At 38.3% G+C, this 61,366-nt stretch overlaps 5 protein-coding genes across 5 annotated transcripts; all 5 read left to right on the top strand.

The window, feature by feature from the left end:
- Positions 1 to 827: 827 nt before the first annotated feature.
- On the top strand, positions 828 to 6,926 carry LOC118807853 (regucalcin-like). Its single transcript, XM_036569998.1, has 7 exons — positions 828 to 956; positions 1,373 to 1,540; positions 3,694 to 3,876; positions 4,839 to 5,054; positions 5,234 to 5,365; positions 5,451 to 5,605; positions 6,651 to 6,926. Exons 2-7 carry the CDS (start codon positions 1,378 to 1,380, stop codon positions 6,699 to 6,701), a joined length of 900 nt encoding a protein of 299 aa, XP_036425891.1. The 5' UTR covers positions 828 to 956; positions 1,373 to 1,377; the 3' UTR covers positions 6,702 to 6,926.
- Positions 6,927 to 11,785: 4,859 nt separating this feature from the next.
- On the top strand, positions 11,786 to 17,935 carry zgc:112023 (PI-PLC X domain-containing protein 1). The gene is made up of 6 exons (XM_036569993.1): positions 11,786 to 12,228; positions 12,343 to 12,479; positions 13,387 to 13,515; positions 13,890 to 14,045; positions 14,127 to 14,310; positions 15,514 to 17,935. Exons 1-6 carry the CDS (start codon positions 12,123 to 12,125, stop codon positions 15,819 to 15,821), a joined length of 1,020 nt encoding a protein of 339 aa, XP_036425886.1. The 5' UTR covers positions 11,786 to 12,122; the 3' UTR covers positions 15,822 to 17,935.
- Positions 17,936 to 19,045: 1,110 nt separating this feature from the next.
- si:ch211-207l14.1 (E3 ubiquitin-protein ligase CIP8) lies at positions 19,046 to 26,019 on the top strand. The gene is made up of 4 exons (XM_036569994.1): positions 19,046 to 19,673; positions 20,551 to 20,778; positions 22,616 to 22,714; positions 24,131 to 26,019. Exons 1-4 carry the CDS (start codon positions 19,407 to 19,409, stop codon positions 24,236 to 24,238), a joined length of 702 nt encoding a protein of 233 aa, XP_036425887.1. The 5' UTR covers positions 19,046 to 19,406; the 3' UTR covers positions 24,239 to 26,019.
- Positions 26,020 to 26,599: 580 nt separating this feature from the next.
- Positions 26,600 to 34,712, top strand: sft2d2b (SFT2 domain containing 2b). Its single transcript, XM_036569992.1, has 8 exons — positions 26,600 to 26,798; positions 27,041 to 27,130; positions 28,615 to 28,700; positions 28,848 to 28,929; positions 29,263 to 29,298; positions 31,281 to 31,339; positions 32,784 to 32,813; positions 33,582 to 34,712. The coding sequence occupies exons 1-8, from the start codon at positions 26,736 to 26,738 to the stop codon at positions 33,619 to 33,621; spliced, it is 486 nt and encodes a 161-aa protein (XP_036425885.1). The 5' UTR covers positions 26,600 to 26,735; the 3' UTR covers positions 33,622 to 34,712.
- A 7,744-nt stretch (positions 34,713 to 42,456) lies between these two features.
- tbx19 (T-box transcription factor 19) lies at positions 42,457 to 56,236 on the top strand. The gene is made up of 8 exons (XM_036569442.1): positions 42,457 to 42,668; positions 47,177 to 47,441; positions 50,820 to 50,954; positions 51,933 to 51,994; positions 53,615 to 53,676; positions 53,786 to 53,968; positions 55,436 to 55,571; positions 55,999 to 56,236. Exons 1-8 carry the CDS (start codon positions 42,457 to 42,459, stop codon positions 56,234 to 56,236), a joined length of 1,293 nt encoding a protein of 430 aa, XP_036425335.1.
- Positions 56,237 to 61,366: the final 5,130 nt, after the last annotated feature.

Genomic DNA, 61,366 nt, shown 5'->3' with positions numbered 1-61,366 from the left:
ATTTATTCAATTTCCTGACAAAATGGCCGTTATGTGTAAGTATGTACACATTTTTACAAAAGATTTCTGGGGGGATTCGTTATAAGATAATCCACTTGCATAAGGAAGGTGAACGTCAAAGGAGAGTAAGTGGGGGAAAAAGTGTGTCTGCCCATCCCTCCACTGTGAGAACAGCTCAGCGCTATGAGTCTGAAAGGATGTGTAGCTGTCAAGAAGCTCTTACTGAGAAAAGGAAACAAAGCTGCTGGTCAAAGATGCTGGTCTTCTCAGAACAATGGACTGACCACCCCAGAGTCCAGAACTCAACATCACTGAATGTGTTTGGGATTACTTGAATTGAGAGGAGCAGAAACTGCAACCAACTTCTAAGACTGAACTTTGGAGGTAAGTAAAAATATCTATAAGCCTAAGATACATAGCGATTTAAAAAATCGCTAAATGAGAAATCAAAAAATGAGAAGGTTTTCCATAATTATTACTTAGTATCTCATAATAATGATTTACTATATTATAATCATGACTAATAATTTTATAATTTTATAATTAAAACTCAGTATCTCATAATAATGGCATACCTTCTCATAATTACGACTTATCAGCTCATATTTATGACTTACTTTCTCACAGTTCTGACTTAGTATCTCCATTATGAGAAAATATATGGTAATATAAAGAATACATAAATGTACATTTTAAAATATATAAAATATACTGAATATATTCAGTATATGTATTTAAAAACAGTGCTGAACCTCCCCCAAATACCTGAATCTGTGGTATTTTAGTTTCTTCCTCTACAGTCTGTTTTTTTATTGTACCGCCTCCAGAGGGCGCTGCTCTCACTCGCTCGGTCAGAAGTCCAAACGCTGCGAACTTCATACACTAAAAACAAACACCGACCAGATTAGGCCGATTAGACACCGACTGGACAGCGAGGGTCGATTATACTGACGAAGGTAAAGTGGAGCTCAGATTCTGTTTAAATACGTTACAAACGGAACTTTCCTGCTGCTGTAAAGTAGTTCAGTGTGAGTTTGTGTTGTCTGCAGGGAGGCGCTGTCTGCGGTCACATGATCGCCGCTCTGAGACTCACTTCACTAAGCAGTGTGTTCAGTTTGACTTCGCTTTGAGAATCAGGGCCGATTACTGCAGCAGTTTGGGTTTCATGTCGAAAATTACGCCGAACTGTCTGTGTGTGTGTGTGTGTGTGTGTGTGTGTGTCTGTCTGTCTGTCTGTCTGTCCTGTCAGCATTCTCCCCGTCCTCTCTCTCTTACGCTCTAGTTGTCACCGTCTGTTTGACTCTGCTGCCACTGCACAGACCACTGGACTAAAGCACTACAGCTCACAATCACTGACTCTCTGCCTTTTCAGAGACCATGTCCTCTATTAAGGTGGAGTGCGTTGTGAAGGAGCCTAATGAGATCGGAGAGGGTCCTGTCTGGGAGGAGAAAGATGCCACTCTCTTGTATGTGGACATCACTGGCCAAAGGATCAGCAGGTGGAGCTCTTTGACCACTCAAACAGAGAGTATGTCTACAGGTAAGCCAATCAGATGTCATCTCTGACTCTGACCCTTAATCAGGACCTTGACCACAATTGAATCCGAGAATGTGTAATGTAAGTTGCGCTGACCTGAGGTGGTATAAGTATACAAGTCCCTTACTTAAGTAAAAGTACCAGTAATCTGGTAAAAAAAAACAATTGAGTAAAAGTTGAAGTATGACAGATTTTATACTGAAGTGGAAGTGTAAAAGTACATGCACAAGTAAAAAAATTATAGTATTTCTTTAATATTTATTTCTAATTCAAATTTGTAAACTAGATGTCATAGCTGATGGTGAGTAGGAGGTACACAACCATCGATCTAAGGCAGCATCACTCCAGGCATCATACACAAAAATTTAGAACTCAATACTGAACACCAGATCAAATAGTTCTTTTGACTATGGCCAGGGCCGGAGTAGGTTTTAAAACTGGGAGTTACATGGTGCAGACCAGCTCACACACACACACAAAATGCACTAATGTCCTGCAGTTGGGGCAGTCATGGGCTGAAGGTTAGGGACCCAGCCCTGTGATGACAGTATGTGACTGAAGTGCCCTTGAGCAAGGCACCTAACCCCCAACTGCTCCCCGGGCGCTGTGGATAGGGCTGCCCACTGCTCCAGGCAAGTATGCTCACTGCCCCCTTGTGTGTGTGCATTCACTAATGTGTATGTGGTGTTTCACTGCACGGATGGGTTAAATGCAGAGGTGAAACTTCCCCGTTGTGGGACTAATAAGGGTCATTTAATCACTTAATATCAATGTCATTACATCAGGCTATAGGCTGTTCCTTCAGCTTCTCCTAGTCTCTATTCGCTGTACGACTGTCAGTTACAGTCAGTAAACTGGGGATGTATCTCTGAGAAGGGGGCTGCTGGTTTAACCTCTGAAATACTACAGATATACACTTAGAGGTAACATTCACAGTTTGACCATTCTTATGCTGTGAATTTATTCATTAGCTCACAGTAACCGGCCTAAAACAGTACCAGCCCACCAGGAATTCCCCCGACTGTACCAATTTCCCACTCTGGCATTGCGTAAGGCCATGGATGTAGTTTTTTTCAGATGCATCATCTGCATTAAGCGCTGACTCGATGGTGTCGCTTTCTGCGGATTCTGTTGTCTCATCTTTTTTTTTTTCTTCATTTTCCTGTATGCTCACTGCTGGGGCCTGTAGTAGCCAGTCATGGGTTCACTTTGTCCACTTATTAAAAATATATATGTATGCATTAATAGCACTGATTGTTTATTAACAGCACTATTTTTTAATGCCACATTTTGTCCACTCCTATAACAAAATGCAGGGGGGGCTGGAGCCTATCCCAGCAGTCATTGGGCTAACACCCTGGACAGTTTGCCAGTCCATCACAGGACAGACAGACAGACATATACATTCACACACACACACACACACACACTCACACCTAGGGGCAATTTAGCATGTCCAGTTGGCCTGACTGAATGTCTTTGGACTCTGGGAGGAAGCCAGAGCAAATGCACTGCTTAAATGGAAAAAAAATCCATTCAAATTTGCGGAAATTTGGTCAAGTGTTTAATAACATCTTGGGGGAAAAGTAAAACATAAAATGTAGCCTGTGCAAAAGTTATAGCACATTTTATATCAAATGCCTTGTTTGTTTCCAATGTGTTAAACCCCGAAAATAAATAGAAAATGTGCACTAAAACTTGCAGAAAAATGTCATATTTAAGTATGTTCTCTGTAGATGTGTTAACATATTTTCATTCAGAAAATCAGCATGCACACTTTAAATGTGTATGTATCGTTGCTGTCGGAACAAAACAGCAATGTATCTCCATGTTTGTTGTTTTTTTTCTACATAATTTGAAATTTAGCAGCTGTCTTTTACATCATGGCAGAATTTCATGGCAAACAGATCAATGGACCGGTCCAAATCTTGTTACATTAACTTACATTTAAAGTTCAGTTAAACCTGTTGTTTAATGCAGTGAATGAAGTTTATATGTTTCCAACTACAGTCGTTTCTTCAATATGTTTGTCTTCTGAAGTTAGTTTCTTTATTCAGCGTTCACCTTTGGCCAAATCATCGCTTTAAATGGTTAAATGGTTAAAAGTATTATTTGTTTGGGTAATTCTTCTCTCATGTATCTCTTCGTCATTACAGAGACGTTTGTGGGCTGTGTGGTCCCACGGAGGTCAGGAGGTTACATGATTGGAGAGGGAACGCGCTTCGCTGCGGTGGACTGGCAGAAACGCTCTATCACCACCATCGCTCACGTGGACACAGACAAGAGCAAAACTCGCTTTAACGATGGGAAGGTGGACCCCGCTGGCAGGTTCTTCGCAGGTGTGTGAGTGTGAGAGTTTTGAGAACCATGTGTTGGTCCTGAAGCGTTGTTTCTCTGTAACAGTAAAATGCATGCTGTGTACCTAATGAGAAATACATACCTTTTTTCCAGTGTGATATACACATTGTTCCTATTGACATGCAGGAGTGTAGCTGAACTTTTTGTGGCTGGGTTAGATTTTATTGGTGTGGCAAAGGGAAAGATAAAGAGTGGCTAATGGCGTTCTTCGCTTCACTTCACTTTTTAACATTTAGGGCCATAGATGTTACTCATTTAGGCTCCAGGTTGCTAACGAGTCTAACGATAAAGACAGCATAAGCTTTCAAAAGGGTTCTATATAGTACCAAAAAGAGTACTTCTACAGGGAGATTCACTTGAAAGAGGCCCCGAATATTCTGCTGTAACTCCCGTTAGGATGAAGCAGTCTGAACTAAAAAAATACGCTACATACCTTGATGTATGTGTAATCAATTGCATTACATGTGATGCTGGAAGTGATCTCCGTTTTCTGCCAGACACATTGCACGTTGTTTCGTTCAGATTGCTTCGCCCTACTGAGAGTTATTACAGAATATTCAGGGCCTCTTTCGAGTGAATCTCCCTGTATTATTACAAGCTTGATATCGTAACAATAAAACAATAGCCCTTTTTGGTGCTATATAGAACGCTTTTCAAAAAGGTTCTTTATAGAACCATCTACAGCACATTCTCTATCAATCTGAAGAACCATTTCACGATGCAAAGAACCCTTTAATCATGCAAAGGTTCTTTGAGTGCTCATGGTTCTCTATAGAACCATTTTCCTTACTAAAGAACCCTTGAAGAAGCATAATTTTTAAGAGTGTGCTTAACATAAGCCTTACATAATGTACATTCCACTGTGCTGCTTACAAATCCTACAATTCGGACTCAAGTAAGCATGTGCTCCTCTGTGCTGATTCCTGGTTCTTCTTGTACGTAGGCACCATGGGTCTGGAAGTGCGTCCGGCTGAGGTAGAGAAGAAGCAAGGCTCTCTGTATAGCCTTCAAGCTGACCACTCTGTCATCAAACACTTTGATCAGGTGGACCTCTCCAACGGGATGGATTGGTCTCTGGACCATCGCTACTTCTACTACATAGACAGTCTGAAGTACATGCTGGAGGCCTTTGATTATGATATGCAGACCGGAGCCATATGTGAGTTATCTATGGAGACCTATATTTATCCTTATTATCATACCAGTGCTGAATCCACAGAGGCATGTGGCCTGGATCTCTGACTATCAAAGTAACAGTGAAAAATCTAATGTACACAATTTCTTGATAATCGTGGACAGGAAAACTGACTCTATGCCTGCCTGTCTTTGTCTCTTAAGCTAATAGAAGAACCGTATACCGGCTTGAGAAAGACGAAGGCATTCCTGATGGCATGTGCATCGATGCAGAGGGCAAACTGTGGATGGCCTGCTACAATGGAGGAAGAGTGCTACGCATTGACCCACAAACAGGTGAGGATTTCTGTGTAAATAAATATCTCTTAAATACATTTCTGTTGTACTTTTTAAGACTTTCCTTGTTGTCTGCTTTTCTCAGGTACCAGGCTGCAGACAGTGAAGCTGCCCGTTGCGAAAACAACCTCGTGCTGTTTTGGAGGGAAAGACTACACTGACCTGTACGTCACCTCTGCTTATAAAGGCATGGACGAGGAAGCGCGTGCCCAACAGCCCCAAGCTGGCTGCATTTTTAGGGTAAGTACAGTGTTCATCAGTTATTTATTATGTAGCATTTGATGAGGTGTTGTGGTAGAAAAAGTCCATTGTCTAAGCTGTTATCCAGCCAATATACTGCATTTACATTACATTTACAGCATTTAGCAGATGCTCTTATCCAGTGTGACTTGCTTTGTCTATCTAGAGAAAGTATCTTTGCTAGTTACCAGTAGGTTAGAGAGAAAACTTGTCCTGAGCTCAGATACTGCTAGAAACAAAAAGTCCCTGTATTGCATATATTGTGTCCTTATTCATTCATCAACACTGTCATAACAGAACCTTATATCTCCAAAATGAAAATCTTATAGAAGAATGCAGAATACATCCCCTTAAATTAAAAAATATGCAATTATTAAAAAGAAATGCCTCCTAAAGCCTGAGTAGACTGATAAATCAGTGTGGTGCACCAGTTATCTTAGATGTTTTAGTCTCCTAAAAGTGATAATCTTAGCATCAGTGTTGAACTGAACTCTTCTATGCGCTTCATGGCATGATGTTATATAGTTGTATGCAACAGTTTGTCCACCCCTTGTCATATGATGTTTTGATTCTAAGAATAGCTAAAAAAAAATGGAATTATGATGTTTTGATATTAGAGTGGTGTTATATTTTGTATACAGACTTATACAATAGTTTAAACATCCCCAGTCATGTTGCATGTTTTACATGTGATAATTTCTAATTGATAATAAGTTAAAGCATCCTCCACAAGTGTGCACGCTTGAATTTGGCATTTTTCTGCAAATATGTATTTGTTCAGTTTAACATATTGGGTGAAAAATAAAAAATACAATAAAATGTGCCAGAACTTCTGCACAGGCCACATTTTATGCTTCCAATATTTTCAGTTCCGCACATAAACAGTAATTGTGCATTGAAATGTGCAGAAGTGTGTTCTCTGTAGAGGATGTGTAGCTTAAAAAATCAACATGTCATTTGACCAGGAGCACCCAAACTTTTGTACACTGTAAGTGTGCAGAATATGTAAATGTGTTCTTCATCTGGTGTGCTTTGTTCTCTCTAGGTCTCTGGTTTAGGAGTGAAGGGAATTCCTCCAAATTCATTTGCCGGCTGAGTCATGAGAATTCTGTGCAAGTTATGTGCACAGAACTGTTACTCAGCCAAACAGAATCACTGCACGCATCAAACTAATGACGGTCTGAATTTAATGAGTGATATTTTGTTTTGTTTGAGACGATGAATATATGAAATCATTACAGTTCTGATTGAATTTCAAAAGGGAATCATGCCTGTAACTATGGTATACCTTTGGTTTAAGATTAAAGACTGGTGATACTGATGGACGATGAATCCACAATCAAGAAATGTTTCATGGTCAAGATACACATGCGAAAGCACTTCAAACCCACTAGAATATTAAAACAAGCATAATCAAGAAACAGGGTGCTATTAATTGTATGTGCTTGTAGATTCTACTAGTTGGAAGTATTACTAAACTAATGCTGAGTAACAGGGATGCGGGAAGTGGGGGTGCTGAGGGGGCTGTAGCACCCCCTGATTTCAGGATAGCATTTGTTAATAATAATTTTAAAACATTTTAGAGTGAAGTTTGTATTTTTATACTTTAAAAATCTTTTGTAGTCATTAACTGTCTAAGTGAACACCATATTTCCATGACAGTGAGCTGAAAACAGTCAGCCGCTTTGGGGCCTGTGTTGCACAAACACGCAGGCTGAGGTTTCAAAGAGAAAAAGTCTGCGGAGATAGAGGCCAGTTCTGACCCTCAAGGTGGCCTAACTTTGTTTTTAACTTTAAAAAGTCATCTAACCTAATAATGAAGCGTTTATCAGTCATGATTCTCCTGCTCTGTGTGCTTTTCAGTGTTAAGTCTTAGTGTGTGAGAGACACAGTTACCGCGCCACATATCAACAATCTGATTGGTCCCCACTCAATTCATTTGCATAAAGCTCATCCAGAACTAGGGAGCAGAGAGAGGAAGTGTATCAGTGGTCTGTTGTATCAGTTATTAAAGCAATAAGCCACTTGAGCCTATGCCTTACTGCGATTTTATCGTGGGAGAGGTTGTTCTTAAGTTGTGAAGCGGAGTGCCTAAAACTCACATCCCTGTGATAAAATCGCAGAAATGCACGGCCTCAAGCTGCTTATTGCTTTTATAAAACAGCGGTAGGTATGAATTTAAATACTGGATCCTGCACCACAACGGTGCATAATATAGCAAAGAAATTGTCATTTGGGCCACATCCACACTTGGCTGTAGAGGTAGAATTTCTAAACTTTCATAGCTAGAACACTATTTAGGGAGCATGGAGCCTGCCTGCCTGGGTTTGATGCGACTTCTGACTGAAACACAAATATTTAAAGCGTGTAAAACATTCAAGTGACATTCTTTAGATGTTTATATTGCCGATTTACAGTGAATCATATCGTATGTACTTTAATTCAAGCTTGTGATATTAATGATGGAGTTATTTAGACTGTTAACTTTCTTTTAGCCCGTTAGCTAGCTGACCTAGTTCTAATGCGAGCAGCATTAGACTCAAAGATTACTCCATGAACAACACAATGATTTTTCGTGACATGGTGCAGTAATATAGAGTTGTATTGCTGTGAGGCGGTTGGCTTTGAACGAGGCTCAGCCAATCAGATTTTAGGACCGGAACTATAGGTTTTATAAATGTTTATATCGTCCTCTCTCTCATCTCAAAACACCACTGTATGACATGGTCAGTTTAATGTAAATCAGCCAGAAAAAGAAGAATGAAAAATGGCAAATGATATTACATGATGTCGTCGGTAAGGTCACACTGCTTAAAATTTCAGCACCCCCACCTTAAAACACCTTCTCGCTTCCCTGCTTAGTAAAAACTGTGAAGTGATTTATGATGATGGAGTTTATGATGGTCCAGAATATCTTCATTGTACACTGAGTGAAAAGAATAAGGAGTTTTTAAAATCTTGGACTTTCCAGTTTACATTTAGTACAATGGTTAAAATGCAGATACATGTAAAGTATGATGTGATAAGAATACAATGAATAATCTTGAATAATCTTGCCATCTGTGCCATAAGAACACTTGGTCTTGTTTTTACTGTGTTGTGTCTTATTGAATGGAGCGATGATCTGTTTAACGATTGAAATAAAAAAAATAAACAAAAAAACTTTACTCAAGTATTGCTTACATACAGGTAGATACAGTACTGTGTTACAGACCATACTTCATTTATTAATTTTTCAGTCAAAATGGGCATTAAATACAAGGTATAATGTTTCTGAGGAGATTAGATATGAAATATTCCACTAGCATAAGGAAGGGCAAAGTTTAAAACATGATCCCCAAGAAGATGGGACTCCTAACAGCCACCTACAGGACCTGACAGCCCACCAAAACTGTCCCTATCAGATCAACAGTACTTAACATTTTAAAATCCCAGGCTTATTACATACTAAGGCTTACTATTCAGTAATTACAGGGACTTCAATGCAAACTGAATTAGCTACTCTTAGGTTATAGAAGTGTGTAGTAAACCTTTGGGCCTGCAAGTGGGCCCTGGCCATTTAAGGGGCTTTCGTCTTTCAGAAAGCAGAGAACATCTGCTCAGGGCTATGAGTCTAAAAGGATGTGTAGCTGTCTTGAGGCAGCCAACTGATTGGAGGTGAGGAAAAATATCTCTGCAGATTTCTTTGGAAAACTGAAAGCAAGAATGGAAGCTGGGCTAAAGGTAAAGGGTGAAGGTACTAACAATATTGATGGTATACAGTGCTATGAAAAAGTATTTGCCCCCACTTGATTTCTTCTATTTTTGCTAATTTGTCATATTAAAATGTTTCAGATCATCCAACTAATTTTAATATGAGATAGGACAACACAAATAAACAAAATGCAGCTTTTAAATGATCATTTCATTTAATGAACACAAAGATTTACTTGCGATGAGTCTTTTACATCACTGTGGAGGAATTTTGGTCCACTGTTCTTTCCAGAATTGTTTTAATTTGGCTACATAGGAGGGTTTTCGAGCATGAATTGCCCATTTAAGGTCTTGTCACAGCATCTCAATGGGACTCAAGTCAGGATTTTGAATCGACCACTGCACAACCTTCATTTTGTTTCATTTGAGCCATTCAGAGGTGGATTTGCTTGTGTGCTTTGGATCATTGTCCTTCAGCATAACCCAACACTGCTTGAACTTCAGGTCACAAATAGACAGGATTTTCTGATAGAAAACAGAAATTATGGTTCCATCAATTATGACAAGACGTCCAGGTCCTGAAGAAGCAAAGCAGCCTCAGACCATCACACTACCACCACCATGTTTGACTGTTGGTATAATGTTCTTATGGTGGTGGGCGGTGTTGGCTTTATGTAATGGAACCCACTTCTTCCAAAAAGTTCCACCTTTGACTCATCAGTCCACAGAATATTATCCCAAAGGTCTTGGGGTCATCTAGACATTTTTTGGCAAATGTGAGTCAAGCCTTTGTGTTCTTTTTGGTCAGCAGTAGGTTGTGCCTTTTTCACAGCACTGTATATAGTTGCTGAGGCTGAATAAATTGCAATTGATGGTCATTCTGCCTGGAAATTAAACAAATATTGTCTTTGACTACAATACAACTCACAATGCAATATAGAGGTACTAAAAATGCATGAGTGGCAGAGAGAGCAAAATTCTGAAATGAGTGTCCACCAGAGAAATGTAGAGTAACCATGCAGGGGCTTCTTTATTATGTGCAGATTTGTGTGCTTGTTGATATTCATTTGGTCAGTTGATCATTTGGTCAGTGCACTGCAGTAACGCTGATGTGGTAGTGGCGTGTTAGTGTGTGTTGCACTGGTCTGAGTGGATCAGACACAGCAGTGCTGCTGGAGTTTTTAAACACCTCAGTGTCACTGCTGGACTGAGAATAGTCCACCAGCCAAAAATATCCAGCCAACAGCATCCTGTGGGCAGCGTCCTGTGACCACTGATGAAGGACTAGAGGATGACTAACACAAACTGTGCAGCAGCAGATGAGCTATCGTCTCTGACTTTACATCTACAAGGTGGACTGACGATGTAGGAGTCTCTGATAGAGTGGACAGTGAGTGGACACAGTGTTTAAAAACTCCAGCAGCACTGCTGTGTCTGATCCACTCAGACCAGCACAACACACACTAACACACCACCACCACGTCAGTGTTACTGCAGTGCTGAGAATGATCCACCACCCAAATAGTACCTGCTCTTTGAGGGTCCATGGGCTCCTGACCACTGAGGAACAGGGTAAAAGGGGGCTAACAAAGTATGCAGAGAAACAGATGGACTACAGTCTGTAATTGTAGAACTACAAAGTGCACCTATATAGTAAGTGGAGCTGATAAAATGGACAATGAGCAGTCATAATGTTATGCCTGGTCGGTATATATATATATATATATATATATATATATATATATATGTATGTATATATATGTAAAGTGTGTGTGTGTGTATACTTTTTTCGATTTTTTTTTAAAAAGAAAAAGGTTTATTTCAAAAATACTGAGTCAGTATTGTGTATATATATGTGAAGTGAAGCATTTTCCAAGAAACCACTCTGAATGACTGTCAGTATCTTAAAGATTGACCACATAACAGCGGTGTGTGTATGTGTGCACACAAGAACCTCTTTTATGTGTCATCCTCACATTTTATGTGTCATTTCCTCATCTTCAGGCGACATAATATATAACACACTGAACTCAAGCTGTGGGGAGCAAATACCTTCAAACCAGCAGAATTCACAAATTCAGTTTTCTTGACTTGTATTGTAAAGTAAATGCATTGATGTTGTTTTTTTTTTGTTTTATTTTTGTTAAAAATAGCATAAAATAAACTAAAACAATAAATATAAATGAGTAACTGACAAAGAGAAAAAATGCTATAGTAACAATAATAATAATAATAATAATAATAATAATAATAATAATGATAACCTTATATTCAAGCATTCAAAATATGTCAGCATGCTCCAGTTATTTGATATTTAAGGAAGGTATTGTTCTTCTTATTGTTGCTCATTTTAAAGGATGTAATCAAACATTTCAATTTGAAAATGTGTTTTTGTGAATAAAATGTTCTGCGAATATAACAAAAGAATGAACTGTGCTGTGCCGGTCTCCACGTGATGGATGTGGGCGGGGCTGGACACTAAACCCCGCCCCCAACTTCACACTGTACAGCTGCACTGTGGCTTCGCTGTTTTCGCTGTTTTGTTTTTGTTTTTTAGCGTTAGCTTCCTTCCGCCAGTGTCCTGTATTTCACAGCCTCAGTTTCTCCAAAAGCCGCCATGAAGCGAATTTGCAACACGAAACGGTGTTAATCCTTCGTTTCACCTCGACGGTCTTAGTTCATGTCGAAGAAGCGCAGAAGAAGACGGAACTGTGTGCTTTAAACCAGCTTTCACGGTGAACTAGCTGCTTCACTTCGCCTTCGTTTTCCTTTGTTTTGCATTTGCTGTCAGACTGACGTTAGTTCTGAATGAAAATACCGAGGAATGACAGACATGGAGAGGAGATGGGATGTTTCCAGCTGTACGGACTGGATGTCACAGCTGCCTCCACAGCTCCTGGATGTTCCTCTGTGGGATCTCGCCATTCCTGGTAGGACCACAGCACAGCAACTTGTAGCAGATACAGCTGTTAGTGGTGTCAGTGTACTAATGTGTTGTCACTGTAAACGTTTTGTGTCATTTGGTCTGGTTTTGTGTCCTTTAGGAAGTCATGACACCATGACTTACTGCCTGGACCAGCATTCCTCAGTACTGCGTTCACAGCCCAGGATCCTGAGAGTGCTGGACCACATCGTGCCCTGTATCATTCGGCCTTGTGTGAACAAGTGGGGCACCACTCAGGTAGGCAGACTGTGCTGGGCTTGTGAGCGGCTCTGCCTTTGTTTTAGGACTGTTTCTTAATTTTTTTTAGCTTATTATGATTATTGTGATGAAATTTATTATGATAACAATAAATATTGTCATATTGCCCAGCTCTAATTAGTATGAGGGCCCCGGTATGTAAATGAACCCTGTAATGTAAGGGTGCCCAGACTTTTTGTCTTGGGGGTCCAAAGTGCAATGCTTATTGTGGGCCATGGGCCAAAAAGACAGAATGATGTGCGAATATGGAAGGTGTGAAGGTTTCAAATAAAGTTTGAAAAAAAAGTTTGTTAAGAATTTATGTAGAATAAAAATTAGGGATGCACCGATATGGGAATTGTGGGCCGATTATATCTGATACTTTTACGTGCTGATACTGGTGCTGGTATATAAACATTTCTAAAACATAGAAACTGAGACTGCTATCTGAAGTAAGCATTACAGGGAAATGCTACAATTCAGCAAAATTAATAACATTCACACATTTTAATGCGGTAACCCAGAGTGAGCTAAACATTGAGTGAGTTTACATGCGCTCAATAGTCCGATCATAATCAGATTTCTTCAGTTATCCGTTTATTCAAATGGTCATGTAAACACCATACTCCGATCTAGAAATCCGATTAAGAAATCTGATAAAGAGAGGTGGATTTTAGCTCAGTAATCAGATTTCTCTGTGCATGTAAACTCTTACTCTGATTTCTTTCGGTTTTCTCAGTCTGTGCGTGTGCAGAACAGGGTATATCAAAATCATGATCTGTATCAATAAAATTATGATACATTTTGTCTACATCGTGCAGCCGTGCCATGTCTGCACTTGTATAACTTTGTGTTTGTCTTTTTATTGCTCTCTCTCGTCAAATACAAACCTTTTATTTCTGTTCAGGGCCTGGTCATTTCCACCCAACTGGATTCAGGAATTCGATTCCTTGACCTCAGGATTGCCCACAAGACGAATGATTCCGATCAGACCTTTTACTTCGCCCATGGGATATACTCTTTGGTTACTGTAAAGGTGGGTGCTGTTAGTGCCTAGTTTTCATGTAGTAAGGCTGCACAGTATATTGTTTGATAATGGTTATAGTGAAATCAGCCTTCACATTGCTGAACACACACATGTTCTTTTGGTGCTTGGATGCACCAAGACATTCACATGATCCATCAAACATTAATCATTATGATCAAAATAATGCAGACATATTGCACAGCATATTGCACTCACAATATGTAGCAATATAATCCCAATATGACATAGATATAGTCCAGCACCACAACGTGAAACAAAACAGGACACACCTACAGTGGTTAGTATTTTTAAATGTATGTATTCTATTTTAATTGCATAGCCAATTACTTGTATATTGATGTAATATAATTATCTTTTTGAAGGAGGCGCTCAGTGATGTTGCCCACTGGTTAGAGCAGCATGCTAAGGAAGTGGTCATCATTGCTCTTTCTGCTTTTGATGGTGTGAATTCTGCCCAGCACAATAAACTCATTGACTTCCTGAAAAACCTCTTTGACAAGAAGCTCTGTCCCAAAACAGTAAGTTCCTCTTTACACTACCCGACATACTTAGGAACACAAAACCATCCATTCCTCATCCGCTTTCATATCCCGTCTCAGGAAGTACCCACACTGAAAGCATGCTGGACTCAAGGCTATCAGGTTATTCTATCGTACGATGACTCAGCTGGGAGTGGTCACAAGGAGCTGTGGCCAGGGTGGGATTACTGGTGGGCCAATGAGTCTGACCCAAATGTGGTTATATCATACCTGGAGCAAAAAAAAGAGACAGTGGGAAGACCAGGTGAGCTATATTTAGAAAAGCTGTCATACCTGTTTTCTTTGTTACAAGAAATGTAATGGCTGGCCATTAAAGGGGTTCATGAATTCAGTAATATTGCCATAGCTTAGCTGAAGTCAGTGGTCTTACTTCAAGAGGTTTGACAGATATGGACCCACAGCTTTTTGAACTATGTTCAGTGTACAGTACTGTGCAAAAGTCAAGGACCACCCTTTATTTATTTAATTTACATTAAGTACTGGTTATTAATTTTTCAGGAGATAATTCTGAGATTAGTTATATGTGGGAAAAAAACAGGAGTTTCCAAAACTGATTAAAATAGATAGTGAAAATGGGACTCCAAGCAGTCGCGCAAGACCTATAAGGCCACCAAAACGATCACCATCAAAATAAACAGCCTTTATCTTTGAGAAAGAGGAGAAAATCAAGCTGCTTCAGATCTGAAAACATCTACAGGTGTTTCTGTCCATCCTTCCACTGTAGCTGTTTAAGAAGCCATTACTAATAAACGAAGAAGAACGTTTGCAAACAAGAAAGCTGCTGGTGTTCTCAGAACAATGAGATGTGTTTGAGGTCACCTGGATTGTGAGAAGCAGAAAATGTAACCAACTTCTAAGACTGAATTTTTGAGGTGTGGGAAAATATCCCTGCAGATTTCTTTGAAAAACTGAAAGCAAGTATCCTGAAAAGAATGGCAGCTTTCATAAAGACAAAGAGGTGGACACAGTAAATACTGAAAGAAATGATACTATTTTTAGTTTGATTTGTATTTTAAGTAACACATACTTAATGGCAATTAAACAAATGAAGGGTAATGTCTGACATACGCACAGCACTGTAACTGTTGGTACACTTTCAAATATAAAGGTGCCAAAAAGGGTTCTTTGAAGCATTGCCATAGAAGAACCACTTCTGGTTCCCTAAAGAACTATATAATGGGTGGATCTCTTTTTGTAAATGTGATATGTGAGTGTAAATGACCTTTTAAAAAACTCATTTACATCACGTAAAAGTTCGTACCAAATAAAAGTTCTTTTCTTAGAACTGCAAATCCAAACTAGGAACCCTTTAGGAACCTTTGCTTTTAAGGTTGTAGGTTGCAAGTTGATCATTCTTTCTTGTATGAACTAGTCTTGTCTGTCTCTTTACCCTTGACTTCATCTACACTGTTATTGTAATCATCTTGTCTGCCATTCTGTCCAAAAGCTATTTTCTTCGTGGCTGGTCTGAACCTCACTGAGGACATCAAGTACGTCCTTTGCCATCTCGGCCAGTCTATGAAGAGCATGACCCTCAGGGCCTACGGTCTGCTGCTGGACTGGGTAAAACAGCAGCGGCCTGGCCGCCAGAAAACATGTCTCAATGTCATCTGCGCAGACTTTGTTGGGGTTTCAAGAAATGAATTCACTCAGCTAGTTATTGCACTTAATAGAAAACTCTTAAAAGAGGAGTCCTCAGGGGAGCCTACAGAAAAAATCTTGACAACTGGCTTGACATCCAGACTGCTGGATTAAGTCCAGGTAGAGATGTAGGAGTTCATTCAACTGGGGATTTTGCTGTGTACTGTGATTAGATGGCTAAGCAAAGCAAAATTACATACCTTCCCCTGTTAAGGTGCAGGTGTGCCCAAAACGGCATGCAAGGCATGCAAGTACTTTCAGAACGCACCAGCCAGTTTATGAGCTTGCACAGGTTGTACAGCATACAGCTTGCTAAAGTGAAACCCCACTGATTTTTCAAAATTTGTGCATAATTATATGGTTAAGATGAAAACAAAGTCATTCAGAGAGGTTTTTTTGTGAGATGCTCTGTTCTAGAGAAACTTACCAAGTCAAAATGGTTCATAGTGGTGATGATAAGAACCAGACGTTTAAAGAGTTTAATGCCTCTAAAAGCAAGATCACACAAAGTTTTTAAAACATTGTTTTACAATCATTTTGAGATATGCTTTTGGGATGAAGCATACAAAATGTTGACACTTCCAGACAAATAACAGACTTTGTTAATTCTGTGGAAATAAGTTAACACATTCTCTACAGGAACCATAGCTAAATATGACATTTTCTTGCAAATTTTAGTGCACAATTTCTAAGTTTAACATATTAAATAAACGCTTCAGTATAAAATGTGCATGAACTTTTTGCACAGGCCACATTTTATGCTTTTTTCCCCTTAATAATTTAAATTCAGCAAATAACAATAATTGTGCATTAAAAGGTGCAGAAGAGAACAGTATTCTCTGTTATTTTCACTTAGCAAACCAACAAAATTTGACAAAGGGTGCCCAAACTTTTGCATAGGGCTGTATTTTTAAAAGTCATTGTGGAGAGATACGTGCAGGCTGTTGTAAAGCACTTCATTATCCAAAAAGCATGTATCACTATTTTATCGCTACCAACATTACATATAAAAATTCAGAAGACACATTTAGGTTCACTGGAAATTCTAGATAGCAAATAAATTGGCTATATTTGTGTTGTGACATCATGACCTCTAGTTCCTGTCACCAGCACTGTAAAGAAACCTGAGTCGGTATGTTTCTTTGCAGTGATACATTTCACATCAATTGAATGACTTTGTGTACATCTCAGTGATTGGATGCAGAAATTTAGAACTTTGTTCTTTAAATAATCTTGTCAGAATTGTTTTGTTTGCACTGCTAGTTCACCAAATTGATTTTATTTTGTATGTTTAGAAGCTCATTTGTAATAATCCTTAAATTTAAAAATAAAACCTATACAGTGCAGTTCGGTTTCGAAAGCACAGTGTGTTGGCGACATCTAGAGGTGAGGATGAGGTCATGCATATATGTGCACATTTCCACACTGTAGCCCATCCAGTTTGTCAGCTGCCTTATACTCCATTTATCATTGATCAGTCACAGTCTGCATGATTGCTGTTGAGCGGATATTATTTGAATGGTGGACCAACCTCAGCACAGCAGTGACACTGACAAGGTATTGGCATGGTGACAAAGACCGTATCACACAGCAGTACTGCTGGGTGATGTGAGAGTGATCCACCATCCAAAAACATCCAGTCAAGAACGGCTCTGTGGTCAGATATTTCTTAGAGGATGGCTAATAAAATCAACTGATGGGCTGCAGTTTGTAACTGTACACCAGCAAGGTGGAGCTACAAGGTGGGCTTTTCTGACAAAGTGAGTGTGTTTATGGAGAATATACTCAGCCAGCTAAAGTGAGTAAAATTAATAATAATAATATTTTAATAAAACAACAAGCCTGAAATGCTTCAGTATTCTTTCTGGTTCTGAGTCAGTTAGTGTCAGTGTGTATGAAACGGCACGGTGGGGTCTAATTTTAGATGGCCCCTCTCTTTACACTCTATAAGGTGCTTACTGTATCTACTTAAGTGATAATCCAGTTCACCTGCGCCTTCCATGCTTGTGGCTTCGTATTTGGTAAATAAACATGAGGCCTTTTATGTTACTGTCTGTATGCTTAGTTTCTGTGTTTACCTTTTGATTTGATTTGATATTTTTAAGGATTTCCATGTTGTTTTAAGATCCTTTATATACACTTTATGTTTCATTTACTATTGACTTATTGTATGCAATTCTTGGGTGACTTGAAAAGCACTTACAAATAAAATTATATTGTTATTTTTACAGCTTGACTATTTATTTCATTATAGTGTTCTACCTTCATCCCAACACAAGATCAGAAAAGTTTTCTGAGCATATAACTTTATTTAGCTGGTGGCTTATTCAGTATGTGTTAGGAATACAGTATGTGAAGTATGTATACAGTGTATGTGGTGTGTTTTATTTATACATCACTGTGTAAAAGCGATCACCCTTCATTTATTTGATTTCCAGTCAAAACAGCTATGAAAGGGGAATTCCGCCATTTTTTCAAAATTTCTGCGTAATTCGGTGAGCTGCATGAGATGTAAACAGAGTGGTCTGATGTGAAATGGTTCATCGTAGAGAAACTTGCAGACTCTGATTTCTTTACAGTGGTGCTGATAGAAACCAGGGGTCACAATGTCTACAACACAAATATAGCCATTTTATTTACTATCCAAAACCACCAGTAAACCTACCCATGTCATTTGAGTTTTATATGTGATGTTGATGGTGGTAAAATAGTGGTAAATCTTAAAAAATAAGGGAATATTATTTTGCCTAATGACAGCCTGGGTTTCCTCACCATGAAATAAATAAATTATATATGTGTATATATATATATATATATATATGTGTGTGTGTGTGTGTGTGTGTGTGTGTGTGTGTGTGTATATATATATATATATATATATATATATATATATATATATATACTTGAGGCTAAAACCTTATCTTAAATTTTTTCTAAAACATTGTCTCAGGTATCATGTAATATGTTCATAACCATTTTGTGGAATAACTTTCTGTGAGGAGCTTTTAGAGACATTAAACTCTTCAGACATCTGGTTTGTATCACCAGCACTGTAAACAATTCTGACTTGACATTTCAGATCAAAAACTCTCTGAATGGCTTTTTTTTACATCTTAATGATTCAACCCCTTAAATGAGAAGGTCATTACACACTTCTATAACCTAAGAATATGTCAGCAAGTTCGCATTGAAGTCCATGTAGTTACTGAATAGTAAACTTTAGTATCTAATGTCCTGGGATTTTAAGGGGTTAACAATACACACATTTTGAAAACTTGGTGGAATTCCCCTTTAAGTACAAGTTATTCAGCATCAGGAAAAAAGCAGAAAACATTTAACATAAAACTATACAGAAGCCTCATGTATGTATATTTAGTTATGTTTATTTTTATTCAGTTTTACAGTTTAATGTTCTATATATATATTATTTAAGTTTAGGTGGGTACATCTGGATGTTACCTGAGCTAGATACTTCCAAGGCCTTCTCTCCCTCCCCCCTCACTCACTCTCCTTTCCCCACCTCTCTCTCCCTTCTCCAATAATAAATAGATTAGTTAGGGATTCACAGGCGGTCAGTTGATTTGACGCTGCAGAAACAGACAGATGGCTGAGGAGAAGCAGAGGGATCTCATTACAGAGGCTTAGTCAGCACAGCCAGGCACGGCCAGGAGCAGGTAGTCTCAGTTACGTGCTTGTTTTATGCCAGCCTGCTCTTCTCTCAGCAGCTCTAGCACCTCAAAGCCCCATCCCACAGACCTGGGGATACACCGACACATCATGGAGAAGGAGGAAGAGGAGGAGGAGATTTTCACAGCCTGGCCTGCTGAAGATGACGAGCAGGACAGTGCAGAGGAGCCAGAGGAGCAGGAGGACGAGGAGGAGGAGGAGACGGACAGGAAGAGAAGCTTGGATATACCCAGGCTGAGTCACTCGCTGACCAAACGCAGAGCCTCTCTTCCATGTCCGGTCAGCAGCAGCTTTAAAATACACTCTTTTAGAAATGAGCTCCTTACACTCTAAGCTTACTACTCAGTCATTGATATTAAGGCTTATTTTTCAGTAACTACTATTAAATTAATATTTAAATCATGTAGTTATGAGAGTGAGGAATTAAAGTAAAGGTCTAGGGGGTTACCATGGCTTTTTTATGTGTATTATATACTGTGTATTATATATTGTGTCTAAGGTCTTTTTATACTGTGTATTTAATAATAATAATAATAAGAAGAAGAAGAAGAACAATCTGACATATTAGAAAAATACAAAAAATAGAACTTTTGCACAAGCCACATTTTATGTTTTTTTTTTATATTTAAATTGAGCTAATAAATAGTGATTGTACATTAACATGTGTAAATAATATGTGTAATATTTGTTTTCACTTAAAAATGAGCAAAACATGTAATTCGACCAGGGGTGCCCAAACTTTTGTATACAGCTATATGTATTTCATTGATCACAGATATTAGAGTTCATACAGGCAACATCATGATGTAATTACCAAATTTGGTCTTTTGGGAGTAATTTATTAATTAACTAAAATTGAAATGACACATTAATACCTACAAATGACATTTGATATTTAATCATTTATAACATTACATTGATTCCAAAGTAAAATAATTGCAATTTGAGGATTCTTTTTGAGATTTTCAAAGTAATTCTCGCTAGACGTGATACCATAGACACTATTTTACTAACTGTTTTCACAGTACAGGCCTATGCAGTACTAACATTGCAGAAGGCTGTAATATGCAAATGGGCTCTCAAACCAATCACTGTCTTCTTCTTGCAGTTTCCCCCAACAATCTACTGAATACTGTCACTCTTGTATTTCTCTCAGGATCAGCTGAGTTCTATGCAGCTGACCCATTTGGCCTATCTGACCCGTCTGCATGCGGCCACCATGGCTCCTGCCCCGGCCCACGTGAGACAGCACGGCCGCAATGAAGAGGAGGACGAAGAGAGACCGGTACATGAGAGGAGACCACCCACCATCCCGACCATACCTGAGGGGCTGGAGCCGCTGGAGAGGAAAGCACGGTTCAGGAGCCGCAACGTCATGTCACTAGTGAGTCAGTTTTTAATCTCATTATGGAGGTCAACTCCCTAAATTACATTCAGTTATTAATAGGCTTATTATCCAGTAAATACACTTAATTACTCCGTAAGCACTATAGCACCGCTATGTAAGGCCATCAGTTATGGTCTGTATTTATTTACAAACAAGCATAATAGTTTTTATCTGCAAATAATAAAAGCCTGTTTTTTTGGTTATTTCTCTGTTTCCAGCTGCACTCAACTCATGCACATCTTTTAAGTTCATATCAGCCATGCCTGCTCAAGGCCTGTACTGTGATTGGTGGAAAATGACTACACGCATAACTGTAGCTATTTTTGCTAACAAATCAAGTTCTAGTTACGCTCGGCTAAGCAAAGTGGCTTAAATCTAATGGAAAATTGCGTCAAAACCTGCAGCCGCAGCGACCCTTTGTGGACAAGACCGGTGACCCCTAGCTCAGATGGTTGTGCCACTCGGGAGCCCCAGAAAACTGCATTTTTGATAAACAATGGACTGAGAAACATGCATTCATTACACCAGCTTTCATTAGTGCTAAACCACAATGTCTCATCTGCAGTTAAATGGACTTATATTTCTGCCTTTTCTGTCCTGATTTGCATGATTATCCTAAATTACTTTCAAACATTTGTGCTATTTGGTCATAATTCATGCTCAATATTGGTAGGCTCAACATACTTCCCAAAGACCAGATTAGGCCCCTGTAAACAGTACTGCGCAAAACCACCCTTTATTTATTTAATTTTCCAGTCAAAACAGCCATTAAGTACAAATTATTACATTTTTTAAAGAGATGAGATATAAAATAAGCCACTTGCATAAGGAAGTCAAAGGAAAATAAGTGAATAAACAGGAGTTTCAAAAATGATTGAAAGGTACAGAGAAAATGGGACTCCTAACAACCGTGCAAGACAGATAGATGGATAGACAGATAGATAGATAGATAGATAGATAGATAGATAGAGAGAGAAAGAGAGAGATGGATGGATGGATGGATAGATGGATGGATCGATAGATAGATAGATAGACTCCTAACAACCGTGCAAGACAGACAGACAGACAGACAGACAGATAGATAGATAGATAGATAGACAGATAGAGCTTTATTGATCAGTGTTCCTGTCCATCCTTCCACTGTGAGAAGACGACTCAGCGCTATGGGTCTGAAAGGATGTGTATTGTCAGGAAGCCCTTATTGAGAAAAGGAAGCAGACAAAAAAGAAGAACTTTAATAAGAACACCAGAACTGGGCATCTGAGATGTGGAGTGACGTTTTAAGGACTGTTGAGTCTTGTAATTGGAGTTGGATCATGAGAAGCAAAAAATGCAACTTCCAGCAGATTCCTTTGAAAAACTGAAAACAAGTTCACTGAAAAGAATGCAAACTGTAATAAAGGCAAAAGCTGTTGAGGCTTCTGTGTAGATTTTCATTAAATATGTTTTCTGCTTTTTTCTGATACTGAAAAATTTATAACTTGATTGGAAATTAAATTAATAAAGGGTGATCGCTGACATTTACACAGTAGTCTATGCAGCTTCATAATGAGGAGTAGAAATCTGGACCTGCTAATGGGTTCTTAAAGTTTAAGGGGTTAGAATTCCTAAATTCATCTGTGCTGTGGTCACTGTGGTCAGACTGAATCATGAAAGCAGACTGTGGCTCTGGTGTTGCTTTTTGTTCTTATGTCATGACTAGACTAGTTTTTGTTTGTGTTTTATTGTGGTCAGCGATGTGGGCAGTGTATGCCTATGTGTAACTGTGAATATCTGTGTGAGACACAGAGAGACGGTTCTTCCCAGGTTCTGATGGGGGTGCTTTGTGTTGCAGAGCGATGCAGATAGTTTGTGTCTGATCTGTCATGATGACCTGCGCAAAGGAGGAGGATCTATCAGAGAGCTCCACTGTTCACACAGCTTCCACAGTGAGGTAGGAGACTGCTGGACACTGGACATTTCAACTGTATTCTCATATTCTCATCACACAACTACAGCCATAGGTGGATTAGGAACCATTCACTTATCATGCCATAACAAAACAAATGTAACTAAATGATAAGAGTTGGTAGCAAGAGCACAGGTTTGATTTCAGAAGTGTGGCAGGGGTCCAATATTTATAAACAACAGAAGAAATTCTGTCCGGTGCTGTAGCACCGTTAGAGGGCAGCGATGACTGAAGCTGTAGCTGTAACTTACCCCAGGTGTAGCTGAACACATTTGAAGTAGAAGTTTTCCTTCTTTAGTTCAGAACTCGAGCTATAATGCTGTCACTGCTAACAAACCCTAGATCTCAGTAGTCACCCAAATCTTTTCCATAAGCACATCCCCAAAACTGCTCTCAACTTGCATCTAACTCATCATTAAGGTGGCTGTGCGCAGTTTCATTCATTTTTATGGATCACAGTAAGTCCTAAATATTGTGTCCTAAAGCACATCGACAAGTCTGTGCGACTTTAATGAAGAGCTGGATGCTGTTTGACCGGGTTGAGAGACGTTTTGAGGGTGTATTTACGAGAAAAGATTTGGGCATTTTGGTGACTACTGAGTTCCAGTGTTTGTTAGCAATGTTAGCCTCACCATTTCAGTTCTAAATTAAACATGTGGACTTCAAACATGATTGACTACACACTTAAAAATGATAGTTCTCCATAGGTTCTTTAGTAAAGAAAATGGTTCTATTTCGAACCATGAACACTCAAAGAACGCTTTGCATGATTAAAGGGTTATTTGCATCGTAAAAGGGTTCTTCAGATTGATGGAGAATGTGCTGTAGATGGTTCTATATAGCACCAAAATGGGTTCTTCTATTGTTACGATGTCAATCTTGTTACAGTAGAAGAACCCTTTTGGTACTATATAGGACTCTTTTTAAAAGGTTTTGTATAACCATCTTTCGCACACTCTCCATCAATCTGAAGAACACTTTCATGATGCAAAGAACCATTAAATCATGCAAAGGGTTCTTTGAGTGTTCATGGTTCTATATAGAACTATTTTTTTTATTAAGAAACACTTCAAGAACCATTATTTTTAATTGTGTACACCTTGGGTGAACCTTATTTATCAGATTGCTTATCACCCAATTTAGCCACTTCAGGCTCATACTTTAATAGTTGTGTACAATAAACAAAAAACATAATTGCTTAATTATTGCATAATTGCTTATCACCATTATTTATATAGCAGTTAATCATCAACTAATAAAGTAAAGTTCATTGTGGAAAAATGGTTTTTGTTTGAGTTTTGAGTTAAACTACAATGACATTATTTGCAGACTGTGTGTGTTTCTCTTACCTGCTCTATATAAAGTACTGAATGCATTGTGCTTTCTCTGTTTCTGTTTCAGTGTATAGAGGAGTGGCTGTGGACAAAGCAGACTTGCCCTACATGTCGCAAGCATGTGGCCATGCCAGAACCTCTTTACTGGACATCGACTCGTGTCAAAGTGCCCTGACCCTTCACAGCCACATATGAAGTTATGTTTCACCCATCTGAGATTGCTGGAATGAAGAAACAGAGAACTGTGTTTTCAAAGGAACAAAGAATTCGTCCCCCTGTGGCTTCTTTCACACACTAGCTGTCGTACTGCTGTCAGACCTTCTAGTTTAATTAGTCTTGGCAAGCATGGATCAGCAGCTCTAGATCCTCAAGTACATGTCTGGAACTTTCTGCTTCCTGCAGCTGCGAGTAATGGGATTATACTGGATTGCAGCAGCCTAGAGTTGTGAATGTGAACTGCTGATCAGAGTTACTAAACCTCATACAAAATGCTGGCTAATTCGTGGACAGAATGCTATAATGTTTTTGTCCTTTTTTTTCTTTTAGCCAGCTTCTCTCTTTTAAAATGTAAATACTGTAGATCATGTTAAATAATCTTTTCTGGTTTAGAAACCAGATTTTCTATTTTGTATGTTGTAAAGCTGTATGCATAAAATCTACTTATCCAATAGTTCATGGACAAAGAGTTTCTGGAAGAAGCTAACTAAGTAATGTAACTGTGACCAACCCATCTCAAAACATCATTTTAAAACATATTTTTAAAAACACAAGGGTGTAATTTTTGTTCTGCCAAGTCATGGCCTAGGCCAGGCGTTTCTGAAGAATTTTTTTTTTAGAAAATGTCATAAAATTAAAGCCGCATTAGCTTATTTCACTAGCCAGGCTAAAGTACAGCCTCTACACTGTAGGGTTTGTTTTAGGCAGTGTTACAACTCATTTACTTCAATAAACAATGAGAGAAGTCCATGTCATCCATTTAAATTCGAAGCAGTTATATGTTTGGAAACTTTTAATGCAAAAAATGCACTGGAGAACCATGACTATTTACATTTACAGCATTTGGCAGACGCTCTTATCCAGAGCGACTTACAATTTGATCATTTTTACACAGGTAGACGAAGGTAGTGTTAGGAGTCTTGCCCAAGGACTCTTATTGGTATAGTGTAGGGTGCTTATCCAGGCGGGGATTGAACCCCACTCTGCAATGTAGAAGGCAGAGGCGTTACCCACTACACTATACCAACCAACTATGAGAGCTAGGACTTCAGTTCAGGCCATAAATGTAAAAACTCTGCCAAAATTTGAGGAAAAATCCATCAATGCAATAATGCTAATTTCTGCTAGCCTCCCTATGGGATTCTAGTAGTTCGTTATTACTAGCTAGCACAAGCCAACAGCAATTCACATGAACATTTTGGCAGTTCTAGATTAAACACAGACATTTGAAGCTTCTAAAAGACATTCTATGTTTTACTTGAAGCTTGTTACAGACAGACTAGCATATATTTTATCTTGTATCAGTTTCACTATGACTCTAGAGAGGCTTGGTCTTGGGCTAGTGCCACTGTTTTCTAACAAGCCATTGATTAGGCTGCTGCTCATGTTCACGGTCAATCACATTTTTAGGACTTCCAGAAAGCCTAGAGTGACCTTTTTTGCATGTCATTGGTTCCGTCTATTGAAAATGAAATGATGCTTTGTAATTATGCTGATGGTTGATTTGTTAGGCCTTTAGTTCAGCTCTTGGAGCCCTAATCAATAGGAGAGCTCACTAAGCTATATCCTCCTAGATACCATGGACAAAAAAAATGATTGGCCAATTTTCTGCTGGGCTTTTCAAGAATTTAACCATTTTGTTTCCACCCAAAAGTTACCAATAAAACAAGAGCAGTACTGTATTACGTACAGAGGTTAAATACAAGCATGATTCTATTGAATAAAGTGATCTAAAAATTACAAACGTTTTTTTTTAGTTCATAGAAACAGTTATGCCTTCTCTGAAGGCCTAGAAGGCCATGAGGGTGTCCTCTGAAAATGCCATGTGTATAAAATCTATTTTAATTTTACTGTGCTGATATTTAGCTACTTTGTAGTCAAATATTTGCTTTCACTATTTATTTTGATGCATGCATTTTTATGTGTGAAAGCTTATATTATTCAAACAACACAGAATTGTGTTGAATTATTAGTTTTTCTTTGATTTACTAGACTGTTAAAGCGACTGTTACAACTAGCTCCCTTTGTAGCAGACATTTACGGAGCCCCTATACGGAGCTTGGCCACAGAGTAATATACTGAGGCCACGAGTTATGAGAAACTTAACACATAGCCTCCATATAAGCCACGTTTTATTAAAAAATAATCACCATGCCACACTATGGGCTCCGTAATGATGTGTAGGTTGCTTCTGTAAAGATCTTATTAATCTTGCCTAAATACTTTTTAAATATTCGGTAAAAAACAGAGCGTGTCAGGTTCTGCCCTTCTCTCCTCTACGTCGTGACGTTGCCAAGTCGTTGCTGTAGCTACGGGCGGAAGTTATCACATTCACCTGTTGTACATTGAAACAGGAAAAAGAGCGGATCAATACTGACGGAGTTTGGGCGAATCTAAAAAGCTGTTTTTGTTGTCTTTAACTTTAAATTCCTCTTTTCCCTGCTCGCCCAGCGCTCATGGACAAATTAAAGAAGGTTCTCAGCGGCCAGGACGGCAACGACGACCTCAACGTGTTGCAGGTAACGTTAAGTGAGCGCGCGAACGAAAAGGGCGAATTAAGTTTATCTCAGACTTTTAGCAAACATGCTAACAGCGCTAAAACCGACAGAAAGCTGGCACAGTGATTAAAACCCGAGCGGAACGTTTTTACACTGTTCCGGAAGTGGTGAGCGACGAAGGCGAGGTCTCTTGTTGTCTGTGAAGCATTTGTAAGCATGTTAGACCGTCGTTATAACGCCCAGCCGCTGTTGCTGCTTTCCAGGCGGCGAGTGAAGCCACCACGCTGGGCTGGGGAACTCGCCTCAAAGCCTTCATCGCCTGCTTTGCGCTGGGAGTCATCTGTTCAGTACTGGTAAGAAAGAGAGAGAGAGAGATTTAAAGAGGAAATCCATCCGTTTTTCAAATATATCTATATAATTTAATGGTCAAGATCAAAACAAAGCCACTCAAAGTGTTTTGATGTGAAATGTTAATTTGTAGAGAAACTTACAGATTTATATTTCTTTACAGTGGGGTTAATAGGAACCAGGGGTCGTTATGTCTTCCACCATTTTATTTGCCATCCAAAACAACTAATGAAAATAATGGGATATTTTAAGAAGTACCTTTTTTTGGGAGGATTATTTTGACCCACAACATCCTGCGTGTGCCTTTTCACTGTAAAGATACATTTTAAGACAAAATCCTTTCTCAAAGCTATTGTAAAACAATGTCTCAGGCATTAGGCAGTGTATTCGTAACCATTTCATGTTTTCATTAAATGCTTCGGAGATCTGGTTCCTATATGCAATGTAAACAAATCTGACTCGGTAAGTTTCTCTAGAACAGGACAGTCTGAATGACTTGTTTTTCATCTTAATATTTAATTGTATAGCGATTTTGAAAAATTCCACTTTAACATGTCTTTGTTGCACCAGGATGGTCGATCTGCTACCCCACTGGGCACCACAGATTCAACACAGGCTGAATTATAATAAACAATGTTCATCTCCATTTAAAATAGATATTCAATCATCAGCATGTCACCGTAGGCACTGTACTTGCTGCACGGTAGGGGTGGGCAGTATGACAGTATTTATCATTAATGTGATAAATTACATCACATTATGTTGGTATATACTTTTTTAAATACTGTGTATTTTGTCAGTACTTAACAACTGCATGTTTAATTTAAAAAGGAGCGTAATTACCATTATTTAGTGCAGCGCAGTTATGAAATGTTGAATAAAAGTTGTATTTACAGTTTTTGATTGTAGTTTTTAAATATAGCACTACTGCATCTTTTTGGCATCTGATTCAACTTATCAAATCTCAGCAAAACGAAATATTGTGACGTATGTAAAGAAAATGACTTGATGTGTCAAGCTGTTATATTTTTACCATATCACCCATCCATACTACAGTGAGAATAGTGAATTCATTTATTTGTTTTTGGTGTGTACATTTGTATATGTGTCTGTGTAAGTGCACAGTTAAACCTGTTGTTTATTTATTACTACTAGTAATATTGTAGGTATTGTCCATTGTCTGGTTATTGCTTTGTCAATATTGCCTGGTCAGCATTTACGCCAGTAATGTAAGGTGGTGAAACAGAGAGAGCAAGAGATATACGTTATATTTTATGTTTCCAATATGTTAAACACAGCAAATAAATAGATATTGTGCACTACAATTTGCCAAAAAACACCATTTAGGTTTGTTCTGTGTAGAGGATATGTAATGTATTTTCACTTCGAAAATCAACAAAACATCATTTTACCAGGGGTGTTCAAACTTCTGTATAGAACCGTATGTACTTTATTCTTTATGGACTTTCTCCTTGTTCATTTCCTTTAGGGAACGTGTTTACTATGGGTTCCTAGAAATGGCCTCATACTGTTTGCGGTTTTCTACACTTTTGGCAATGTTGCCTCTCTTTTAAGGTGAGTTTGACTTTATCAATGCTCTGGTGTTAAGTATTGGCCCAGAATAGGGTGTGTCGTCAGGGTTGGGTGCAACAATGGGCCACGTGTTTTGACATTAGACTTACCGTCGTGTGTAGAAATCATCAGATTTGTATCCTGTTCTAGCACAATGTTCTTGATGGGGCCCTTAAAGCAAGTGAAGAGGATGTGTGACAAGACCAGAGCGCTGGCCACAGCCATCATGATAGTGAGAGCACACACACACACATACACACACAAATACACATGCATTGTCGATATGAACATCATCGCTGTTGTAACAAAACCTTGTATCTCCATTTTTGTTGTGTTTATTAATTGATTTAATATGAAAATGCCAGCTGTCCATTACCATTAACATTTCATGATGAATGGAGCAATAAAAATGCTCCAGAATGACTTGGAAAACTTCCATTCAACGTTGAAAAGGTTTTTTTAGCAACTTGGAGATACAACAAAATACAAAATACTACAAAATGTTTGATCACTGTTTTTCCCCTTTGATAATCTGAAATATGATTATTGGGTGGTCTGTTTGCAGACATGCCTTGTGTTGACACTATGCGCTGCATTTTGGGTAAGCACCCTGCTGTTATCAGTCATATGTTTTCCCATGTATCTCAATTATTGTGCAGCGTTATTTGGGTGTTTACAGTTACTAACGGAACTTTATTGCGTAGTTAATACAAAAATTGTACTTTGGAATTTTAGGGATGCACAATGAAATTGGGACCATATCAGTATCTGCAGATATTTACTTGAAAAAACAAGTATCAACATTGGACACATGTTTAGATTTGACTGATATGTCAAACACATATTTGGTGTTGTATTTATTATACAGCTGAACTGCTGCGCTAAAATATCTGCATTTATTCATTTATTGCATTTGTAACCTTTTATAAATAAATCTTACATTTCTTCACAGTGATAATTTACATAGATGTAGTCCCAATTTCTGTGTATAGAATTTTATAAATGTTTATGTATTAGCATTGGTAGATATTTATATTTGTATGCAAAAGTTTGTATGCCCATGTTTAAATTACATTTTGTTAATTTTTTGTTGAAAATCAGTTAAAACACCCTCCAGAGAGAACACACTTCTGCACATTTTAATGCACAATTACCGTTTACTTGCTGAATTTAACATATTGGGAAAAAAACATAAAATATGCAAAAGTTATAGTATAGTATAGTTTTACACTGTGTTTAATTTTTTCAGTACGTTAAACTCAGCAGATGAATAGAAAACGTGCACAAAAATTTGCAAAAAAAGCTATATTTAAGTGTGTTCTGTGTAGAGGATGTGTTAACTTAGTTTCACTTACAAAATCAACAGAACATGTGTTTTGACCAGGGTGTTTAAATTTTGCATAACTTTACATGAAAAATACTGCATTGGGCCAAAATTCCCTTAAAGGGGAACTCCACCGATTTTGCGAAATTACTGAATCATTCAATGGTTGAGATGTAAACAAAATCATTCAGAGTGGTTCGGTGTGAAATGCGCTTTTTTGGAGAAATGTAAAAAAAAAAATTGTTCCAGTCATCAGAACCAGTCGTCGTTATGCATGTGCATCTCTGCCCTGCATGCCTTTTGAGCGTGAGGATTTATCAGTGGAGCTGCGATAGATCACAGTTGCACCTTACTGGTTAATTGTTCACAGTGGTGGTGAACTGCTGTACCAGGATGAAAAAAATGACGTTGTTTTGAAGCTACACACAAATACCGAAGTCAAACAACTCTACAAATTTGAGGTTTGTAGCAACCACTTTACCAACTCAGGACCAGTGGAAAAATGCACAGTGGATTTCTTAAAAGGCCGACTGCTTAATAAAACTGCTGTTCCCTCTGTTGTATTTTCCACCACAGAAACTGGAATCAAAGTAAGAAACGAATGTGAGTGAAATAAATGAGTCGTCGTTAGCCACCATGCACACATCATGCTAGTAACAACAAAAGCACATTAGGTTGCGCACATTGATCTCTGTTGAGAATGCGGTTCTGACTCTGTACATTTCTCTAAAAAGGCACATTTCACACCGAACCACTCCGAATGATTTTGTTTACATCTAAACCATTGAATGATTAAGTAATTTTGCAATATCGGTGGAATTCCACTTTAACAAAGCATTCCTAGAAAATTTACCATGGTAGTAGATGGGAAATCAATAAATTACAGTTTGGTTGAAGGTGATGATAATGCTTAGTTTACATTCTCCTCCTGGTTTCTCTTACAGAGCTTAGTGCACTTAGCATTTGTATATGAATTTTTGGCCATATTCTGCTTTTATTATTTAAAGTCTTTTTAAATGCTTCCTTGTTTATCTTTTCCCAGTAAAGTATTTTGGAGTCTCTGAAAGACTATTATTCAGCAAAGTCCATTTTTTACTGTATGATCTTTTTAAAAAAAACTTGATTAATCAACAAAATAATCAGTAGATTAATCAATAACTACTATAATCAGTAATGACGGCCCTACTTATCGTGTGTTTAATTACACATTTGTATTGTGAAGTATATTAATATTGTGCTGCATTTTGATTCTCCCTCAGTGGAAAAACAAAGGTCTTGCCCTGGTCTTTTGCGTTCTCCAGTTTCTGGCTTTTACTTGGTAAGTGACCACCGACTCACACCTGTTGAGTCAATAAAAATGTTTAGCGCAAATGTGTTGTATTTTCCTGACTGTTGACCTGCACATGCAGCTCAGACACCAGCGTCCTCTCTGCTGTCAGCAGTCAGGGAGATGAAATGCTGATTTTAAAAAAGCCAATTATTTCTCTAGCTTGCTGCCAGGTTCATTTATGTGGGGGTCAAAGCTGCAGCTCTTCGTCTAATGTTGGCTAATGCTGTAGCCTTTGATCTCTTCTGCAGCTCTCTGTATGAAAGCAGGGCTACATTATGTGTTTATTTTTAAGAACTTAATTAATTGATTAAGTACTTGCTTACGTACTTCACAAAAAGAATTTACATTTTCTTTCTGGCCGAGCCATTTTAGATTTTTAGTCATACATAACAAATGATACTTAAAAAGTAATTAAGCGTCATATTAATTATTATCTCTTATTTATGTAGTTTCTTTCACAAACCCAAGGATGCTTTACAAGATAAAGGATCTTGGTAAAGTAGTAAAGTAGGTCCTTTTAAAGTAAAGAAGGTTTTAAGTTGAGCTTTAAGGGATGAGAGGGTAGAGTAGTCATGAAGACACCGAGGCAGAGAGGTTCAGAGTTTGGGAGCTGTAGAACCGAACAACCTGCTGCCAGAGTTTTTTGAACAGCACTGCAAAAAGTCCAGATCTGAGGGTGTGATCTGCTATACAGTAGTAAAATATTCTAATGCCTTATATTTAGGCAGTCTGTGCTCTTATTTTTTGCAAATATATATCATAACTGATAATATAATCTATATAATAATACTATAATCTATGATATATCATAAAAAAAATTTTTTTAACATTATTTGAAAATACTGTTTTTTATATTGTATTAGCATGTCATGATGAACAGAACAATAGAAATGCCTCAAAATTACTTAACAAAATGTTTCCCATTCAAAGTTAAGATGCTTTAATGTTTTTTTCCCTTCTCCTCTAAATGTAAGATTTATCCAGACATATTTATATATACACACATGTAAAAGACCCGTCATTATCATTAATTTACAGTATACAGTTGTATGCAAAAGTGCCCCTGATCAAATGACGTTATATGCTAAGCTTTACAAATTCAAAAAAGAATAGAAACTAAAATATGGCCTGTGCAAACATTATGGCACCTTTTATATATACATATAATTTTTATTTCTATATGTTAAATTCAATAAATAGAAATCTTGCACGAAAATTTACAGAAAATGCCGTATTTCAGTTTGCCCCCTGTAGAGGATGGTATTTCTATGGTATTTCACTTAGAAAATCAACAAAAACATTTAATTTGACCAGGTGTGTCCATAATTTACATACAACTCTATGTAATATATTCATAATATTAATATAGAATTAATATTATGTTTAACATTGTGTTTGGCTGAATGTAACTTTTTAGTTTTTTCCTTTATAGGTATGGCTTATCGTATATCCCATTTGCAAGGTGAGTTCTTTTAAAGATACTGTGCCATTTTTAAACTCACAAAAATAAATGGAAATTATTTTAAAAAATAAATGAAAATGCTCTATACAAGTGTGTCATTGTTATAAATTATTCCTCCAAAAATATTAATTTTAAATGTATTAAAAAAAAAACATTAGGGAGTAAATAATCAGTAATAATAATATAGTACTGTGCAAAGGTTTTAAGCATCTGAGAGAATCATAAGTAACGCCAGTTAGTTAGACAGTTTAGTTAGTTTATTTGTTCAGAGAACCCTAGCATTAGAAGAAATACAAGTAAATAAATAAAGTATATTGTGATTTGATGTGTGCAAATCCTTCATTAAATTAAATCAGGTGTTATATTTTTTAAAAGATATTAGATTAGATACATTTTACAGAATTTTTGTTTGTTTTCTATTGATTATGTAGTATTTTGCTGGCAACATCAAATTTACTGTTTTACACACTTTTGCACAGTACTGTGTATGAGATTCTGTATTTCTGTTTCTGTGTAATTCCGTATTTTTGCAGCATGTCAGTTTGCTCACTGAAGTTCGCAGCATTGCAGTACAGTTTTAAAACTGTACTGTAGCGTGTTGTGATAAACAGCATGTTTAAAATGCTTCTGCTGCTTCAGATTCAGATGGGCCCCAGGTCAGAGGCTCCATTCGCTCATGGCTCTGTTCGAGTGGCCAAAACAGACTTTTCACACTTCTGCTTTTGGCCGAGGCTGCTTGTTTACTGATTTGTGTTTGTTTTAATCCAGGGATGCGGTGATTAAGGTGTTCTCCGTATGTTTGAAGTGAGGTGTAGTGCTGCGGACCTCTCTCGCCCCCCTCCCTCTCTCCGTGCCTGCTCTGGCTTCAGCTCCGCTACCCCCTGAGTGCCCACTGGTAGCGCCCACTCGAGCTCCCACTCTAGCGCCTGGCACACACACACACCACAGGTGTGCTTTTCCTCTCCCCGATGGCTGGACACTCTCCAGGAATGTGTACAGATGTAACCGCTTGCACTCACACAGCACATACTCGCACATACTCTCTCTAGAGGTCAGTGAAGGAATGAAATGTGAAGTAGTGATGGCTGTATGAAGATTACAGTTAAGATGTCACAGATGACCATTGCCACTGTGCACTTGAACAAAGTGGCCTTACCATTTTATAATTTGCGTATGTAAACATACAATACTGTGTGCAAGTCTTCGGCATCCAAGAAAATGGTCTAAAACTGTGTAACTTGGCTCTTGGCTTGCCTTTTGCTTGTAAAACACTATATAACATCCGAATAAGTACAAATAAATGTAAATACAGTAAATATGACATAAACTTATTGTTTTAATAAGTTATTATTAATATTTTAGTTTGTAGAACACAGATTTGGTTCATGACTTGTTGCTGCACTCCAGCCATTGCATGAAATTGGATAAATATCACTTGATTTAATTTAAAATACCTATATTCTACATATTCTACTGGCTTTTTATGTTTCCCCTGAGGTCCAGTTATAGTGTTTGTGTGGTTCAGTGAACAAAAAACAGTCACAATTCATTTTTATATTCTTCAACTTCTCTTTGCCCCTTAGAATTTGTTACTGTGCCTTTAATACTGATATATGTAAATGATCTCTGTTCTGATTGGCTGTCCTGTATTATGCCTTGTTCACTGTATTGTGCCTGGGCTTAAACAGTCCCTGTAAATTCAGCATGTATGGGCAGGGCTAAACTACCAAAGGCTGAATAGACAGTTATGTAAATGTGTTGATTTTCTTGACATCACAAAATATTCAAAACAGGCTATTTTTGCAGTTTAGTTTCCATATAAAGACTTTGTAGACTGGGTAGTGAACGATGTTGGTACTTTTACAACGTTTACATACTACATCACACTCTACTGTAAAAGCAAGAATAAGTTGTTTTTCCATGATTTGGGCCTTTAAATGAAGGATTGATTAGATAAACGAGATACTGGCTGGTTAATATAAAGTCACAATGCATTATTTATTTGTACTTATTCTAATGTTAATGTTTTTTAACAAATAGACACTTATTGCCCAGATAAATAGCTTTGCGTATCATTAGATGCCTAAGACTTATGCACAGTGCTGTATATTTACATAGAGATGAACAGGTTTTTGTTCGGTCACATTTCTTGCACTACAATAGACAACAGGCTAAACGTTTGGAAACAAAACTAACTTTGTAAAAATAAACATGAATTTTTTTTTGAGAAATAATGGACAGTACTATGTTTGCTAATCAGATTTGTTTAGCTCCTGCTTATTCTCCTGCAGAGCTTTAAATAGATGTACCTGATTGATCCATTCAGATGCTTCTGAAGGCTTGATAAACTCAATCAGGTGTGATACATTAGGAGTTTATATAGAAGCACAAACACCTCAATGTACGATACCTTTATTACCAATAGCCTGAAGACTTTTCCCAAATTATACAATAGAGTAAGAGCACAGCGCTGCAAATCACTGGAACATTTTTTCTTTTTATTTTAACTGAAGTCAGTAAATATGTTGTTGGCTGGTTGCCTTACCTGTAAAATAATGTTTATACTTCTCTGCATCCATGATTTTGGCCTGTAGTGTAAACCATTCTAATCTCCTCTTTGGTGCCTTCTTCTTCTGGTCAGCTGTTTCATTATTACATTGAAGCAAACGTTCTATCCAAATGAAGCCTAGTGTGGGATTGTATTGCTGTGTAAATATGGAGTCTTCATTGAAAATCCTAGAACCGTCAAATAGAGTTCAGTATTTGTGGCTTTCGTTGTTTTTTTGTTTTTTTTTAATTTTTTTTTGTTGCTTTTTTACTGAAGGTCTTTTTGTTCTCTTAGTTTGTTTAAAAGGGAAATTCCACTGATTCTTTAACATTGCTGCATAGTTATACTGATGAGATGTAAACAAAGACAGTTGGAGAGAAATTAACTGATGTGGATTTCTTTATGATAGTGATAGGAACCAGGAGTCACAACGACTACAACACAAATGTAGTCATTTTATTTACTATCCACAGCAATCAGAGAATCTACACGTGTATTCTGAGTTTATGTATTTTATATGTAATATTGACGATGGTAAAATAGTGGCAAATCTGAAAAAATATGTTTTCTTTGGCAACTGTTTTGCCCTGCGTGTGCCTGTCTGCCATCGCCATGAATGGATAAAAATGTTTTAGGTAAAAAGCCTCTTAAACCTATCAAAAACAGTGTCTCAAGCATCAGGCAGTTATTTCTTATAATAACTTTGGTTATTATTTCTTATAATAACCTCACTGAGGGAGCTTTTAAACATTAAACTCTTGAGACGTCTGGTTCCTATCACCACCAAGGTGAACAATTCTGACTCAGCAGGTTGCTCTAGAAACAGATCACATCAAACCACTCTGAATGACTTTGTTTACATCTTAACCATTAAATTATGCAGAAAATTTGAAAATGCTGAATTCCCTTTTGAGTTCTGCAGCTCACTGAGGTCTTGCACTGCACTTTCCACAAGTCAAGGGGTCATTATGATTTTTGGTATTGTTTTCTAGCTGCTTAGCTCTTTGTAGGGTGCCAATATTGTCAGCGATTTTCAGTGTTTGCTGTGATTATTTGTTTCTCTGAGCTGTGCTTGTTAAATGGCTGCTTAAACTCAGATGGGTCCAGTTTTATTTACTGTTTTAGATGATTGTAATTACAGAGTCTGACATTTCCTCATCAGTGTGTCAGAACTTTCAAACTAAACCATTAAAAAAACTTGATATTCCTCTACAAGGAGGAAATGGTTCTGATACTGTGCTGTAGTGTATGAAAGGGTTTCTGAACTACCATTTTAATGTTATTTTGATTGTCATTTCAAAGTATTTTCAGTTTGTGTATTTTTACTCTTTGTGATTTACAGTAATGTGGAGGAGTCTTAAATAGTTAACATTATTATAATAATGTGTTTTTGCTGGTCATTTCAAATAAATTGGATTTTTTTGTTTGTAAAAAAGTAGTAGTTTTGTGAGCTGGTTAGATGATTTGGTTCCAGGATTGTCCTGGACGCACTCCATTACACAGATGTGTTAAATTCCATCAGCAGCACATCTGATTTAATTTAATAAAGGTTTATTGGATGGTGGCTACAAATAATACTGGTCTGTTGTGAGGAGAGCTTGGGAAATACATACAGTCAGTACTTTTTAGATTAATGTTATTTATATTTATTCTGATATTACTAATTTACAGAGCAAATAAATGCATACCGCCCAAGTAAAGAGCTTCTTAATGATAATTTTCTCAAAGCTTTTGCACAGTACTGTAATAACTGGAAGGACAGGGTATCACCTAATATACTTTTTAGTTGAAAGTATTTCAGTTGCTTAATTTTGAATAATGGATATTTTAATAATGCAAACCTCTTAGTGTATATTTCAGTGTGCTGCAGTGTAGTGTAGTATTGTCTCTGTTATGTAAGGATTAAGAGTAGCAGTTGCACATGTTAAGAACACTGTACTGTAGTGATTAAAAGCTTATTCAAATCAGAGTTTCTCAGTCTGCTTTCTGAACACTGTAAAACATAATTGTACTAACATTTTTTGGCTCACTTTACATATTTGTTCAAATTGATAATACAAATTAGCTATTTTGTGTGTAGTCCTCAGTTACGGAGGTAAATCTAGTTCAGATCAGTTAACTTGATTAAGTCCACAATTCTGAGAAGTGTTTTGCCCAAAATGCTTCCCAGCATTTTTAGTAGTTTTGTTTTTTATAAATTAACTTTTATTTTTGTAATTTATAAAAATAATGTATAAAATATGACAAAAAATAGTGTTAATTTTTGTCAGAGCATGCTCTCATGTTAAATGTGAAGTTTGAATACATTATATTGTTTCTGTTATTCTCATCACAATGGAGTTTTATGTTGAGGTTTACCAGCTCAGCCTGGAGCCATGAATACTAACTAAATGGCAAATATACATTAAGCTACTCTAGCCATGTAATCAATACTGTACAAAACAGTCCATTTAATATAATGGAATAACTATAATCGATGCCAATACGTTATACAAGGAGGAGCAACTGATTCAAGAAAGCCAGACTAATTCAAGAGTAAGCAGAACTTGAAAAAGTAGAGAACCACCAGCTCTCTGGAAACCATTTAAAATGACTGGGCTGTCTGAGTTAACCTTATTTGCTGCAGAAGTGTGGATCACTCAAAATTACAAAGTAACTATAACTCATAAAGTTATATAAGCTTGAACCTGTTAAGTAATTTTACACTGTAAAAATATAGTATTTTACATTAAAATACTGGTTTGCTATTTTATAGTATCATACTGTAAAAGACTGGGCGTATAGAGTGGTGCATTGGTTCACAGTAATATATCAGACAATGCATTTTACAGTAATTCAGGCAGCAGAGTTGCCAGGAAAGTACTGTACATTTACAGTAAGTTCACAGGTTATTACTGTAAATATTTTACAATACACCTAAAAATATATGGTTCTTCAAGGATTATTTAGTAAAGACAATGGTTCTATATAGGACCATGAACACTCAAAGCACCATTTGCACACTTAAAGGGTTCTTAGCATGGTTGGATGGAGAGTGTGTTGTATATGGTTCCATATAGAACCTTTTTGAAAATGGTTCTACATAACACCAAAAAGTGTTCTTCTATTGTTATGATGTCAAGCTCGTATAGAATAGAAGTACTCTTTTTGGTGCTACATGGAACCCTTTTCAAAAAGGTTCTGTATAGAACCATATACAACACACTCTCCATCAAACAGAAGAACCATGCTAAGAACCCTCTAAGCATTCAGGTGGTTCCTTGAGTGTTCACAGTTCTATATAAAACCATTGTCTTTACTAAAGAACACTTAAAGAACCATCCTTTTTTAAGAGTGTGTATATGCTCTGATTATTTACCGTAAATATACAGTAGTTTCCTGTAAAATTACTGTAACTTTTACCATTTTTTTACAGAGTGATCTAAGTTTACAGTGAAATTTACAGCAGCCCACTGTAATCATGGCTGAGTCAGTGATAGTGGTTGGGCACTCCTGTCCTTCCCTGTGCTGTCCGGTGAGGCACCGTTAATGAGACCTTTTCCGTGCCTAAACCCTCTAATCTCACAGACAGAGCGAGTGGCAGCATCGGGTTTCCCGCATGCTCCTCTCCTCTCGGTACAGACACACGATGTCCAGCTCCTCTCATCCCTCACTGCGGCTCCTCAATTAGCGCGTGACCCCAGAGAGCAGCTGGAGGAGGCGCTGAACAGCACAGACACACTGGACTCTGCTTTCTAACGGACACTCAGCTCAGCTCTCTAACGAACACACAGCTCAGCACACAGTGAACTAATCCGCCTCACACAAACAACACACACACCTCGCTTAACCGCTTAATGACAACACACATACACACACACACACTCATATCTCATTTAACCCCTTAATGACCACAAACACACGCGCACACACACACACATACACATCTCGCTTAACCCCTTAATGACCACAAACACACACACACACATCTCACTTCACCCCTTAATGACTACACCTGTTTCCTCTGGTCTGGTCAGATCAGTCAAATCAGACAAACAACTGCATGAGTCTCACTTTGATGATCGTAAGTTCAGTCTTAGGGACCTGATTTTGATTTTGATGGAACAACAGTAAAAAAAATAATTTGTTTGTGGAAAAAAGTATGAAAATTATGCATAATGAAAATAATCAAATACGTTACTGTTAGATGTTCTTGCTTTGGGTCAATCAGAACAGTTTATGAGGCCCTCTACGCTCTTAAAAAAGATGGTTCTTCAGAGGTTCTTTAGTAAAGAAAATGGGTCTGTAGAACCATGAACACTCAGAGTACCCTTTGCATGATTAAAGGGTTCTTTGCATCATGAATGGGTTCTTCAGATTGATGGAGAATGTGCTGTAGATGGTTTTATGACCTTTTTGAAAAGGGTTCTATATAGCACCCAAAAGGGTTCCTCTATTATAACAAGCTTGACACTGTAACAGTTTGTATTGCAAAAAGGTTCTATATAAAACTCTACAGCACATTCTTAAGAACCCCTTCATGATGCAAAGAACGCTTCAATCATGCAAAGGGTTCCACTAGTGTTCATTCTTTACCATAAATCCCTTGAAGAGCCATCTTGTCAGAAAGACAGGCACTGTGCTGATACATGTTTTATTCATCGAGGTGCAAATAGTATAAATGTGCCTCAGGTACAGCAAACTGTTAGAAATAAAGGTTCTGTGCAGGTACATTTTTTGTTTATCAAGGTACAAACAGTGTAAATGTTCCCTCAAAGGTACAGCAGTGGTTTTAGGGTCCAATTGTGTGCCTTAAATACGTTTTTAGTACATATTTGTATCTTTTCATAACCGAATGTTTTAAAACAGAACAATAAAATAAAAGCCTGGAGACGAGACGGGGGATGTGGAGTCAACACAACTTAGAAAATATAATTTCAACAGATTATGGAACAGTTAGGTTCCCTGACTAAAGGTACTGAGATGTTCCCTTGAGGGAACCACTGCAGTGACAAGAGTGACACTTTTATACCTTGTTTTCTGAGAGTGCAGTGGTTTTAAGGTCCAACTGTGTACCTTAAATAAGTTTTTTCTGGATTTTTTTGTACGGTTTCATAAAACAGAACAATAAAACAAAAAGGCTGAAGTTGAGACGGGGTGTGTGGAGTCAGTACAACTTACAAAATATTATTTCAATAGATTGTAGTACAGTTATCTACAGGTACTGAAGATGGAGCCATCAGGATCACACATCAGTGACAGTGTAGCACCTTTTTCTGGGAGTGTTCGCTGTTTTAAATCGACATGAATGTGTCGTGTCGTGTGTGTGTGTGTGTGTGTGTGTGTGTGTACAACCATCTGACACAATCATGAACCATTTGTTTTTCACTGCACATTTGCAGATGGGTTCACTGCACAATGGGTTAATATAAGGGACTAATTAGCTCGTTTTCATGCGTTTGTTCTCCTGAGCTCTTCGCTTTAGGACATTGTTTTCTATTGTATTTCATTTTATTCTGGTGTTTTGAGCGGCTGCTGACACGGACGGACTGCGACGAGGGAAAATCTGTACTCAATTTAATGCTGGTTGAAATCTAAAAAGTGGATTCATTTGTGCTCATTTCTGTTTAAGTAGAGTCTGAAAGTGCTGTATTATTATTATTATTATTATTATTATTATTATTACTAAAGTGGCTCATAATAACCGAATCCAAGCTGGAATAATTATAAACGTGTGAAAAAAGTTGTGTTTATTATTATTATTATTATTAAACTCTGAGTGAGTCTGAGGGGTCACTGCTGTATTGTAATGCAGTGTTTGGCTGTGTCGCTGTCCAGAGTGCTGAAGAGCAGCGCGGCCACTTTAAAAAGGACTTTACTGGGTTTCTTTAAATCCAGGCATTAAAATTGCTGTTCCTCATCATTTATAATGATGCAGAGACCAGCCTCACGGAGAGCCACCGTACTCTCTCTCTCTCTCTCTCTCTCTCTCTCTGTCTGTCTGTCTTTGAGTGTTTCTCATTTTTCAAAAAAGAAAAAGAAAAAGAAAAAGATCTCGACAGCTGAACCCGGTGACCCAAGCAGCAAAGATAGTTCTTTAAAATGAATAACAATAATAGGTTCTCGCCCAAACTCTTTGGATTACGCATTTCTAATCGCTTCTATCGAAACAAACGGACGTGGGAATTATTTTCACACTTACACCACTGTTCACTAGACTGCGCATCCACTGCGCACCCTTGTAATTCTGGTGTTTACACTGTTTTCCAGGGCCAAAGAGAAAAATCTCTAAACGAGGCAAAATCGTGACGTAAACATGTAATAAAGTTAATCCGGTTCGCAGCTTCCAGCGTGTTTATATTCACATCGAATTCGGCGTCAGTTTCTTTGATCAATGAGCTCAAGAACAAATCTTTTCCAGCGGATCTAAAGCACGTGCGCACTTAGACAGAAAAGCTTCCGCAAAAACTCCAGAGTTTAAACAGCCCTGATCTACACTTCAAAAACGACGGTGCTTCAAGGGTTCTTTAGTTAAGGCTTCTGTTTAGAACCATGAGCTCTATATCGAATCATTTGCATGCTTGCGTGGTGAAATGGTTCTTCAGATGGATGGAGAATGTGGTGTCTATATAGAACCTTTTTGAAAATGGTTCTGTATGGCACCAAAAAAAGTTCTTCTATTCTTCTGTTCTTTCAGTTCTGTTCTCCATCAATCTAAAGAACATTTCACGAAGAATCACTTAAGCATGCAAACGGTTCTAGAAATCAAGCTTCTGAATAGAACCACTGCCTTTACTAAAGAACCTTTGAAGAGCCATCTTTTTTTCCCTTCAGATTTCAGTCTGAAACTCCACATTAAGGGGCTGCCCACGTGGTCTGACGATCTTATCCTTCGTGCTGTGATGAGCAGACAGGTGGGACACGAGCTCAGACACATTTTCCACGCGGCTGGACGCCCCCCAGCATCTGTCCACTCAGCATCCCCCCCCTACGGAGAGAGACAGTGAGGCTGAGTCTGTTTGGAACTTCAGTGAGTTTCTCCTCTGAGTGAGAGACACAGAGAGAGAGTTAGTGAGAGAGAGAGACTTAGTGAGTTAGTTAGTTAGTGTGGAGCCCATGAAGGTGGAAGGGGACGCGGGGAAAGGCGCGCGCGCGCCCGGGGACTGCTGCATCACGCGCCTGCTGAGCGCCGTGGAGAGCGAGCTGCGCGCGGGGCGCGAGAAGGGCGATCCCACCGAGAAGCAGCTGCGCGTGAGTCTCGAGGACGCCGAGCTGTGGAGGAAGTTCAAAGAAGTGACCAACGAAATGATCGTCACGAAAAACGGAAGGTACACGCGCTGAAAAAAAAGACTTTTAAAAAACTGTAACAAGCGGTTCAGTCTGATCAGCTCTGAGTGAAATAAAGCAAAATAAGAGTTCAGTGAAACTCAGAAACTTCAAACCTGTCAAACCCGTCAAACGCGTCTGATCCAGCTTCACTAATTATACTCAATATGAAAACAATATTCATATAATGTAATATCTATATAATATCAATTTGACGCAGCTTCTGAATAAAACAGACATTTTTAAATGAAAAAAATTAAACCATTTATTGTTTGACTTTAAAGACGTTTTTTACATTTAGATAAATATAATGTATAAATGGAATAAGATAAAAACACGTTTTATATTTTAATATTTCACCTAATATAAGTAGCAAATAAGTGTCTCATTTATTGTTTTATAAATAATGATGAATGTGATTTTTAGTGTAATATAATTTGAAAAAAAAAGACTTTTAATTTAACTAAATTTAACGCGTCATTTCCAATACAATGCAAATACATTCTTTTTCAACTTTAAGCATAATGCAGTTTATAACAATGAACAGCACAAATAAAAGCTTATTTTATTAAGCGTTATTTATTCAGAATGACGCACGTCAGTGTCAACATTATGTTATTATAATCTGAAAACACAAAAGTAAAATAGATGTTATTATTTTTTGACTGTATTTACTAAAATGTGAGATGAACTTAATTAAAAGCTAAAACTGTTAGTATTGCTGCGTTTCCCAACAGCAGGATGGGTCATTTTCAGAAGCACAGTGTCATTAATGGCCTTTTGTCCATTATAACACAAAGTAAACATGTAAATATGTTCTATAGTCAGCGGTCACTCTGATGAGTGATGAGTAAGAGTGGCCTTTTACACATTTGTCTGAACTTGCAATTGTAGTTGCATTACAGGTTTTAACTTGTGTTTTTTTCATATTTCATATTAACATAATTCCTGATGTTTGAGCTGCTGTCAAAAATGTCAAGTTTTCTTTGAAAACCTTCACTGTTAGAAATTCTAAACTGTTTTCTGTACAGCAGCTTTCTGTATGTCCTGGACATTCTGTAGGTCCACATCTCTCTGTCTTTCTGTCTCCCTCCGTGTCTGTCTGTCTCTATCGAAATCAATCAGGCTATTTGTTATTGCTGTTATTGGCCTGCTTTATTGGATTGGGCAGTTTAATTTATTTGAATGGGTTTGTTGTTGTACTGCTGAGCTGAAGGGTGTGTTGACCAGCTCGCTGTGTAGTTACAGGTCAGCGCTGCAGGTGGGTGTCTGTCCATTTACATGTTCCCCAACAGCCCCACTCCAACTCATTTTTGTCCAAAAAACAATCATCCAAAAAAAAAGTACAGCAACATGAGCGGCTTCCAGCCTCTCGTGAAGTTTGTGTGTGTGAGTGTGAATTGTGTTTAACAGAGCTGCTGAGCGCACGACTTTAAACCTGAGCTGGAAGATTTACGCAATTGTAGAGAGAGAGAGAGAGAGAGTGTGTGTGTGTGTGTGTGTGTGTGTGTATGTGTGTGTATGCTTGTATTATATATGTTTGAGGTGTGTGTGTATGTGTGCAAATACAGTAAGCAACAGTTTACAAATGCACAAGTCTAGCCAAATGGCATACATGGCCATCTATTTAAAATTATAATTTTTCTGCAGATGTTAGTGCACTGATACTAAATATTTGACTAACGTAAAAAGAAGAAAATTAACTATGGCTTGTGCAAAAGTTTGGACACCCTACTAAGTTTTTAGTAAGACCTTCTTTGGTATCACAGCTTGCAAACCTTCTATTCTTGTTCTATTCCTTGCAGAACAGTAGAACAGTGCACCACCACGCTTGTGTCAGCTAAATCTTTCTGCAGGTCCTTTGCTGTCATATGGGGATTTTGCTTTGCATTTCTGGACAGCATACAAGCAGTTTTATTTGTGTGTATTGGGTCTTTAGATCTTGCCTTGATTTCCACAGTCCTGCTTAACTCCCATTTCGACTAAACGCTTTGGTTTCTTTTTATAGTCTTTCTCTGTTTTGTAGGCACCAATTAGTTTAACTTTCAGATCCTCAGTCAGCTGAGTAGAGCAGCCCATGGTTGTTAAGTGTTAGTAGAAGTGTAAAGGAAGTTTTAACATGTTTAATTTCTCATCAGCAGACAGTTCCTAATTACAATTCCTGCTCTGCAAGAGCCAACAAAACATGTCATTCGGGCAGGTGTTCCCACATATAACTGTATGCAGTGGTGTAAATCCTGTACTCAAAAAATGAAATGTTATGCAAAGTTTTTCCACAAAACTGTGTTAATCAGCTTCTAAGATACTCGATTAAGTAACATAATCAATGAATCCAAATACATTTATTTATTTAGTTGTACTGGAGCTAATGCTGCAGGGGGCCCATGGTGAACTTGCCCCCTATGTGCTTTAGTGGGGGAATTCATATTGACAGGGACACAATTGTACAGCCATGACTCACAGAAACTTCCAGTTTCCTAACAACGTAATTCACCAAATAGAACTGACGTCTGTTTGTCTCCCCCTTATTCATCATGCAGCTCATCCAAATAGATCCTTCACAACCTGCAACAACAGGGTGTCCAGTACAGGGGCGGACTGAGGGATTCTGGGGCTCTAAGCAAAAGACGGAACTGAGGCCCCCTGGATGTGTATTTTTAAACTAGTTAAGACTCTCAGTTCCTGAGTTGCACAGATATCTACATTGTAAAAAAATGAAATCATCTTAAAATCTAGTCAATATATCTAATATTTCTCATTTCAGGATTGCTAGAAGAATATTATTCAATTATATAACTTATTTCTAGACATTTTTACTTAAGCAATTATATTGAGTGAAATGATGTCACTATGATGACATAATTTGGCTTATTTTAAAAAATATGCATGAAACAAGTACAATTATCTGCCAATAGCTTGAGATTATTTGATACAAAATAATGTAGAATGATGTAAAAGTAAGTAATGCACAGCTAAAGTAATGAGTACTGAGATTACATTCTCCAGGAAGTAATAAGTCATGTAATCCCATCACAGTTTGAGAGAAGTAATTAGTAGCTTGTAATTGATTTCTTTTTTGAGTAACTACCCCAACATTGGAGCTGATCTATACTAACATCAACACCAGCATTAAGTACAGTCAGCTGAGTCTGTTCTTACTTTTATAATATAATTAGCTGTAAGAGAGAAGCAACAAACTTTTCACATTCCTTCACACTTTTGCGTTTCTCTGCTTGGATAACTTCATTTCATTTTCTCTCTCAACACCTAGAAAATCACACCAAAGAACCTCCAATGGCTTATTCCTTAAACGCCTGGTTCTTGACAGCCTGTCTTTACGCTGTTGAGTCATGACATAAGAACATGGAATAGTCCATTGTAACTGTGACTGAGGGTGGGGGATCATGGTTATAATGGCCTATTGATGAAAACAATCACTACAGTCACAAATAACAGTTAATAATAACAGCTGTTTTTTAAAAGTGTACATATTTTGGAATGGGTTATTCGACACCAACCCATTAAGCATATCTAATTTGTGTTTTCATGGGGCCCTTGGCTCATGGGGGCCCTAGGCAGCTGTCTACCTTTGCCTAGTGCAAAAACTATATAAACAATTAGGTTAACATGGCATTCCTTAAGAGCATCAACATGTTTGAGAAGAACAAAAGTGAGTAAACGAGCCAATTACATTGTCATTTTTTATTCACTGATAATAATTTTTGAATTAGGAGGAGGCATTCACTTTCTCTGCACTGGGACCCATAAGATACTGGTTATGCCACTGCTTGTATGACGTTCATGTGTATATGTTTGCATGTTATTGAATTCCACCATTTTTTCCAAATGTATATATAATTCTATTCTACTGTTCTATTGTAAACAAAGAGTGGTTTGATGTGAGATGTTTCATTGTAGAGAAACATACAGTCTCAGATTTCTTTACAGTGGTGGAGATGGGAACCAGAGGTCACAGCACAAATATAGCCATTTTATTTACTATCCAAAACCACCAGTGAACCTACACGTCTTCTGAGTTTTTATATGCAATGTTGATCATAGTAAAATAGTGGTAAATCTGAATAAACAAGTTTTCTTTGGGGACTATTTTGCCTCAAAACGATCTGCATGTGCCTCCCCACCATACAAAAAAACAGACCAAAAAGTTCTCAAAACTATCATAAAACAATGTCTCATCAGGCTTACAGGGAGGGATCTTTTAGAGACCCCTTAACTCTTTGGCTGTCTGGTTATTATCCCCACTGTGAAGAATTCTGAGTCTCTCTAGAATAGAGCGTTTCACACCAAACCACTCTGAATAACTTTGTTTACATCTCAACCATTTCATTATGCAGAACAATTCTTTTTGGAAAATCTGTGGAATTGCCATAGAAGAATGATGTAAAAGTATACAAGAACATTTAGATGCTTAGATGCATTTAGATGCTTAGCTTAACTGCTCTTACTCAGAATACAGAACGATGTGACACAGCTTCCCCTCTTCCTCTAGACGAATGTTTCCAGTTCTGAAGGTCAGCGTGTCCGGCCTGGACCCGAATGCCATGTACTCTTTCCTGCTGGACTTCAGCCCGGCCGATGGTCACCGCTGGAAGTACGTGAACGGAGAGTGGGTGCCCGCCGGTAAACCTGAGCCGCACACACACAGCTGTGTCTACATCCACCCTGACTCGCCCAACTTTGGAGCCCACTGGATGAAGGCCCCCGTGTCCTTCAGCAAAGTCAAACTGACCAACAAGCTCAACGGAGGAGGACAGGTGCCTTAAAGAGTGTTTGTGTTTTTTTTCCATAACTCTGTATGTAACTGGGTCTGCCAGGGGTCCATTATTAGTCATTCTGTATAAAAGTGACAGTTCAGCAAATAAATCACATTTATACAGTTTTCCTCTTTACCCTAAATGTAGTCAATCAGCCAAGTCATATTTAGTGTCTAAAGTTTGCCTCTATAGTTTTGTACTGGAGCCCCGAGTGCAGTTGACAAGTAATGAAAGCTTATAGCTGCTAACTGTGTTAAAGGGGGATTCCATCAATTTTTCAAAATTCCTGTTGTTAGTTGTTAAGATGTAAACAATGTCATTCAATGGATGTGAAATGCTTCACTGTAGAAAAACAAACAGACTCCAATTTCTTTACAGTGGTGCTGATAGGGACCTGGCAATGTCTACAAAGCAAATATAGCCATTTTATTTACTATCCAAAATGACTAGTGAACCTACATTTGAGGTCAAAATTGTCTCAAAGCTAATGTAAATCAATATCTAAGACATCAAGTAATATATTCTTAACTATTTCATGGAATATCTTTCTGTGAGAGAGCTTTTTGAGGCATCAAACACATCAAACTCCACCACTATGAAAAATTCTGACTCTGTTTCTCTAGAACTTTACATTTCACATCAAACCACTATGACTGACTTAGTTCTAGAGTTTTTGTATATATTTTAATACAATATTTGCACAAATTTTTGAAAATTGGTAGAATTTCCTTAATGAGAATCTCTTTATTTTGTTAAGTATGTTACACATATAAGGAATTTGTCTTGGTGAGTGCACATTGTGCAGTTTTGCAAATAAGCATTATTTTACAGTTATACTGTAACAGAGTAAATTAAGTATTCTCAAATAGACTTGTTTATATGGTATCTGACACTGTATGACATCCTGTTATGTATAAAAATGGACATGGATAAAAAAGTACATTAAAAACAGTAGCAGCAACCATCTTAAACTCTGTCAACACATTTATCTGTTTTCGTAGTTAACAGATATTTTTATAGTTAACAGTTAACAAAACTAAACTTTGGACGCCAAAAATGTGTTTGCTAATCGACTACGCTCGGGACAGAAAATTGTGCTAATTTTAAATTAGCCAAAATATTTTTTAAGAGGTCCATATCCTACAAATTATTTTACATTTTATTTTTGTCCGGATCCAATTAGAACATTTGTGTGGTCTTATGTACCAAAAACACTGCAATTGGTTTCAAATACCTGCAAATTAAACAGGCTGTTTTGTTTTTGGTTGTACTTTTATATGTAGCATGCTAACTCATCTCTCACATATTTCCGCCTCACGCATTTCTCAGTTATGTTTTTTCATGAAGATGATAAAGGGGCCCTGTTTAGAGCTTTCACAGTGCTCCTTCGGAAAATGATGCTTTTTTTAAATAAATTGCACAATACAGTCATTGAGATGTAAACAAAGCCATTCAGAGTGGTTTGACATGAAATGGTTCATTATAGAGAAACTTACCCTCAGTTTTCTTAACAGTGGTGGTGATAGGAACCAGGGGTCGCCATGTCTACAGCACAAAAATGGCCATTTTTTATAAGCAAAATAATCAAAATATCCAGTGAATCTCCACGTGTCCTCAGAGTTTCTATATGTATATATGTAGTGTTGATAATGGTAAAATAGTGATAAATCTGAAAAAAGTGTGAATGTATTTGAAAACATATGCTTCAGGCCAGCAACATATCATGAAACTATAGTAAAACAGCATCTCAGCCGTATTTGTAACCATTTCATGTGAGGTAGCTTTTAGAGGCATTCAACTCTTCAGACGTCTGGTTCCTATCGCCACCATTGAGAACAATTCTGACTCAGCATGTTAGTCAAGAATGGTGGATTTCACATCAAAGCACTCTTAATGACTTGTTTACATCTTGATAAATAAACTGTGTAAAAGGTTTGTAAAACCATTGGGTTTCTCCTTTAAAGTTAGAAATGCGGAATACTTTGTCATACAGCAGCTTTCTGTTGGTCTGTAATGTAAGATGTTACTTTTTTGGGAAACTTTTATATTTAGCATGCACAGATGTTTACACTTGCTCGTCCACCTGCTTCTCATTCGTCCTGTCTGATCTTGCTCCTTCTCTTAGCTTAGCCTTGAAACAAGCCCACCACACAAACCTCAATCCAGCATGAAAGAGTCACTGCCATTGTGCCCAATGCAAGTACCTGTGTGTGCGTTTCAGTACAGGTGTAGCACTTTGTCTGCCTTGCTGGGTGGGTAATCTTAGCCAGGCCACTCGTGTGCTCCATGCGGAGCTTTTAGGAGCCTTGGACTGCCTCTAATCATGCCGTCTGCTGCTGCCTGGGAAATATCAAGTGTGCATTTATACAATTAGTGCTCTCCTCGGCGTCCACTTCACCTATGGAGCCCCTTTGTTCGGCGGGGCCCGCATGTAAACAGGAATAAACAGCTCTTAATTGCCACTTTCCCCGTTTAATGCACTTCCTGCCGTTCAGACGGGAGCGCTCTATACTCCAGGGGCCCAGTCATCGGGGGGGCTTTCATTGGAGGCCGCCCGAGAGGTGCTCCAGCACGGCTCCATTGGAGTATGACTCCGCCGCAAAATTATCGCCGGTATTTACATGAACCCCCCCCCTCCAATATCACCCCCACTCCTCTCCACTCCCTTTTCTCTGGCATTTTTAAATGCAGTGTTGGCAAGCGGCAGAGGACGGCGAGAGAGAGAGAGAGAGAGAGAGAGAGAGGGAGAGAGAGAGATAGAGAGAGAGATAGAGAGAGAAACCGGGCCTCCAAATGAAATAATTGCCGTGGTTAGTTGTACATTATGGTAATTACCTGTGTTTTTTTCTATGCAAAAATTAATTTAGCCATCAGTCCTTAGATGTTTCAGAGGCCAAAAAAAAAGCGAAATATTAAAACAGCATCGGTAGAGGAGAAAAAAGCACACAAAGCCCTTTCCCCTGCCCCGCAGCCATGCTGATGAGTACCTGGCCCTCATCAGTCATAGTGATGGTGAAAGGTGAAGTAAAGCTGTCAATTAGAATGAAAAACAGTTTGTTTCTCTCTCTCTCTCTCTCTCTCACACTCTCTCTCACACTCTCTCTCACTCTCTCTCTGTCTACATATCTGGATATATGAAATATAAGCACAAGCTCCCCTGTTGTAATGTTTGAGTTAATCTGCAGGAACAGAGTCAGCAGTTAGTGAATTTGCATATGGTAATGAAATGCTGGACAAAATGAATATTCACTGTATGACATGTCCGAATACCATCATTGAATTGTCCAATTATCCAATTATTCTTATTCTTTCTCTCTCTCTCTCTCTCTCTCTCTCTCTCTCTCTCTCTCTCTGTGTGTGTGTGTCTGTCTGGTGCAGATCATGCTGAACTCACTCCATAAGTACAAGCCACAGATCCACATTGTTCGTGTGGGGGGCAGCCACAGGATGGTCACTAACATCTCCTTCACTGATACCCAATTCATCGCTGTCACGGCCTACCAGAACGAGGAGGTCAGTTCGATCAATCAATCAATCAATCACTCTATCTATCTATCTATCTATCTATCTATCTATCTATCTATCTATCCATCCATCCATCCATCCATCCATCCATCAAAGATCACCCTTCATTTATTTAATTTCCAGTCAACTTTACCAGAGATGTTTCTGAGAGACTAGATATGATAGTCCACATGCATAAGGAAGAGGAAAGTCAAAGAGAAATAGGCAAAAAAAGTGGAGTTCAAAAAATAATTAAACACTATAAAGAAAATGAGACTCACAACAACCACCTGCATCTCCACCAGATAAGCAATATTGAAAAATCATGAAAATCATGCTCCACTCTTGCCCAGTACTTGTACTTAGCCAATTTGTACTTGATGGCTGATTTGGCCTAAATTAAATTACTAAAGGGTGGTCTCTGACTTTTGCACAGCACTGTACAAGCACATTATTGAAAGCTATTTATCATGGCAGTGTGTATTTGCTTGTAGAATCCATACAAACAAGCATAAATACAGTAAATATTGACAAAAAAGGAACACAATATTATTTATTTAAAAAAAAAAAAAAAGTAGTTAATATCTTGTGAACTAGTTTGAAGAACAAAGTTTGGTTCCAGATTTCTCCTTGGCATCGCCAGCCGTCACACAGATCTGTTAAATTCCATCACCAGCATACCTGATTTAACTTAATGAAGTATTCATTAGCCAAACCATTATTGGATGATAAATACAAATAATGCTGGGCTGCTATGAAGAGAGGTTTGGAAAAGGTTCAGTGAACACAATCGACATACCTTTTTCTGAGCAAATAAATGCTCACTGACCAGGTGAATAGATTGTCAAATCTATTTTTCTAAAACTTTCACACAGTACCAAGCCAGTATTAGAATGACTCATCCTCAATGTACATGCTGAATAAATTCAGTATTTTCTTTATGAATATTTGATTATGAATTTGACTCGAATATTATCTCATTCACAGATAACTGCTCTGAAGATTAAATATAATCCCTTTGCAAAGGCCTTCCTGGATGCTAAGGAGAGGTACTTGTACTCACCAGTCTTACAAAATATGATTCATGTTTGAAACTCGTTTCATATCCCCCGTTGTTTGAAGCTTGTCCTTGTTTGGATTCACATCAGTGTACCGATGTTGTTGTGCAGTCTATCATATCATAGCAGGCATTAGCACTAGTCAAGCTAGCATGACTGTGCGAAATCAGCCGTGATTAGCGAGCAATTATTAAACGTTTATGCTGGGAATTGAGTGAGTGTATGAGTAAGGAGCTTGTTGGAGAGGCAGTGTGAAGTGAGGGTGAGAGATTTGGAGCATGTACGGTGAAGAATGTGTGAGGTGTAACACATGGCTAATCATCATCAGAAGGCTAGTCTCTGATTAGCCATGCGCTAACTCTCTGACCCTCATTTATCAGTGAGTAAAGAGCACAAATACAGTGATGCCCTGTCTGCACTGATGGCTCTTCATACCACCATGCCTGCTTTTACAGTTCATTCACCGGAAGCTGCTTTTCACTCTCCATGAAGAGGGAGATCTACACTTGGCCTAATACACTGGATATCTACACTTAGCTTATTCAGTTCATTTACCTACTTCAACCTTGGCAGAACTAAAAAATAAGGCCTATATCTTGCATTGGTGTGCATATCTATCTATCTATCTATCTATCTATCTATCTATCTATCTATCGCTATATAATAAGGCACAATACAACAATACAGCAATACAGGACCGGCAATTATATATATATATATATATATATATATATATATATATATATATATATATATATATATATATATATATATATATATTTGGCGGTCCTGTATTGCTGTATTGTTGTATTGTGCCTTATTCAAAAAGCAATCTAGGCTAAAACACTCCATATTATTTCAACTTGATTGGGTAAAGCTAAAGGAAAAGGCTAAGTATAATAGTGATTTTGCTTTTGAGACCTAAACATTGAGCTGGACCTACTTTTAGAGGCTGTGCATGTGACATTAATATATCAAGACGTGGGACATGGTTAGAAAAATTCCAGTGAAATCAGACTCGACACCTGTGACTTTTAAATTATTATTTCAGACTTTACAGAGTGACTCACAGTAGTGCAAGAATACCATATTTTGGTGCATTTTTCTCCTGTAATGCTATTACTATCAATTTAAACAAAAAATCTTACATAGCGCAGCTTTAACAAAGCAGGCTACACAGAGACTATGTCTTTGTGTGGTTGTTTGGATTGGCCATTGGTCTTTTTTACATACAACCTCTCTGTTTGCCCCTAGACTTTTGAGGTCGTAACAAGAGATTATTTGAAATAGTTCAGAGCAGTGAGTTTAAAGGAATAAAGCTGAGAATCACTGTTTCAGAGCAGCGAAAACACTAAGCTGTTTGGTGCACAGGTACAAAAGAACTGGGGCTGAGAAACACTGCCATCTTTTTATTGGCACATAAAAGCACCATAAGTAAGGGCGAAGGCGGGGATAGGATTAGTTGAGAGAGGTGGACACTTCTGGTAAGGACGCTGCTGCATGGCCAGGTGCCAGGTACTCCAAGCTGAATGACACTGGGAATGGCTGTTTTCTGTCTTGGACAAACCTTTTGGTTCAAAGTATCATGACGGTAATTTGCTTAATCTGTAGAAGCCATCCCAAGAATCTTCTAGAACATCCTCCAGAGAACCAACATGTTGGGATACCACACTGTGAGTGTTTTTGGCACCACATTAACAGCATGCCATTGTTATCATATCGTGAATCTATCTAGAAGCTTTTCTGACTTTTGTGGGGCTTTTTGTATGTTTTCATTTACAGGCGGATGGTTTATTTCCAACCCAGACTCCCTTTGTTCTTCTGGTGGTAGTAACTTCCCATACCCGGGGGGTTTGCCCCTGGCTCCCCACCATGGGTATAAACACTACTCCAGCCTGCATGGACACCGAGCCACTCCCTACCCACCTCCTTACCTGCACCACCACCACCGCAGCCACAATTCAGGTGCAACATTTAGTTAGCCAACTTTTGAGGAGCACTCAATGATAATAAGTAATGCTGTCATAAGAAAGCCTTGTATGCCTGAAATCAAAACTAAGAAAAAAAAACATTCTTAACTTTAAAGTTAGAGCAGCGTTTCTATTTGTCCATTCATGATGAAATGTGTTTTCAAATGGTATAAAAATAAACATCAAAAGAAATGAGAGTACAGGGTTTTGATATGACAACGATAAAAGATGAGCATATTCTACTAAAGCAGTTTTGACACTGTAAATAAATCAAGCACTAAATCGGTAAAATCATAATGAAAGCTAGGCCAGTGTTGCAGCTTAAAGGGGAAATCCACTAAAAGCTATTATTTAGTATGTTATTTGCTGTGTTGTGCTGTAGTCTGTTGTGCAACACTGCATCTCTCAGCCTCATCGGTTCAACAGAATTCACAACATTGTACTGTTTTCATATTTTCACTCATCAATATTCTCTCACTACAATACCCAGCATGCGTTAAACAAATACATCATACAAGCATTGGGAATCTGTGTGATGTCACACAATATTGACTGCTAGTCAGTTATCTACAGCCTAATAAATGAAACAAGCTAGCATTAGAATAACTCCTAAAGTTGTTAAACAAGATAGCTTTTTCATAAATTATATTTATTCAGCATTAGTTGGATGCTAGAGGCTAGTTTAGCTTTGAGCTCACAGTCCTCCTCATTACACGAGTCATTTCTGTCACTCAAGTATGTAATTCTCTAAATTGTAATGATGATTTAAAGACAGTCAGCTATCTGCCTTCCTTCTGCATTCACCAACTAAAAACAGTCCAAACAACCTGCCCCTAAAAAATCCACCCTAAAGTTGATGTCCAACATAATTTGGTGATTTTCCTGCTCAAACACACCTTAATCAGCTCATCTGTTCAGGTGAAATTCCATCAATTTTTTCAAAAATTATGCCTAATTCAATTATTGAGATGTATCCAAAGTCATTCAGAGGGGTTTGATGTCAAACGGTGCACTGTAGAGGAACTTACAGACTCAGATTTGTTTACAGTGGTAGTGACAGAACCAGGTACACAATGTCTACAATACAAATATAACCATCCTATTTACTATACAAAAAGATACAATTCTGAGAAAAGAATGTTTTCTTTGGGAACTATTTTTCCTTACAACACTCTGCCTGTACCACTTTTCCATGAATGGAAAATTATATAAATTTCAGGCCAAAATCTTATTCCTAACTAGGAATGGAATTCCTAACCAGGACTGAAACTGAAGATATCTGCTCTAGAGACTACTGTAGCACCTCTATAGGATGCGACTAAGCATGGTACAACAGATGGTTACATTTTTTTTAAATTTTGGCTAGAATGCCCCTTTATTTGCAATGTAAAAGTGCATGTAAATGTTGACTCACTTTGTCCCCATCTTCAGTTATCATGTCATTTCGTCTGTCTCTCTGCAGTCTCTCTGTCTGAGGGGTTGAGTCCAGGTGCTCTGCAGGTGTTCTCTGGTCATGAAAGCTGGACAGGTGTTTCTCCTCCTGGTCCTGCTGCAATGCTCTCAGTGCCATCTGGTCCAAACTCACCTGGAGTCAGCAGGTCAGAACCAGCACATGAATTACACAATGACCTCTGTTTCCCACCACACTGAGATACAATAATAGCTGCATGTTCAGCACCAGGGCACATCATGACACTGCTGCTCATTGTAAGACCTCTTGCACTGGTGGATATAAATCTCTGCTTTGCTTGTATCGCATGAACGTGACTGGAGAAACTAACGGTTGTAGTGGTTTACAGACAATACACAAGAGTTTTTATATCTGAAAATAGGCCAAGAATTTTATTTTGGACAAAAAATAAGTGCATCCTTTATTGAACATTATTGTAATCAGTTATAAAATCCCAGAATTATTGCAGCTGAATCACCACATTCAGCATCACAATCCATTTTTGCACCCCTAGTATCAACGTGTCAGTGTCAATGAATAATTTCTCAATCTTGTCTTCTGTTATGCTTCCTTAGTCAGTATCCTTGCCTGTGGACAGTGAGCAGCTGCAGTGTGTCCTCCAGTCCTCCGGGGGTCCCTGTAAGCTCCACCCACTGTCAGGAGGAGAATCCAGATGCAGGCTCTGCCTCCGCATCACCGTGCTCAATCCTGCAAAGCCATGGGCCGCCAAGCGCAGATGGCGTGGTGGAGCAAGCCAGTCATAATAGGGTGGGTGGGGTTAGCTGGTCTGCAGTCTCCGCCCATTCATTTTGAACATGCTTAACAAAGAAATAGGACTCTAAAAGTCCTGCCTCACATTAAAGGTACAATATATTTTCATTTGTAAAACATATATTTCCAGCGCACTGAAAGTCACATGGCTGATCACACGGCCTTTCACCACACTGGAGTACGATTATGCCACAAGTGTTTCATATAGGCTTTACATTTAGATTTTCCAATTACCAAAATTGATTTTCTCTCTAAGTTGGGAGTACTGCATTATTAATTCCCCTACATCAGATATGGGTGTGCCTCATGCTTTGCACCCTACTGCCTACATAGGCAGCTGACTAGGTGGTCAACATTTAAACTAAAATTGAACCTGATCAAACGACTGATTGAGACAGTCTCAATAAAAAGAGACTATAGAGTGAGTACATGCCCATTTGTTCTCACCATTAACATGCTAACATTACCTACCTAATGATATTTGACAAAAAGATCATTACATCTTCTGATCTCATAGCAAGAATACATGTCTGGGGACAATTTTATTAACTTTCGATGTTGGATTGCAGCAAAATCCACCACTAACCTGAGTACGGCACCTCTAAAACCCACCCCCAAATTCCTTTAGTCCCTGCTCTTTTAATGGCAGGAATATAATCGATAACACAAGCAAAGCAAGCAAAACACTACCGTTAGCTAATGTTCATGCTTCAAAATTAATAATTTCAGGAACACTACTCAGTTTAGTTTTAACAGGGTGTGCTCGATGCACAAAATCGATTCAAACAGAGACATTATAAAGAAGGAGACAGGACACTGGTTGAAATATAAATAGGAAAGCTTGTAGGATTAAAGATGGTGTCTGTTTACCCACCTGTAACCCCTTAAATGGCCAAAGCCTGTAGGCCCAAACTTTATTACACACTTCTATAACCTGAGAATAGCTCAGTCAGTTTGCACTGATGTCCCTATCGTAACTGAATAATAAGCCTTATGATATAATAAGCCTGAGATTTTGAGGAGTTAAATAAATTGAGCCAATCAGCTTGCTGTTATGGCAAGCAGGAAAAGCCCCCCGTGGAGATCTGAGCAAGTGCAATAGCCAAATGCTACAAACTATTTGTGAGTTTTTTGTCAGATTTCATCATTGCTTTCGAACGTTTTTGAAATTGTAATTTGGCGTTCAGTTTAAGTTTTTAGGTCTTTTTTTTAGGTCTTTCCCTATTAAAATAGATAGGAGTCTGCTGGTCTTGTATGGCCGGAAATAACTGCCCAGCGGTGTTGCCAAGACAGCCGCAGACTGAACAGACTTTCCAATAAGGACTGTGATTCAATGAAACTGCTTCAATATGCTAACTTACATTACCTTCCTGGGCTAACAACAAACTTGTTGTCCCTCAGATAACAGACCTCTGAAGTCTTTCATCATTCTGTAGTAACGCCCATATTAGGGTATTAGCTGGATTTCTCTATGACAAAAATCAGTGGGATTTTCAAAAACTGCTGCTACAGCACCCTGCGGTAAACAAAAAGATTCCAAACCCTAAATGTCCCGTGTACATTTTTCCATTGAATATCACTGAATTTGACCAAGCCTGCATGTAGTAATTGTCATATTTCTACACTCAAGCTAACATCTTAGTTTACAGAGGGAATTTTCGAAAACAGCATTAATTTTAGTCTTAGAGAAAACCAGCTTAGACCAAATATGTACCTGACAACAACTACAGAATGACACACTATTTCTACGATGAGCAAACCACTGAGCTCCACCTTCATGAGGTGTTGGATTGATTTAGAAATTTCATACTCAGTTGTTCTCACACACATTTAGCCTAGAATTTCTCATGCTTGTCCTCAGACATTTTCTGTTATGAAATCACATCTGGGCCAGTGACACTAATACTGTGTTTACAGGTTGTTGTTACGTTGTTCTGTATGCAACCAACAGTGGCATGAAACCCATGCACGTTAGCATTGTGTCAGCATCACCATCGTGCAGATGTTGTTTAAGGAGGAAAAAGGCAGTTGGATACTCTGCGATCTTGTTAATTGTGCTGTATAATGCTGGGTTCACTCGGACTTCAACAATGAAACATTTGGCCCCCATAGTTCCCAAAGAAATCAACATCCAGTTTCCACCATCGCAGTTGATGACAAAAGTTGGGAAAACTGAAATTTAGATGGAAAGTTCCGCTGACCGCTGCATTCACTGCTGCCGGTGACAGAATTTTTTCATGGCTGCTTCACTGAAAACAATAGAATATCCAAGTGTTGCTGTCGACCGACTACTGGCAACATGAAAACATAGCATGTGTTAACACAACTTTGCTGGCCATTTGAAATGTTAATGTGGCACAACAGATATACCAAAAACGGATCAGCATAACTGAAGTCTTAAATAACCCTGCTGAAAAACCAGCCTAGGCCAGCATGGCCTGGTCACCAGCAAAAACAGCATGTGTTGTGTTTTGGATGTTACTATGGTGGTTACTATGGTTTGTTTCTACTCTCATTGTCCATGTTATCAGCTCCCCTTACCATATAGATTCACTATGTAGCTCTACAATTACAGATTGTAGTCCACCTGTGACCACTGACGAAGGACTAGAGGGTGACCAACACAAACTGTGCACCAACAGATGAGTTATTGTCTCTGATTTTACATCTACAAGGTGGACCAACAAGGTAGAATTCAGTGAATTCAGAACCATTAGCCAACTGAGTTTTGCACACAGAGGAATTAGACCTCCGCATTTAACCCATCCGTGCAGTGAAACACCCACATACATGCACACTAGTGAACACACACACTAGGGGGCAGTGAGCACACTTGCCCGGAGCGGTGGACAGCCCTATCCACAGCGTCCGGGGAGCAGTTGGAGGTGCCTTGTTCAAGGGCACTTCAGTCACATACTGTCGGCCAAAGGGATTGTGTCTAGTCAAGTGGACAGTGAGTGTTTAAAAACTCCAGCAGACTGCTCTGATCCACTCGTACCAGCGCAACACACACTAACACGCCACCACCACATCAGTGTCACTGCAGAGCTAAGAATGATCCATCACCCAAATAATACCTGCTCTGTGGGGGCCCTGTTTTGGTCCTGACCATTGAAGAACAGAGTAAAAAGGGGATAACAAAGTATGCAGAGACAGTCTGTAACTGTAGAACTACAAAGTGCACCTGTTAGGTAAGTGAAAAAATGGAAGGAGTATAGAAACAACGTGGCTTTAATGTTGTAAAAATATGCTTCTCTAAAATTTGGCCAAAATAATTAACTTTAGTAGGCAGCATGTTTCAGCTATAAAGTAAGAATTTATGTTGTTGTCAAGGATTGCGCAACTGATGACTTCAAATACTATCTATGTAGACAGCTCACTATTGGGGTGGGGCGTAGCCATGGTCTCAGTTCTGTATTATTAATGCACAGCCTAGTACTCTTTACAGTGTTAACTACTAATAAACAAAATCAGATACAAATTTTCACAAGGCACTATCACTGTTTGGTAGGTTCATTTTCTTTCCATGCTTCACTTTTAGATTGACAGCTGATGTACGGTCTTTGAAGCTTGTAAATACAGTTATTCTGAGGTGGTTTGCATGTGGCTTTTGGCTCTAGTGTTGGTCTAACCAACGCTGTGATGAGCCCCACTTCTCTCTTCTGTAACATTCTGTACCCTCAATGCTGTTCTTAATATTTTGTCATGTTGTACTTAATGTACGTTCCACTTGAAAAAAAAATCATTTTGGGGAAGTTTCCTCCCTTTCAATAGAAAAATACCACGTGATTTCAGTGCATTGTGTGTCTGCCTTATCGTTGTTGCATAGCAGCATAATCACATTGTATGACAAGTTATGATACGATGCACCTGTGCTAAGCTACTGTGTACATTTCCTTTACCTGCATAGTAAACGATAATGGAACGTCTCAAAGTATTTAACGATTGAACTATTGAATAAAAGCACTGATGTTTGTCATTTCCTATTGAGTGACGCAACTTGAATGAAGTGCCACGCTTGCTCAAAAGCATTTCTGTTAGCATGAAAATATTAGCAGATCTTCTTTCAGCGCAGTCCGACACTTTGACAGTGCATTATTACGTGCGCAAGGTGGTCGTAAGGTCGGAAGATCACAGCTGGTCTTCAAAACCGGAAAGTATGCTGGGCCATTATCAGGGCCCAGAGAAAGTGACAATATGGGAAGCTTCCATACAGGATAAATTAAAGTGAAACTTAGTCAGCAATTAGGGCCCAGTGTAATTGGTAGTTGGAGTAGTTATCCAATTAAGCCCCATTCTGACGTTCTATAGCTCGGCAGATCCTTGGCAGGCACAGTGTTCACACATTTACCTAGTACTTTAACCCCGCACACACACACGCGCACACACACAAAACTCGGCCGCATTTCCCCAAAAAGCAGGTCTTATTTATCCGCCGCTGTAAAACACTGCATAAAGAGATAATTATACCTCCATCATATTTTTCCTCTCTTGAAAATGTTATTTTAATCGCGCGAGTGGAGTGGACCACTCTGTTGTTTTCACATGTGTGTAATGAAATAATGACGGGCGCCCTGTGAATGGGGCCTTGGCACGAGTCTGCGGCACTGTGGGCATGAGACACGCACACATACACACACACTCCAAAGCTTTAGAGAGCTCCGGAGCCAAGGTCCAGGATTCAATTATCCACCAGAGATGGAGAGAGAGACGGGGGGGAGGTGGGGGGGCTGTTTTAAACTACACTTTTTCTACATCGTTCTCATCATTTTTCGCTGAAAATTAATGTGATATCCTCTTCTGTCCATTCTGTCATTGTTTCTCCCCAAACACTCAAAAGTATGTTATTAAATAAACATCTGCATATCGTCGCTGTCCAAAGAAAACCATGTATCTCCATTTTTGTTGATTTTCAGTTTTCTACATCATTTTAACAAACCAGCTGTCCTTTATGTTGTGTAAACATTTCATAATGCCTGGACCAATTTAATGCTCTAAAATCACATGGAACAAAATCTCTTTACATTGACTTACATTGAAAGGTAAGAGAGTTTTTGCCTTCTCCTGTAAAGTTACTATTTTGGAGATATTTGTTTTTCATTGGACAGCGACAATATTCAAATGCTAGAATGTAAAAAACTATCGTTCAAAAAGACAAAACTACTTGTTCCT

Source organism: Colossoma macropomum, unplaced genomic scaffold (assembly GCF_904425465.1).
Source record: "Colossoma macropomum unplaced genomic scaffold, Colossoma_macropomum, whole genome shotgun sequence".
NCBI classification, from domain to species: domain Eukaryota; kingdom Metazoa; phylum Chordata; class Actinopteri; order Characiformes; family Serrasalmidae; genus Colossoma; species Colossoma macropomum.
Note: the sequence above shows the minus strand (reverse complement) of the source record. Positions and strands in the feature narration are given on the sequence as shown.

Bases quoted from the DNA above. Each gene is read 5' to 3' on its own strand.
- LOC118807853 (XM_036569998.1), top strand. From the start codon at position 1,378: ATGTCCTCTATTAAGGTGGAGTGCGTTGTGAAGGAGCCTAATGAGATC. The intron at 5,055-5,233 runs GTGAGTTATCTA...TTGTCTCTTAAG, and splicing joins TATGCAGACCGGAGCCATAT to CTAATAGAAGAACCGTATAC. The intron at 5,606-6,650 runs GTAAGTACAGTG...TGTTCTCTCTAG, and splicing joins AAGCTGGCTGCATTTTTAGG to GTCTCTGGTTTAGGAGTGAA.
- zgc:112023 (XM_036569993.1), top strand. From the start codon at position 12,123: ATGACAGACATGGAGAGGAGATGGGATGTTTCCAGCTGTACGGACTGG. The intron at 12,229-12,342 runs GTAGGACCACAG...TGTGTCCTTTAG, and splicing joins GTGGGATCTCGCCATTCCTG to GAAGTCATGACACCATGACT. The intron at 14,046-14,126 runs GTAAGTTCCTCT...ATCCCGTCTCAG, and splicing joins AGAAGCTCTGTCCCAAAACA to GAAGTACCCACACTGAAAGC.
- si:ch211-207l14.1 (XM_036569994.1), top strand. From the start codon at position 19,407: ATGCCAGCCTGCTCTTCTCTCAGCAGCTCTAGCACCTCAAAGCCCCAT. The intron at 19,674-20,550 runs GTCAGCAGCAGC...TATTTCTCTCAG, and splicing joins GAGCCTCTCTTCCATGTCCG to GATCAGCTGAGTTCTATGCA. The intron at 22,715-24,130 runs GTAGGAGACTGC...TTTCTGTTTCAG, and splicing joins CACACAGCTTCCACAGTGAG to TGTATAGAGGAGTGGCTGTG.
- sft2d2b (XM_036569992.1), top strand. From the start codon at position 26,736: ATGGACAAATTAAAGAAGGTTCTCAGCGGCCAGGACGGCAACGACGAC. The intron at 27,131-28,614 runs GTAAGAAAGAGA...CATTTCCTTTAG, and splicing joins GAGTCATCTGTTCAGTACTG to GGAACGTGTTTACTATGGGT. The intron at 32,814-33,581 runs GTGAGTTCTTTT...GTTTTAATCCAG, and splicing joins TCGTATATCCCATTTGCAAG to GGATGCGGTGATTAAGGTGT.
- tbx19 (XM_036569442.1), top strand. From the start codon at position 42,457: ATGAAGGTGGAAGGGGACGCGGGGAAAGGCGCGCGCGCGCCCGGGGAC. The intron at 42,669-47,176 runs GTACACGCGCTG...CTCTTCCTCTAG, and splicing joins ATCGTCACGAAAAACGGAAG to ACGAATGTTTCCAGTTCTGA. The intron at 47,442-50,819 runs GTGCCTTAAAGA...TGTCTGGTGCAG, and splicing joins AGCTCAACGGAGGAGGACAG to ATCATGCTGAACTCACTCCA.